Below are 72089 nucleotides of genomic sequence, written 5' to 3'. Positions count from 1 at the left end.
TGCAAGTGAAAATCTATGTCTCTGACTGAGTTTGCATTACTGTGATTTGACCTCTCTGCTGGCTGAGATAAGCTCATTTTCAACGTCCAATTCAGAATGTAATAAAACCAGATCCAGCCATAAAATGCATCATTCTTTTTTGTTTTAGACAACATTTCATGCACTGTTAAACATGTTAAAGCAAGTTGCAAGTGAAAATCTATGTCTCTGACTGAGTTTGCATTACTGTGATTTGACCTCTCTGCTGGCTGAGATAAGCTCATTTTCAACGTCCAATTCAGAATGTAATAAAACCAGATCCAGCTATAAAATGCATCATTCTTTTTTGTTTTAGACAACATTTCATGCACTGTTAAACATGTTAAAGCAAGTTGCAAGTGAAAATCTATGTCTCTGACTGAGTTTGCATTACTGTGATTTGACCTCTCTGCTGGCTGAGATAAGCTCATTTTCAACGTCCAATTCAGAATGTAATAAAACCAGATCCAGCCATAAAATGCATCATTCTTTTTTGTTTTAGACAACATTTCATGCACTGTTAAACATGTTAAAGCAAGTTGCAAGTGAAAATCTATGTCTCTGACTGAGTTTGCATTACTGTGATTTGACCTCTCTGCTGGCTGAGATAAGCTCATTTTCAACGTCCAATTCAGAATGTAATAAAACCAGATCCAGCCATAAAATGCATCATTCTTTTTTGTTTTAGACAACATTTCATGCACTGTTAAACATGTTAAAGCAAGTTGCAAGTGAAAATCTATGTCTCTGACTGAGTTTGCATTACTGTGATTTGACCTCTCTGCTGGCTGAGATAAGCTCATTTTCAACGTCCAATTCAGAATGTAATAAAACCAGATCCAGCTATAAAATGCATCATTCTTTTTTGTTTTAGACAACATTTCATGCACTGTTAAACATGTTAAAGCAAGTTGCAAATGAAAATCTATGTCTCTGACTGAGTTTGCATTACTGTGATTTGACCTCTCTGCTGGCTGAGATAAGCTCATTTTCAACGTCCAATTCAGAATGTAATAAAACCAGATCCAGCCATAAAATGCATCATTCTTTTTTGTTTTAGAAAACATTTCATGCACTGTTAAACATGTTAAAGCAAGTTGCAAGTGAAAATCTATGTCTCTGACTGAGTTTGCATTACTGTGATTTGACCTCTCTGCTGGCTGAGATAAGCTCATTTTCAACGTCCAATTCAGAATGTAATAAAACCAGATCCAGCCATAAAATGCATCATTCTTTTTTGTTTTAGACAACATTTCATGCACTGTTAAACATGTTAAAGCAAGTTGCAAGTGAAAATCTATGTTTCTGACTGAGTTTGCATTAGACCTCTCTGCTGGCTGAGATAAGCTCATTTTCAACGTCCAATTCAGAATGTAATAAAACCAGATCCAGCCATAAAAAGCATCATTCTTTTTTGTTTTAGAAAACATTTCATGCACTGTTAAACATGTTAAAGCAAGTTGCAAGTGAAAATCTAAGTCTATGAGTGAGTTTGCATTACTGTGATTTGACCTCTCTGCTGGCTGAGATAAGCTCATTTTCAACGTCCAATTCAGAATGTAATAAAACCAGATCCAGCCATAAAATGCATCATTCTTTTTTGTTTTAGACAACATTTCATGCACTGTTAAACATGTTAAAGCAAGTTGCAAGTGAAAATCTATGTCTCTGACTGAGTTTGCATTACTGTGATTTGACCTCTCTGCTGGCTGAGATAAGCTCATTTTCAACGTCCAATTCAGAATGTAATAAAACCAGATCCAGCCATAAAATGCATCATTCTTTTTTGTTTTAGACAACATTTCATGCACTGTTAAACATGTTAAAGCAAGTTGCAAGTGAAAATCTATGTTTCTGACTGAGTTTGCATTAGACCTCTCTGCTGGCTGAGATAAGCTCATTATTAACGTCCAATTCAGAATGTAATAAAACCAGATCCAGCCATAAAATGCATCATTCTTTTTTGTTTTAGACAACATTTCATGCACTGTTAAACATGTTAAAGCAAGTTGCAAGTGAAAATCTATGTCTCTGACTGAGTTTGCATTACTGTGATTTGACCTCACTGCTGGCTGAGATAAGCTCATTTTCAACGTCCAATTCAGAATGTAATAAAACCTGATCCAGCTATAAAATGCATCATTCTTTTTTGTTTTAGACAACATTTCATGCACTGTTAAACATGTTAAAGCAAGTTGCAAGTGAAAATCTATGTCTCTGACTGAGTTTGCATTACTGTGATTTGACCTCTCTGCTGGCTGAGATAAGCTCATTTTCAACGTCCAATTCAGAATGTAATAAAACCAGATCCAGCTATAAAATGCATCATTCTTTTTTGTTTTAGACAACATTTCATGCACTGTTAAACATGTTAAAGCAAGTTGCAAGTGAAAATCTATGTCTCTGACTGAGTTTGCATTACTGTGATTTGACCTCTCTGCTGGCTGAGATAAGCTCATTTTCAACGTCCAATTCAGAATGTAATAAAACCAGATCCAGCCATAAAATGCATCATTCTTTTTTGTTTTAGACAACATTTCATGCACTGTTAAACATGTTAAAGCAAGTTGCAAGTGAAAATCTATGTCTCTGACTGAGTTTGCATTACTGTGATTTGACCTCTCTGCTGGCTGAGATAAGCTCATTTTCAACGTCCAATTCAGAATGTAATAAAACCAGATCCAGCTATAAAATGCATCATTCTTTTTTGTTTTAGACAACATTTCATGCACTGTTAAAAGTGTTAAAGCAAGTTGCAAATGAAAATCTATGTCTCTGACTGAGTTTGCATTACTGTGATTTGACCTCTCTGCTGGCTGAGATAAGCTCATTTTCAACGTCCAATTCAGAATGTAATAAAACCAAATCCAGCCATAAAATGCATCATTCTTTTTTGTTTTAGAAAACATTTCATGCACTGTTAAACATGTTAAAGCAAGTTGCAAGTGAAAATCTATGTCTCTGACTGAGTTTGCATTACTGTGATTTGACCTCTCTGCTGGCTGAGATAAGCTCATTTTCAACGTCCAATTCAGAATGTAATAAAACCAGATCCAGCCATAAAATGCATCATTCTTTTTTGTTTTAGACAACATTTCATGCACTGTTAAACATGTTAAAGCAAGTTGCAAGTGAAAATCTATGTTTCTGACTGAGTTTGCATTAGACCTCTCTGCTGGCTGAGATAAGCTCATTTTCAACGTCCAATTCAGAATGTAATAAAACCAGATCCAGCCATAAAATGCATCATTCTTTTTTGTTTTAGACAACATTTCATGCACTGTTAAACATGTTAAAGCAAGTTGCAAGTGAAAATCTATGTCTCTGACTGAGTTTGCATTACTGTGATTTGACCTCACTGCTGGCTGAGATAAGCTCATTTTCAACGTCCAATTCAGAATGTAATAAAACCTGATCCAGCTATAAAATGCATCATTCTTTTTTGTTTTAGACAACATTTCATGCACTGTTAAACATGTTAAAGCAAGTTGCAAGTGAAAATCTATGTCTCTGACTGAGTTTGCATTACTGTGATTTGACCTCTCTGCTGGCTGAGATAAGCTCATTTTCAACGTCCAATTCAGAATGTAATAAAACCAGATCCAGCTATAAAATGCATCATTCTTTTTTGTTTTAGACAACATTTCATGCACTGTTAAACATGTTAAAGCAAGTTGCAAGTGAAAATCTATGTCTCTGACTGAGTTTGCATTACTGTGATTTGACCTCTCTGCTGGCTGAGATAAGCTCATTTTCAACGTCCAATTCAGAATGTAATAAAACCAGATCCAGCCATAAAATGCATCATTCTTTATTGTTTTAGACAACATTTCATGCACTGTTAAACATGTTAAAGCAAGTTGCAAGTGAAAATCTATGTCTCTGACTGAGTTTGCATTACTGTGATTTGACCTCTCTGCTGGCTGAGATAAGCTCATTTTCAACGTCCAATTCAGAATGTAATAAAACCAGATCCAGCTATAAAATGCATCATTCTTTTTTGTTTTAGACAACATTTCATGCACTGTTAAACATGTTAAAGCAAGTTGCAAGTGAAAATCTATGTCTCTGACTGAGTTTGCATTACTGTGATTTGACCTCTCTGCTGGCTGAGATAAGCTCATTTTCAACGTCCAATTCAGAATGTAATAAAACCAGATCCAGCCATAAAATGCATCATTCTTTTTTGTTTTAGACAACATTTCATGCACTGTTAAACATGTTAAAGCAAGTTGCAAGTGAAAATCTATGTCTCTGACTGAGTTTGCATTACTGTGATTTGACCTCTCTGCTGGCTGAGATAAGCTCATTTTCAACGTCCAATTCAGAAAGTGATAAAACCAGATCCAGCCATAAAATGCATCATTCTTTTTTGTTTTAGACAACATTTCATGCACTGTTAAACATGTTAAAGCAAGTTGCAAGTGAAAATCTATGTCTCTGACTGAGTTTGCATTACTGTGATTTGACCTCTCTGCTGGCTGAGATAAGCTCATTTTCAACGTCCAATTCAGAATGTAATAAAACCAGATCCAGCCATAAAATGCATCATTCTTTTTTGTTTTAGACAACATTTCATGCACTGTTAAACATGTTAAAGCAAGTTGCAAGTGAAAATCTATGTCTCTGACTGAGTTTGCATTACTGTGATTTGACCTCTCTGCTGGCTGAGATAAGCTCATTTTCAACGTCCAATTCAGAATGTAATAAAACCAGATCCAGCTATAAAATGCATCATTCTTTTTTGTTTTAGACAACATTTCATGCACTGTTAAACATGTTAAAGCAAGTTGCAAATGAAAATCTATGTCTCTGACTGAGTTTGCATTACTGTGATTTGACCTCTCTGCTGGCTGAGATAAGCTCATTTTCAACGTCCAATTCAGAATGTAATAAAACCAGATCCAGCCATAAAATGCATCATTCTTTTTTGTTTTAGAAAACATTTCATGCACTGTTAAACATGTTAAAGCAAGTTGCAAGTGAAAATCTATGTCTCTGACTGAGTTTGCATTACTGTGATTTGACCTCTCTGCTGGCTGAGATAAGCTCATTTTCAACGTCCAATTCAGAATGTAATAAAACCAGATCCAGCCATAAAATGCATCATTCTTTTTTGTTTTAGACAACATTTCATGCACTGTTAAACATGTTAAAGCAAGTTGCAAGTGAAAATCTATGTTTCTGACTGAGTTTGCATTAGACCTCTCTGCTGGCTGAGATAAGCTCATTTTCAACGTCCAATTCAGAATGTAATAAAACCAGATCCAGCCATAAAAAGCATCATTCTTTTTTGTTTTAGAAAACATTTCATGCACTGTTAAACATGTTAAAGCAAGTTGCAAGTGAAAATCTAAGTCTATGAGTGAGTTTGCATTACTGTGATTTGACCTCTCTGCTGGCTGAGATAAGCTCATTTTCAACGTCCAATTCAGAATGTAATAAAACCAGATCCAGCCATAAAATGCATCATTCTTTTTTGTTTTAGACAACATTTCATGCACTGTTAAACATGTTAAAGCAAGTTGCAAGTGAAAATCTATGTCTCTGACTGAGTTTGCATTACTGTGATTTGACCTCTCTGCTGGCTGAGATAAGCTCATTTTCAACGTCCAATTCAGAATGTAATAAAACCAGATCCAGCCATAAAATGCATCATTCTTTTTTGTTTTAGACAACATTTCATGCACTGTTAAACATGTTAAAGCAAGTTGCAAGTGAAAATCTATGTTTCTGACTGAGTTTGCATTAGACCTCTCTGCTGGCTGAGATAAGCTCATTATTAACGTCCAATTCAGAATGTAATAAAACCAGATCCAGCCATAAAATGCATCATTCTTTTTTGTTTTAGACAACATTTCATGCACTGTTAAACATGTTAAAGCAAGTTGCAAGTGAAAATCTATGTCTCTGACTGAGTTTGCATTACTGTGATTTGACCTCACTGCTGGCTGAGATAAGCTCATTTTCAACGTCCAATTCAGAATGTAATAAAACCTGATCCAGCTATAAAATGCATCATTCTTTTTTGTTTTAGACAACATTTCATGCACTGTTAAACATGTTAAAGCAAGTTGCAAGTGAAAATCTATGTCTCTGACTGAGTTTGCATTACTGTGATTTGACCTCTCTGCTGGCTGAGATAAGCTCATTTTCAACGTCCAATTCAGAATGTAATAAAACCAGATCCAGCCATAAAATGCATCATTCTTTTTTGTTTTAGACAACATTTCATGCACTGTTAAACATGTTAAAGCAAGTTGCAAGTGAAAATCTATGTCTCTGACTGAGTTTGCATTACTGTGATTTGACCTCTCTGCTGGCTGAGATAAGCTCATTTTCAACGTCCAATTCAGAATGTAATAAAACCAGATCCAGCCATAAAATGCATCATTCTTTTTTGTTTTAGACAACATTTCATGCACTGTTAAAAGTGTTAAAGCAAGTTGCAAATGAAAATCTATGTCTCTGACTGAGTTTGCATTACTGTGATTTGACCTCTCTGCTGGCTGAGATAAGCTCATTTTCAACGTCCAATTCAGAATGTAATAAAACCAGATCCAGCCATAAAATGCATCATTCTTTTTTGTTTTAGAAAACATTTCATGCACTGTTAAACATGTTAAAGCAAGTTGCAAGTGAAAATCTATGTCTCTGACTGAGTTTGCATTACTGTGATTTGACCTCTCTGCTGGCTGAGATAAGCTYTTTTTCAACGTCCAATTCAGAATGTAATAAAACCAGATCCAGCCATAAAATGCATCATTCTTTTTTGTTTTAGACAACATTTCATGCACTGTTAAACATGTTAAAGCAAGTTGCAAGTGAAAATCTATGTTTCTGACTGAGTTTGCATTAGACCTCTCTGCTGGCTGAGATAAGCTCATTTTCAACGTCCAATTCAGAATGTAATAAAACCAGATCCAGCCATAAAATGCATCATTCTTTTTTGTTTTAGACAACATTTCATGCACTGTTAAACATGTTAAAGCAAGTTGCAAGTGAAAATCTATGTCTCTGACTGAGTTTGCATTACTGTGATTTGACCTCACTGCTGGCTGAGATAAGCTCATTTTCAACGTCCAATTCAGAATGTAATAAAACCTGATCCAGCTATAAAATGCATCATTCTTTTTTGTTTTAGACAACATTTCATGCACTGTTAAACATGTTAAAGCAAGTTGCAAGTGAAAATCTATGTCTCTGACTGAGTTTGCATTACTGTGATTTGACCTCTCTGCTGGCTGAGATAAGCTCATTTTCAACGTCCAATTCAGAATGTAATAAAACCAGATCCAGCTATAAAATGCATCATTCTTTTTTGTTTTAGACAACATTTCATGCACTGTTAAACATGTTAAAGCAAGTTGCAAGTGAAAATCTATGTCTCTGACTGAGTTTGCATTACTGTGATTTGACCTCTCTGCTGGCTGAGATAAGCTCATTTTCAACGTCCAATTCAGAATGTAATAAAACCAGATCCAGCCATAAAATGCATCATTCTTTTTTGTTTTAGACAACATTTCATGCACTGTTAAACATGTTAAAGCAAGTTGCAAGTGAAAATCTATGTCTCTGACTGAGTTTGCATTACTGTGATTTGACCTCTCTGCTGGCTGAGATAAGCTCATTTTCAACGTCCAATTCAGAATGTAATAAAACCAGATCCAGCTATAAAATGCATCATTCTTTTTTGTTTTAGACAACATTTCATGCACTGTTAAACATGTTAAAGCAAGTTGCAAGTGAAAATCTATGTCTCTGACTGAGTTTGCATTACTGTGATTTGACCTCTCTGCTGGCTGAGATAAGCTCATTTTCAACGTCCAATTCAGAATGTAATAAAACCAGATCCAGCCATAAAATGCATCATTCTTTTTTGTTTTAGACAACATTTCATGCACTGTTAAACATGTTAAAGCAAGTTGCAAGTGAAAATCTATGTCTCTGACTGAGTTTGCATTACTGTGATTTGACCTCTCTGCTGGCTGAGATAAGCTCATTTTCAACGTCCAACTCAGAAAGTGATAAAACCAGATCCAGCCATAAAATGCATCATTCTTTTTTGTTTTAGACAACATTTCATGCACTGTTAAACATGTTAAAGCAAGTTGCAAGTGAAAATCTATGTCTCTGACTGAGTTTGCATTACTGTGATTTGACCTCTCTGCTGGCTGAGATAAGCTCATTTTCAAAGTCCAATTCAGAATGTAATAAAACCAGATCCAGCTATAAAATGCATCATTCTTTTTTGTTTTAGACAACATTTCATGCACTGTTAAACATGTTAAAGCAAGTTGCAAGTGAAAATCTATGTCTCTGACTGAGTTTGCATTACTGTGATTTGACCTCTCTGCTGGCTGAGATAAGCTCATTTTCAACGTCCAATTCAGAATGTAATAAAACCAGATCCAGCCATAAAATGCATCATTCTTTTTTGTTTTAGAAAACATTTCATGCACTGTTAAACATGTTAAAGCAAGTTGCAAGTGAAAATCTATGTCTCTGACTGAGTTTGCATTACTGTGATTTGACCTCTCTGCTGGCTGAGATAAGCTCATTTTCAACGTCCAATTCAGAATGTAATAAAACCAGATCCAGCCATAAAATGCATCATTCTTTTTTGTTTTAGACAACATTTCATGCACTGTTAAACATGTTAAAGCAAGTTGCAAGTGAAAATCTATGTCTCTGACTGAGTTTGCATTACTGTGATTTGACCTCACTGCTGGCTGAGATAAGCTCATTTTCAACGTCCAATTCAGAATGTAATAAAACCTGATCCAGCTATAAAATGCATCATTCTTTTTTGTTTTAGACAACATTTCATGCACTGTTAAACATGTTAAAGCAAGTTGCAAGTGAAAATCTATGTCTCTGACTGAGTTTGCATTACTGTGATTTGACCTCTCTGCTGGCTGAGATAAACTCATTTTCAACGTCCAATTCAGAATGTAATAAAACCAGATCCAGCCATAAAATGCATCATTCTTTTTTGTTTTAGACAACATTTCATGCACTGTTAAACATGTTAAAGCAAGTTGCAAGTGAAAATCTATGTCTCTGACTGAGTTTGCATTACTGTGATTTGACCTCTCTGCTGGCTGAGATAAGCTCATTTTCAACGTCCAATTCAGAATATAATAAAACCTGATCCAGCCATAAAATGGATCATTCTTTTTTGTTTTAGACAACATTTCATGCACTGTTAAACATGTTAAAGCAAGTTGCAAGTGAAAATCTATGTCTCTGACTGAGTTTGCATTACTGTGATTAAACCTCTCTGCTGGCTGAGATAAGCTCATTTTCAACGTCCAATTCAGAATGTAATAAAACCAGATCCAGCCATAAAATGCATCATTCTTTTTTGTTTTAGACAACATTTCATGCACTGTTAAACATGTTAAAGCAAGTTGCAAGTGAAAATGTATGTCTCTGACTGAGTTTGCATTACTGTGATTTGACCTCTCTGCTGGCTGAAATAAGCTCATTTTCAACGTCCAATTCAGAAAGTGATAAAAACAGATCCAGCCATAAAATGCATCATTCTTTTTTGTTTTAGACAACATTTCATGCACTGTTAAACATGTTAAAGCAAGTTGCAAGTGAAAATCTATGTCTCTGACTGAGTTTGCATTACTGTGATTTGACCTCTCTGCTGGCTGAGATAAGCTCATTTTCAACGTCCAATTCAGAATGTAATAAAACCAGATCCAGCCATAAAATGCATCATTCTTTTTTGTTTTAGACAACATTTCATGCACTGTTAAACATGTTAAAGCAAGTTGCAAGTGAAAATCTATGTTTCTGACTGAGTTTGCATTAGACCTCTCTGCTGGCTGAGATAAGCTCATTTTCAACGTCCAATTCAGAATGTAATAAAACCAGATCCAGCCATAAAATGCATCATTCTTTTTTGTTTTAGACAACATTTCATGCACTGTTAAACATGTTAAAGCAAGTTGCAAGTGAAAATCTATGTCTCTGACTGAGTTTGCATTACTGTGATTTGACCTCTCTGCTGGCTGAGATAAGCTCATTTTCAACGTCCAATTCAGAATGTAATAAAACCTGATCCAGCTATAAAATGCATCATTCTTTTTTGTTTTAGACAACATTTCATGCACTGTTAAACATGTTAAAGCAAGTTGCAAGTGAAAATCTATGTCTCTGACTGAGTTTGCATTACTGTGATTTGACCTCTCTGCTGGCTGAGATAAGCTCATTTTCAACGTCCAATTCAGAATGTAATAAAACCAGATCCAGCCATAAAATGCATCATTCTTTTTTGTTTTAGACAACATTTCATGCACTGTTAAACATGTTAAAGCAAGTTGCAAGTGAAAATCTATGTCTCTGACTGAGTTTGCATTACTGTGATTACCTATCTGCTGGCTGAGATAAGCTCATTTTCAACGTCCAATTCAGAAAGTGATAAAAACAGATCCAGCCATAAAATGCATCATTCTTTTTTGTTTTAGACAACATTTCATGCACTGTTAAACATGTTAAAGCAAGTTGCAAGTGAAAATCTATGTCTCTGACTGAGTTTGCATTACTGTGATTTGACCTCTCTGCTGGCTGAGATAAGCTCATTTTCAACGTCCAATTCAGAATGTAATAAAACCAGATCCAGCTATAAAATGCATCATTCTTTTTTGTTTTAGACAACATTTCATGCACTGTTAAACATGTTAAAGCAAGTTGCAAGTGAAAATCTATGTTTCTGACTGAGTTTGCATTAGACCTCTCTGCTGGCTGAGATAAGCTCATTTTCAACGTCCAATTCAGAATGTAATAAAACCAGATCCAGCCATAAAATGCATCATTCTTTTTTGTTTTAGACAACATTTCATGCACTGTTAAACATGTTAAAGCAAGTTGCAAGTGAAAATCTATGTCTCTGACTGAGTTTGCATTACTGTGATTTGACCTCACTGCTGGCTGAGATAAGCTCATTTTCAACGTCCAATTCAGAATGTAATAAAACCAGATCCAGCTATAAAATGCATCATTCTTTTTTGTTTTAGACAACATTTCATGCACTGTTAAACATGTTAAAGCAAGTTGCAAGTGAAAATCTATGTCTCTGACTGAGTTTGCATTACTGTGATTTGACCTCTCTGCTGGCTGAGATAAGCTCATTTTCAACGTCCAATTCAGAATGTAATAAAACCAGATCCAGCTATAAAATGCATCATTCTTTTTTGTTTTAGACAACATTTCATGCACTGTTAAACATGTTAAAGCAAGTTGCAAGTGAAAATCTATGTCTCTGACTGAGTTTGCATTACTGTGATTTGACCTCTCTGCTGGCTGAGATAAGCTCATTTTCAACGTCCAATTCAGAATGTAATAAAACCAGATCCAGCCATAAAATGCATCATTCTTTTTTGTTTTAGACAACATTTCATGCACTGTTAAACATGTTAAAGCAAGTTGCAAGTGAAAATCTATGTCTCTGACTGAGTTTGCATTACTGTGATTTGACCTCTCTGCTGGCTGAGATAAGCTCATTTTCAACGTCCAATTCAGAAAGTGATAAAACCAGATCCAGCCATAAAATGCATCATTCTTTTTTGTTTTAGACAACATTTCATGCACTGTTAAACATGTTAAAGCAAGTTGCAAGTGAAAATCTATGTCTCTGACTGAGTTTGCATTACTGTGATTTGACCTCTCTGCTGGCTGAGATAAGCTCATTTTCAAAGTCCAATTCAGAATGTAATAAAACCAGATCCAGCTATAAAATGCATCATTCTTTTTTGTTTTAGACAACATTTCATGCACTGTTAAACATGTTAAAGCAAGTTGCAAGTGAAAATCTATGTCTCTGACTGAGTTTGCATTACTGTGATTTGACCTCTCTGCTGGCTGAGATAAGCTCATTTTCAACGTCCAATTCAGAATGTAATAAAACCAGATCCAGCCATAAAATGCATCATTCTTTTTTGTTTTAGAAAACATTTCATGCACTGTTAAACATGTTAAAGCAAGTTGCAAGTGAAAATCTATGTCTCTGACTGAGTTTGCATTACTGTGATTTGACCTCTCTGCTGGCTGAGATAAGCTCATTTTCAACGTCCAATTCAGAATGTAATAAAACCTGATCCAGCTATAAAATGCATCATTCTTTTTTGTTTTAGACAACATTTCATGCTCTGTTAAACATGTTAAAGCAAGTTGCAAGTGAAAATCTATGTCTCTGACTGAGTTTGCATTACTGTGATTTGACCTCTCTGCTGGCTGAGATAAACTCATTTTCAACGTCCAATTCAGAATGTAATAAAACCAGATCCAGCCATAAAATGCATCATTCTTTTTTGTTTTAGACAACATTTCATGCACTGTTAAACATGTTAAAGCAAGTTGCAAGTGAAAATCTATGTCTCTGACTGAGTTTGCATTACTGTGATTTGACCTCTCTGCTGGCTGAGATAAGCTCATTTTCAACGTCCAATTCAGAATATAATAAAACCTGATCCAGCCATAAAATGGATCATTCTTTTTTGTTTTAGACAACATTTCATGCACTGTTAAACATGTTAAAGCAAGTTGCAAGTGAAAATCTATGTCTCTGACTGAGTTTGCATTACTGTGATTAAACCTCTCTGCTGGCTGAGATAAGCTCATTTTCAACGTCCAATTCAGAATGTAATAAAACCAGATCCAGCCATAAAATGCATCATTCTTTTTTGTTTTAGACAACATTTCATGCACTGTTAAACATGTTAAAGCAAGTTGCAAGTGAAAATCTATGTCTCTGACTGAGTTTGCATTACTGTGATTTGACCTCTCTGCTGGCTGAGATAAGCTCATTTTCAACGTCCAATTCAGAAAGTGATAAAAACAGATCCAGCCATAAAATGCATCATTCTTTTTTGTTTTAGACAACATTTCATGCACTGTTAAACATGTTAAAGCAAGTTGCAAGTGAAAATCTATGTCTCTGACTGAGTTTGCATTACTGTGATTTGACCTCTCTGCTGGCTGAGATAAGCTCATTTTCAACGTCCAATTCAGAATGTAATAAAACCAGATCCAGCCATAAAATGCATCATTCTTTTTTGTTTTAGACAACATTTCATGCACTGTTAAACATGTTAAAGCAAGTTGCAAGTGAAAATCTATGTTTCTGACTGAGTTTGCATTAGACCTCTCTGCTGGCTGAGATAAGCTCATTTTCAACGTCCAATTCAGAATGTAATAAAACCAGATCCAGCCATAAAATGCATCATTCTTTTTTGTTTTAGACAACATTTCATGCACTGTTAAACATGTTAAAGCAAGTTGCAAGTGAAAATCTATGTCTCTGACTGAGTTTGCATTACTGTGATTAAACCTCTCTGCTGGCTGAGATAAGCTCATTTTCAACGTCCAATTCAGAATGTAATAAAACCTGATCCAGCTATAAAATGCATCCTTCTTTTTTGTTTTAGACAACATTTCATGCACTGTTAAACATGTTAAAGCAAGTTGCAAGTGAAAATCTATGTCTCTGACTGAGTTTGCATTACTGTGATTTGACCTCTCTGCTGGCTGAGATAAGCTCATTTTCAACGTCCAATTCAGAAAGTGATAAAAACAGATCCAGCCATAAAATGCATCATTCTTTTTTGTTTTAGACAACATTTCATGCACTCTTAAACATGTTAAAGCAAGTTGCAAGTGAAAATCTATGTCTCTGACTGAGTTTGCATTACTGTGATTTGACCTCTCTGCTGGCTGAGATAAGCTCATTTTCAACGTCCAATTCAGAATGTAATAAAACCAGATCCAGCCATAAAATGCATCATTCTTTTTTGTTTTAGACAACATTTCATGCACTGTTAAACATGTTAAAGCAAGTTGCAAGTGAAAATCTATGTTTCTGACTGAGTTTGCATTAGACCTCTCTGCTGGCTGAGATAAGCTCATTTTCAACGTCCAATTCAGAATGTAATAAAACCAGATCCAGCCATAAAATGCATCATTCTTTTTTGTTTTAGACAACATTTCATGCACTGTTAAACATGTTAAAGCAAGTTGCAAGTGAAAATCTATGTCTCTGACTGAGTTTGCATTACTGTGATTTGACCTCTCTGCTGGCTGAGATAAGCTCATTTTCAACGTCCAATTCAGAAAGTGATAAAAACAGATCCAGCCATAAAATGCATCATTCTTTTTTGTTTTAGACAACATTTCATGCACTGTTAAACATGTTAAAGCAAGTTGCAAGTGAAAATCTATGTCTCTGACTGAGTTTGCATTACTGTGATTTGACTTCTCTGCTGGCTGAGATAAGCTCATTTTCAACGTCCAATTCAGAATGTAATAAAACCTGATCCAGCTATAAAATGCATCATTCTTTTTTGTTTTAGACAACATTTCATGCACTGTTAAACATGTTAAAGCAAGTTGCAAATGAAAATCTATGTCTCTGACTGAGTTTGCATTACTGTGATTTGACCTCTCTGCTGGCTGAGATAAGCTCATTTTCAACGTCCAATTCAGAATGTAATAAAACCAGATCCAGCCATAAAATGCATCATTCTTTTTTGTTTTAGAAAACATTTCATGCACTGTTAAACATGTTAAAGCAAGTTGCAAGTGAAAATCTATGTCTCTGACTGAGTTTGCATTACTGTGATTTGACCTCTCTGCTGGCTGAGATAAGCTCATTTTCAACGTCCAATTCAGAATGTAATAAAACCAGATCCAGCCATAAAATGCATCATTCTTTTTTGTTTTAGACAACATTTCATGCACTGTTAAACATGTTAAAGCAAGTTGCAAGTGAAAATCTATGTCTCTGACTGAGTTTGCATTACTGTGATTTGACCTCTCTGCTGGCTGAGATAAGCTCATTTTCAACGTCCAATTCAGAATGTAATAAAACCTGATCCAGCTATAAAATGCATCCTTCTTTTTTGTTTTAGACAACATTTCATGCACTGTTAAACATGTTAAAGCAAGTTGCAAGTGAAAATCTATGTTTCTGACTGAGTTTGCATTAGACCTCTCTGCTGGCTGAGATAAGCTCATTTTCAACGTCCAATTCAGAATGTAATAAAACCAGATCCAGCCATAAAAAGCATCATTCTTTTTTGTTTTAGAAAACATTTCATGCACTGTTAAACATGTTAAAGCAAGTTGCAAGTGAAAATCTAAGTCTATGAGTGAGTTTGCATTACTGTGATTTGACCTCTCTGCTGGCTGAGATAAGCTCATTTTCAACGTCCAATTCAGAATGTAATAAAACCAGATCCAGCCATAAAATGCATCATTCTTTTTTGTTTTAGACAACATTTCATGCACTGTTAAACATGTTAAAGCAAGTTGCAAGTGAAAATCTATGTCTCTGACTGAGTTTGCATTACTGTGATTTGACCTCTCTGCTGGCTGAGATAAGCTCATTTTCAACGTCCAATTCAGAATGTAATAAAACCAGATCCAGCCATAAAATGCATCATTCTTTTTTGTTTTAGACAACATTTCATGCACTGTTAAACATGTTAAAGCAAGTTGCAAGTGAAAATCTATGTTTCTGACTGAGTTTGCATTAGACCTCTCTGCTGGCTGAGATAAGCTCATTATTAACGTCCAATTCAGAATGTAATAAAACCAGATCCAGCCATAAAATGCATCATTCTTTTTTGTTTTAGACAACATTTCATGCACTGTTAAACATGTTAAAGCAAGTTGCAAGTGAAAATCTATGTCTCTGACTGAGTTTGCATTACTGTGATTTGACCTCACTGCTGGCTGAGATAAGCTCATTTTCAACGTCCAATTCAGAATGTAATAAAACCTGATCCAGCTATAAAATGCATCATTCTTTTTTGTTTTAGACAACATTTCATGCACTGTTAAACATGTTAAAGCAAGTTGCAAGTGAAAATCTATGTCTCTGACTGAGTTTGCATTACTGTGATTTGACCTCTCTGCTGGCTGAGATAAGCTCATTTTCAACGTCCAATTCAGAATGTAATAAAACCAGATCCAGCTATAAAATGCATCATTCTTTTTTGTTTTAGACAACATTTCATGCACTGTTAAACATGTTAAAGCAAGTTGCAAGTGAAAATCTATGTCTCTGACTGAGTTTGCATTACTGTGATTTGACCTCTCTGCTGGCTGAGATAAGCTCATTTTCAACGTCCAATTCAGAATGTAATAAAACCAGATCCAGCCATAAAATGCATCATTCTTTTTTGTTTTAGACAACATTTCATGCACTGTTAAACATGTTAAAGCAAGTTGCAAGTGAAAATCTATGTCTCTGACTGAGTTTGCATTACTGTGATTTGACCTCTCTGCTGGCTGAGATAAGCTCATTTTCAACGTCCAATTCAGAATGTAATAAAACCAGATCCAGCTATAAAATGCATCATTCTTTTTTGTTTTAGACAACATTTCATGCACTGTTAAAAGTGTTAAAGCAAGTTGCAAATGAAAATCTATGTCTCTGACTGAGTTTGCATTACTGTGATTTGACCTCTCTGCTGGCTGAGATAAGCTCATTTTCAACGTCCAATTCAGAATGTAATAAAACCAGATCCAGCCATAAAATGCATCATTCTTTTTTGTTTTAGAAAACATTTCATGCACTGTTAAACATGTTAAAGCAAGTTGCAAGTGAAAATCTATGTCTCTGACTGAGTTTGCATTACTGTGATTTGACCTCTCTGCTGGCTGAGATAAGCTTTTTTTCAACGTCCAATTCAGAATGTAATAAAACCAGATCCAGCCATAAAATGCATCATTCTTTTTTGTTTTAGACAACATTTCATGCACTGTTAAACATGTTAAAGCAAGTTGCAAGTGAAAATCTATGTTTCTGACTGAGTTTGCATTAGACCTCTCTGCTGGCTGAGATAAGCTCATTTTCAACGTCCAATTCAGAATGTAATAAAACCAGATCCAGCCATAAAATGCATCATTCTTTTTTGTTTTAGACAACATTTCATGCACTGTTAAACATGTTAAAGCAAGTTGCAAGTGAAAATCTATGTCTCTGACTGAGTTTGCATTACTGTGATTTGACCTCACTGCTGGCTGAGATAAGCTCATTTTCAACGTCCAATTCAGAATGTAATAAAACCTGATCCAGCTATAAAATGCATCATTCTTTTTTGTTTTAGACAACATTTCATGCACTGTTAAACATGTTAAAGCAAGTTGCAAGTGAAAATCTATGTCTCTGACTGAGTTTGCATTACTGTGATTTGACCTCTCTGCTGGCTGAGATAAGCTCATTTTCAACGTCCAATTCAGAATGTAATAAAACCAGATCCAGCTATAAAATGCATCATTCTTTTTTGTTTTAGACAACATTTCATGCACTGTTAAACATGTTAAAGCAAGTTGCAAGTGAAAATCTATGTCTCTGACTGAGTTTGCATTACTGTGATTTGACCTCTCTGCTGGCTGAGATAAGCTCATTTTCAACGTCCAATTCAGAATGTAATAAAACCAGATCCAGCCATAAAATGCATCATTCTTTTTTGTTTTAGACAACATTTCATGCACTGTTAAACATGTTAAAGCAAGTTGCAAGTGAAAATCTATGTCTCTGACTGAGTTTGCATTACTGTGATTTGACCTCTCTGCTGGCTGAGATAAGCTCATTTTCAACGTCCAATTCAGAATGTAATAAAACCAGATCCAGCTATAAAATGCATCATTCTTTTTTGTTTTAGACAACATTTCATGCACTGTTAAACATGTTAAAGCAAGTTGCAAGTGAAAATCTATGTCTCTGACTGAGTTTGCATTACTGTGATTTGACCTCTCTGCTGGCTGAGATAAGCTCATTTTCAACGTCCAATTCAGAATGTAATAAAACCAGATCCAGCCATAAAATGCATCATTCTTTTTTGTTTTAGACAACATTTCATGCACTGTTAAACATGTTAAAGCAAGTTGCAAGTGAAAATCTATGTCTCTGACTGAGTTTGCATTACTGTGATTTGACCTCTCTGCTGGCTGAGATAAGCTCATTTTCAACGTCCAACTCAGAAAGTGATAAAACCAGATCCAGCCATAAAATGCATCATTCTTTTTTGTTTTAGACAACATTTCATGCACTGTTAAACATGTTAAAGCAAGTTGCAAGTGAAAATCTATGTCTCTGACTGAGTTTGCATTACTGTGATTTGACCTCTCTGCTGGCTGAGATAAGCTCATTTTCAAAGTCCAATTCAGAATGTAATAAAACCAGATCCAGCTATAAAATGCATCATTCTTTTTTGTTTTAGACAACATTTCATGCACTGTTAAACATGTTAAAGCAAGTTGCAAGTGAAAATCTATGTCTCTGACTGAGTTTGCATTACTGTGATTTGACCTCTCTGCTGGCTGAGATAAGCTCATTTTCAACGTCCAATTCAGAATGTAATAAAACCAGATCCAGCCATAAAATGCATCATTCTTTTTTGTTTTAGAAAACATTTCATGCACTGTTAAACATGTTAAAGCAAGTTGCAAGTGAAAATCTATGTCTCTGACTGAGTTTGCATTACTGTGATTTGACCTCTCTGCTGGCTGAGATAAGCTCATTTTCAACGTCCAATTCAGAATGTAATAAAACCAGATCCAGCCATAAAATGCATCATTCTTTTTGTTTTAGACAACATTTCATGCACTGTTAAACATGTTAAAGCAAGTTGCAAGTGAAAATCTATGTCTCTGACTGAGTTTGCATTACTGTGATTTGACCTCACTGCTGGCTGAGATAAGCTCATTTTCAACGTCCAATTCAGAATGTAATAAAACCTGATCCAGCTATAAAATGCATCATTCTTTTTTGTTTTAGACAACATTTCATGCACTGTTAAACATGTTAAAGCAAGTTGCAAGTGAAAATCTATGTCTCTGACTGAGTTTGCATTACTGTGATTTGACCTCTCTGCTGGCTGAGATAAACTCATTTTCAACGTCCAATTCAGAATGTAATAAAACCAGATCCAGCCATAAAATGCATCATTCTTTTTTGTTTTAGACAACATTTCATGCACTGTTAAACATGTTAAAGCAAGTTGCAAGTGAAAATCTATGTCTCTGACTGAGTTTGCATTACTGTGATTTGACCTCTCTGCTGGCTGAGATAAGCTCATTTTCAACGTCCAATTCAGAATATAATAAAACCTGATCCAGCCATAAAATGGATCATTCTTTTTTGTTTTAGACAACATTTCATGCACTGTTAAACATGTTAAAGCAAGTTGCAAGTGAAAATCTATGTCTCTGACTGAGTTTGCATTACTGTGATTAAACCTCTCTGCTGGCTGAGATAAGCTCATTTTCAACGTCCAATTCAGAATGTAATAAAACCAGATCCAGCCATAAAATGCATCATTCTTTTTTGTTTTAGACAACATTTCATGCACTGTTAAACATGTTAAAGCAAGTTGCAAGTGAAAATGTATGTCTCTGACTGAGTTTGCATTACTGTGATTTGACCTCTCTGCTGGCTGAAATAAGCTCATTTTCAACGTCCAATTCAGAAAGTGATAAAAACAGATCCAGCCATAAAATGCATCATTCTTTTTTGTTTTAGACAACATTTCATGCACTGTTAAACATGTTAAAGCAAGTTGCAAGTGAAAATCTATGTCTCTGACTGAGTTTGCATTACTGTGATTTGACCTCTCTGCTGGCTGAGATAAGCTCATTTTCAACGTCCAATTCAGAATGTAATAAAACCAGATCCAGCCATAAAATGCATCATTCTTTTTTGTTTTAGACAACATTTCATGCACTGTTAAACATGTTAAAGCAAGTTGCAAGTGAAAATCTATGTTTCTGACTGAGTTTGCATTAGACCTCTCTGCTGGCTGAGATAAGCTCATTTTCAACGTCCAATTCAGAATGTAATAAAACCAGATCCAGCCATAAAATGCATCATTCTTTTTTGTTTTAGACAACATTTCATGCACTGTTAAACATGTTAAAGCAAGTTGCAAGTGAAAATCTATGTCTCTGACTGAGTTTGCATTACTGTGATTTGACCTCTCTGCTGGCTGAGATAAGCTCATTTTCAACGTCCAATTCAGAATGTAATAAAACCTGATCCAGCTATAAAATGCATCATTCTTTTTTGTTTTAGACAACATTTCATGCACTGTTAAACATGTTAAAGCAAGTTGCAAGTGAAAATCTATGTCTCTGACTGAGTTTGCATTACTGTGATTTGACCTCTCTGCTGGCTGAGATAAGCTCATTTTCAACGTCCAATTCAGAATGTAATAAAACCAGATCCAGCCATAAAATGCATCATTCTTTTTTGTTTTAGACAACATTTCATGCACTGTTAAACATGTTAAAGCAAGTTGCAAGTGAAAATCTATGTCTCTGACTGAGTTTGCATTACTGTGATTACCTATCTGCTGGCTGAGATAAGCTCATTTTCAACGTCCAATTCAGAAAGTGATAAAAACAGATCCAGCCATAAAATGCATCATTCTTTTTTGTTTTAGACAACATTTCATGCACTGTTAAACATGTTAAAGCAAGTTGCAAGTGAAAATCTATGTCTCTGACTGAGTTTGCATTACTGTGATTTGACCTCTCTGCTGGCTGAGATAAGCTCATTTTCAACGTCCAATTCAGAATGTAATAAAACCAGATCCAGCTATAAAATGCATCATTCTTTTTTGTTTTAGACAACATTTCATGCACTGTTAAACATGTTAAAGCAAGTTGCAAGTGAAAATCTATGTTTCTGACTGAGTTTGCATTAGACCTCTCTGCTGGCTGAGATAAGCTCATTTTCAACGTCCAATTCAGAATGTAATAAAACCAGATCCAGCCATAAAATGCATCATTCTTTTTTGTTTTAGACAACATTTCATGCACTGTTAAACATGTTAAAGCAAGTTGCAAGTGAAAATCTATGTCTCTGACTGAGTTTGCATTACTGTGATTTGACCTCACTGCTGGCTGAGATAAGCTCATTTTCAACGTCCAATTCAGAATGTAATAAAACCAGATCCAGCTATAAAATGCATCATTCTTTTTTGTTTTAGACAACATTTCATGCACTGTTAAACATGTTAAAGCAAGTTGCAAGTGAAAATCTATGTCTCTGACTGAGTTTGCATTACTGTGATTTGACCTCTCTGCTGGCTGAGATAAGCTCATTTTCAACGTCCAATTCAGAATGTAATAAAACCAGATCCAGCTATAAAATGCATCATTCTTTTTTGTTTTAGACAACATTTCATGCACTGTTAAACATGTTAAAGCAAGTTGCAAGTGAAAATCTATGTCTCTGACTGAGTTTGCATTACTGTGATTTGACCTCTCTGCTGGCTGAGATAAGCTCATTTTCAACGTCCAATTCAGAATGTAATAAAACCAGATCCAGCCATAAAATGCATCATTCTTTTTTGTTTTAGACAACATTTCATGCACTGTTAAACATGTTAAAGCAAGTTGCAAGTGAAAATCTATGTCTCTGACTGAGTTTGCATTACTGTGATTTGACCTCTCTGCTGGCTGAGATAAGCTCATTTTCAACGTCCAATTCAGAAAGTGATAAAACCAGATCCAGCCATAAAATGCATCATTCTTTTTTGTTTTAGACAACATTTCATGCACTGTTAAACATGTTAAAGCAAGTTGCAAGTGAAAATCTATGTCTCTGACTGAGTTTGCATTACTGTGATTTGACCTCTCTGCTGGCTGAGATAAGCTCATTTTCAAAGTCCAATTCAGAATGTAATAAAACCAGATCCAGCTATAAAATGCATCATTCTTTTTTGTTTTAGACAACATTTCATGCACTGTTAAACATGTTAAAGCAAGTTGCAAGTGAAAATCTATGTCTCTGACTGAGTTTGCATTACTGTGATTTGACCTCTCTGCTGGCTGAGATAAGCTCATTTTCAACGTCCAATTCAGAATGTAATAAAACCAGATCCAGCCATAAAATGCATCATTCTTTTTTGTTTTAGAAAACATTTCATGCACTGTTAAACATGTTAAAGCAAGTTGCAAGTGAAAATCTATGTCTCTGACTGAGTTTGCATTACTGTGATTTGACCTCTCTGCTGGCTGAGATAAGCTCATTTTCAACGTCCAATTCAGAATGTAATAAAACCAGATCCAGCCATAAAATGCATCATTCTTTTTTGTTTTAGACAACATTTCATGCACTGTTAAACATGTTAAAGCAAGTTGCAAGTRAAAATCTATGTCTCTGACTGAGTTTGCATTACTGTGATTTGACCTCACTGCTGGCTGAGATAAGCTCATTTTCAACGTCCAATTCAGAATGTAATAAAACCWGATCCAGCYATAAAATGCATCATTCTTTTTTGTTTTAGACAACATTTCATGCACTGTTAAACATGTTAAAGCAAGTTGCAAGTGAAAATCTATGTCTCTGACTGAGTTTGCATTACTGTGATTTGACCTCTCTGCTGGCTGAGATAARCTCATTTTCAACGTCCAATTCAGAATGTAATAAAACCAGATCCAGCCATAAAATGCATCATTCTTTTTTGTTTTAGACAACATTTCATGCACTGTTAAACATGTTAAAGCAAGTTGCAAGTGAAAATCTATGTCTCTGACTGAGTTTGCATTACTGTGATTTGACCTCTCTGCTGGCTGAGATAAGCTCATTTTCAACGTCCAATTCAGAATRTAATAAAACCWGATCCAGCCATAAAATGSATCATTCTTTTTTGTTTTAGACAACATTTCATGCACTGTTAAACATGTTAAAGCAAGTTGCAAGTGAAAATCTATGTCTCTGACTGAGTTTGCATTACTGTGATTWRACCTCTCTGCTGGCTGAGATAAGCTCATTTTCAACGTCCAATTCAGAATGTAATAAAACCAGATCCAGCCATAAAATGCATCATTCTTTTTTGTTTTAGACAACATTTCATGCACTGTTAAACATGTTAAAGCAAGTTGCAAGTGAAAATCTATGTCTCTGACTGAGTTTGCATTACTGTGATTTGACCTCTCTGCTGGCTGAGATAAGCTCATTTTCAACGTCCAATTCAGAAAGTGATAAAAMCAGATCCAGCCATAAAATGCATCATTCTTTTTTGTTTTAGACAACATTTCATGCACTGTTAAACATGTTAAAGCAAGTTGCAAGTGAAAATCTATGTCTCTGACTGAGTTTGCATTACTGTGATTTGACCTCTCTGCTGGCTGAGATAAGCTCATTTTCAACGTCCAATTCAGAATGTAATAAAACCAGATCCAGCCATAAAATGCATCATTCTTTTTTGTTTTAGACAACATTTCATGCACTGTTAAACATGTTAAAGCAAGTTGCAAGTGAAAATCTATGTYTCTGACTGAGTTTGCATTAGACCTCTCTGCTGGCTGAGATAAGCTCATTTTCAACGTCCAATTCAGAATGTAATAAAACCAGATCCAGCCATAAAATGCATCATTCTTTTTTGTTTTAGACAACATTTCATGCACTGTTAAACATGTTAAAGCAAGTTGCAAGTGAAAATCTATGTCTCTGACTGAGTTTGCATTACTGTGATTWRACCTCTCTGCTGGCTGAGATAAGCTCATTTTCAACGTCCAATTCAGAATGTAATAAAACCAGATCCAGCCATAAAATGCATCMTTCTTTTTTGTTTTAGACAACATTTCATGCACTGTTAAACATGTTAAAGCAAGTTGCAAGTGAAAATCTATGTCTCTGACTGAGTTTGCATTACTGTGATTTGACCTCTCTGCTGGCTGAGATAAGCTCATTTTCAACGTCCAATTCAGAAWGTRATAAAAMCAGATCCAGCCATAAAATGCATCATTCTTTTTTGTTTTAGACAACATTTCATGCACTSTTAAACATGTTAAAGCAAGTTGCAAGTGAAAATCTATGTCTCTGACTGAGTTTGCATTACTGTGATTTGACCTCTCTGCTGGCTGAGATAAGCTCATTTTCAACGTCCAATTCAGAATGTAATAAAACCAGATCCAGCCATAAAATGCATCATTCTTTTTTGTTTTAGACAACATTTCATGCACTGTTAAACATGTTAAAGCAAGTTGCAAGTGAAAATCTATGTYTCTGACTGAGTTTGCATTAGACCTCTCTGCTGGCTGAGATAAGCTCATTTTCAACGTCCAATTCAGAATGTAATAAAACCAGATCCAGCCATAAAATGCATCATTCTTTTTTGTTTTAGACAACATTTCATGCACTGTTAAACATGTTAAAGCAAGTTGCAAGTGAAAATCTATGTCTCTGACTGAGTTTGCATTACTGTGATTTGACCTCTCTGCTGGCTGAGATAAGCTCATTTTCAACGTCCAATTCAGAAWGTRATAAAAMCAGATCCAGCCATAAAATGCATCATTCTTTTTTGTTTTAGACAACATTTCATGCACTGTTAAACATGTTAAAGCAAGTTGCAAGTGAAAATCTATGTCTCTGACTGAGTTTGCATTACTGTGATTTGACYTCTCTGCTGGCTGAGATAAGCTCATTTTCAACGTCCAATTCAGAATGTAATAAAACCWGATCCAGCTATAAAATGCATCATTCTTTTTTGTTTTAGACAACATTTCATGCACTGTTAAACATGTTAAAGCAAGTTGCAARTGAAAATCTATGTCTCTGACTGAGTTTGCATTACTGTGATTTGACCTCTCTGCTGGCTGAGATAAGCTCATTTTCAACGTCCAATTCAGAATGTAATAAAACCAGATCCAGCCATAAAATGCATCATTCTTTTTTGTTTTAGAMAACATTTCATGCACTGTTAAACATGTTAAAGCAAGTTGCAAGTGAAAATCTATGTCTCTGACTGAGTTTGCATTACTGTGATTTGACCTCTCTGCTGGCTGAGATAAGCTCATTTTCAACGTCCAATTCAGAATGTAATAAAACCAGATCCAGCYATAAAATGCATCATTCTTTTTTGTTTTAGACAACATTTCATGCACTGTTAAACATGTTAAAGCAAGTTGCAAGTGAAAATCTATGTCTCTGACTGAGTTTGCATTACTGTGATTTGACCTCTCTGCTGGCTGAGATAAGCTCATTTTCAACGTCCAATTCAGAATGTAATAAAACCAGATCCAGCCATAAAATGCATCMTTCTTTTTTGTTTTAGAMAACATTTCATGCACTGTTAAACATGTTAAAGCAAGTTGCAAGTGAAAATCTATGTCTCTGACTGAGTTTGCATTACTGTGATTTGACCTCTCTGCTGGCTGAGATAAGCTCATTTTCAACGTCCAATTCAGAATGTAATAAAACCAGATCCAGCCATAAAATGCATCATTCTTTTTTGTTTTAGACAACATTTCATGCACTGTTAAACATGTTAAAGCAAGTTGCAARTGAAAWTCTATGTCTCTGACTGAGTTTGCATTACTGTGATTTGACCTCTCTGCTGGCTGAGATAAGCTCATTTTCAACGTCCAATTCAGAATGTAATAAAACYAGATCCAGCCATAAAATGCATCATTCTTTTTTGTTTTAGACAACATTTCATGCACTGTTAAACATGTTAAAGCAAGTTGCAAGTGAAAATCTATGTCTCTGACTGAGTTTGCATTACTGTGATTTGACCTCTCTGCTGGCTGAGATAAGCTCATTTTCAACGTCCAATTCAGAAWGTRATAAAAMCAGATCCAGCCATAAAATGCATCATTCTTTTTTGTTTTAGACAACATTTCATGCACTSTTAAACATGTTAAAGCAAGTTGCAAGTGAAAATCTATGTCTCTGACTGAGTTTGCATTACTGTGATTTGACCTCTCTGCTGGCTGAGATAAGCTCATTTTCAACGTCCAATTCAGAATGTAATAAAACCAGATCCAGCCATAAAATGCATCATTCTTTTTTGTTTTAGACAACATTTCATGCACTGTTAAACATGTTAAAGCAAGTTGCAAGTGAAATCTATGTYTCTGACTGAGTTTGCATTAGACCTCTCTGCTGGCTGAGATAAGCTCATTTTCAACGTCCAATTCAGAATGTAATAAAACCAGATCCAGCCATAAAATGCATCATTCTTTTTTGTTTTAGACAACATTTCATGCACTGTTAAACATGTTAAAGCAAGTTGCAAGTGAAAATCTATGTCTCTGACTGAGTTTGCATTACTGTGATTTGACCTCTCTGCTGGCTGAGATAAGCTCATTTTCAACGTCCAATTCAGAATGTRATAAAACCAGATCCAGCCATAAAATGCATCATTCTTTTTTGTTTTAGACAACATTTCATGCACTGTTAAACATGTTAAAGCAAGTTGCAAGTGAAAATCTATGTCTCTGACTGAGTTTGCATTACTGTGATTTGACCTCTCTGCTGGCTGAGATAAGCTCATTTTCAACGTCCAATTCAGAATGTAATAAAACCAGATCCAGCTATAAAATGCATCATTCTTTTTTGTTTTAGACAACATTTCATGCACTGTTAAACATGTTAAAGCAAGTTGCAAGTGAAAATCTATGTYTCTGACTGAGTTTGCATTACTGTGATTTGACCTCTCTGCTGGCTGAGATAAGCTCATTTTCAACGTCCAATTCAGAATGTAATAAAACCAGATCCAGCCATAAAATGCATCATTCTTTTTTGTTTTAGAMAACATTTCATGCACTGTTAAACATGTTAAAGCAAGTTGCAAGTGAAAATCTATGTCTCTGACTGAGTTTGCATTACTGTGATTTGACCTCWCTGCTGGCTGAGATAAGCTCWTTTTCAACGTCCAATTCAGAATGTAATAAAACCAGATCCAGCTATAAAATGCATCATTCTTTTTTGTTTTAGACAACATTTCATGCACTGTTAAACATGTTAAAGCAAGTTGCAAGTGAAAATCTATGTYTCTGACTGAGTTTGCATTACTGTGATTTGACCTCTCTGCTGGCTGAGATAAGCTCATTTTCAACGTCCAATTCAGAATGTAATAAAACCAGATCCAGCCATAAAATGCATCATTCTTTTTTGTTTTAGACAACATTTCATGCACTSTTAAACATGTTAAAGCAAGTTGCAAGTGAAAATCTATGTCTCTGACTGAGTTTGCATTACTGTGATTTGACCTCWCTGCTGGCTGAGATAAGCTCATTTTCAACGTCCAATTCAGAATGTAATAAAACCWGATCCAGCTATAAAATGCATCATTCTTTTTTGTTTTAGACAACATTTCATGCACTGTTAAACATGTTAAAGCAAGTTGCAAGTGAAAATCTATGTCTCTGACTGAGTTTGCATTACTGTGATTTGACCTCTCTGCTGGCTGAGATAAGCTCATTTTCAACGTCCAATTCAGAATGTAATAAAACCAGATCCAGCCATAAAATGCATCATTCTTTTTTGTTTTAGACAACATTTCATGCACTGTTAAACATGTTAAAGCAAGTTGCAAGTGAAAATCTATGTCTCTGACTGAGTTTGCATTACTGTGATTTGACCTCTCTGCTGGCTGAGATAAGCTCATTTTCAACGTCCAATTCAGAATGTAATAAAACCAGATCCAGCCATAAAATGCATCATTCTTTTTTGTTTTAGACAACATTTCATGCACTGTTAAACATGTTAAAGCAAGTTGCAAGTGAAAATCTATGTCTCTGACTGAGTTTGCATTACTGTGATTTGACCTCTCTGCTRGCTGAGATAAGCTCATTTTCAACGTCCAATTCAGAATGTAATAAAACCAGATCCAGCYATAAAATGCATCATTCTTTTTTGTTTTAGACAACATTTCATGCACTGTTAAACATGTTAAAGCAAGTTGCAAGTGAAAATCTATGTCTCTGACTGAGTTTGCATTACTGTGATTTGACCTCTCTGCTGGCTGAGATAAGCTCATTTTCAACGTCCAATTCAGAATGTAATAAAACCAGATCCAGCCATAAAATGCATCATTCTTTTTTGTTTTAGACAACATTTCATGCACTGTTAAACATGTTAAAGCAAGTTGCAAGTGAAAATCTATGTCTCTGACTGAGTTTGCATTACTGTGATTTGACCTCTCTGCTGGCTGAGATAAGCTCATTTTCAACGTCCAATTCAGAAAGTGATAAAACCAGATCCAGCCATAAAATGCATCATTCTTTTTTGTTTTAGACAACATTTCATGCACTGTTAAACATGTTAAAGCAAGTTGCAAGTGAAAATCTATGTCTCTGACTGAGTTTGCATTACTGTGATTTGACCTCTCTGCTGGCTGAGATAAGCTCATTTTCAACGTCCAATTCAGAATGTAATAAAACCAGATCCAGCTATAAAATGCATCATTCTTTTTTGTTTTAGACAACATTTCATGCACTGTTAAACATGTTAAAGCAAGTTGCAAGTGAAAATCTATGTCTCTGACTGAGTTTGCATTACTGTGATTTGACCTCTCTGCTGGCTGAGATAAGCTCATTTTCAACGTCCAATTCAGAAWGTRATAAAACCAGATCCAGCCATAAAATGCATCATTCTTTTTTGTTTTAGACAACATTTCATGCACTGTTAAACATGTTAAAGCAAGTTGCAAGTGAAAATCTATGTCTCTGACTGAGTTTGCATTACTGTGATTTGACCTCTCTGCTGGCTGAGATAAGCTCATTTTCAACGTCCAATTCAGAATGTAATAAAACCAGATCCAGCTATAAAATGCATCATTCTTTTTTGTTTTAGACAACATTTCATGCACTGTTAAACATGTTAAAGCAAGTTGCAAGTGAAAATCTATGTCTCTGACTGAGTTTGCATTACTGTGATTTGACCTCTCTGCTGGCTGAGATAAGCTCATTTTCAACGTCCAATTCAGAATGTAATAAAACCAGATCCAGCCATAAAATGCATCATTCTTTTTTGTTTTAGACAACATTTCATGCACTGTTAAACATGTTAAAGCAAGTTGCAAGTGAAAATCTATGTCTCTGACTGAGTTTGCATTACTGTGATTTGACCTCTCTGCTGGCTGAGATAAGCTCATTTTCAACGTCCAATTCAGAATGTAATAAAACCAGATCCAGCTATAAAATGCATCATTCTTTTTTGTTTTAGACAACATTTCATGCACTGTTAAACATGTTAAAGCAAGTTGCAAGTGAAAATCTATGTCTCTGACTGAGTTTGCATTACTGTGATTTGACCTCTCTGCTGGCTGAGATAAGCTCATTTTCAACGTCCAATTCAGAATGTAATAAAACCAGATCCAGCCATAAAATGCATCATTCTTTTTTGTTTTAGACAACATTTCATGCACTGTTAAACATGTTAAAGCAAGTTGCAAGTGAAAATCTATGTCTCTGACTGAGTTTGCATTACTGTGATTTGACCTCTCTGCTGGCTGAGATAAGCTCATTTTCAACGTCCAATTCAGAATGTAATAAAACCAGATCCAGCTATAAAATGCATCATTCTTTTTTGTTTTAGACAACATTTCATGCACTGTTAAACATGTTAAAGCAAGTTGCAAGTGAAAATCTATGTCTCTGACTGAGTTTGCATTACTGTGATTTGACCTCTCTGCTGGCTGAGATAAGCTCATTTTCAACGTCCAATTCAGAATGTAATAAAACCAGATCCAGCCATAAAATGCATCATTCTTTTTTGTTTTAGACAACATTTCATGCACTGTTAAACATGTTAAAGCAAGTTGCAAGTGAAAATCTATGTCTCTGACTGAGTTTGCATTACTGTGATTTGACCTCTCTGCTGGCTGAGATAAGCTCATTTTCAACGTCCAATTCAGAATGTAATAAAACCAGATCCAGCCATAAAATGCATCATTCTTTTTTGTTTTAGACAACATTTCATGCACTGTTAAACATGTTAAAGCAAGTTGCAAGTGAAAATCTATGTCTCTGACTGAGTTTGCATTACTGTGATTTGACCTCTCTGCTGGCTGAGATAAGCTCATTTTCAACGTCCAATTCAGAATGTAATAAAACCAGATCCAGCCATAAAATGCATCATTCTTTTTTGTTTTAGACAACATTTCATGCACTGTTAAACATGTTAAAGCAAGTTGCAAGTGAAAATCTATGTCTCTGACTGAGTTTGCATTACTGTGATTTGACCTCTCTGCTGGCTGAGATAAGCTCATTTTCAACGTCCAATTCAGAATGTAATAAAACCAGATCCAGCCATAAAATGCATCATTCTTTTTTGTTTTAGACAACATTTCATGCACTGTTAAACATGTTAAAGCAAGTTGCAAGTGAAAATCTATGTYTCTGACTGAGTTTGCATTAGACCTCTCTGCTGGCTGAGATAAGCTCATTTTCAACGTCCAATTCAGAATGTAATAAAACCAGATCCAGCCATAAAATGCATCATTCTTTTTTGTTTTAGACAACATTTCATGCACTGTTAAACATGTTAAAGCAAGTTGCAAGTGAAAATCTATGTCTCTGACTGAGTTTGCATTACTGTGATTTGACCTCWCTGCTGGCTGAGATAAGCTCATTTTCAACGTCCAATTCAGAATGTAATAAAACCTGATCCAGCTATAAAATGCATCATTCTTTTTTGTTTTAGACAACATTTCATGCACTGTTAAACATGTTAAAGCAAGTTGCAAGTGAAAATCTATGTCTCTGACTGAGTTTGCATTACTGTGATTTGACCTCTCTGCTGGCTGAGATAAGCTCATTTTCAACGTCCAATTCAGAATGTAATAAAACCAGATCCAGCCATAAAATGCATCATTCTTTTTTGTTTTAGACAACATTTCATGCACTGTTAAACATGTTAAAGCAAGTTGCAAGTGAAAATCTATGTCTCTGACTGAGTTTGCATTACTGTGATTTGACCTCTCTGCTGGCTGAGATAAGCTCATTTTCAACGTCCAATTCAGAATGTAATAAAACCAGATCCAGCCATAAAATGCATCATTCTTTTTTGTTTTAGACAACATTTCATGCACTGTTAAACATGTTAAAGCAAGTTGCAAGTGAAAATCTATGTCTCTGACTGAGTTTGCATTACTGTGATTTGACCTCTCTGCTGGCTGAGATAAGCTCATTTTCAACGTCCAATTCAGAATGTAATAAAACCAGATCCAGCCATAAAATGCATCATTCTTTTTTGTTTTAGACAACATTTCATGCACTGTTAAACATGTTAAAGCAAGTTGCAAGTGAAAATCTATGTCTCTGACTGAGTTTGCATTACTGTGATTTGACCTCTCTGCTGGCTGAGATAAGCTCATTTTCAACGTCCAATTCAGAATGTAATAAAACCAGATCCAGCCATAAAATGCATCATTCTTTTTTGTTTTAGACAACATTTCATGCACTGTTAAACATGTTAAAGCAAGTTGCAAGTGAAAATCTATGTCTCTGACTGAGTTTGCATTACTGTGATTTGACCTCTCTGCTGGCTGAGATAAGCTCATTTTCAACGTCCAATTCAGAATGTAATAAAACCAGATCCAGCCATAAAATGCATCATTCTTTTTTGTTTTAGACAACATTTCATGCACTGTTAAACATGTTAAAGCAAGTTGCAAGTGAAAATCTATGTCTCTGACTGAGTTTGCATTACTGTGATTTGACCTCTCTGCTGGCTGAGATAAGCTCATTTTCAACGTCCAATTCAGAATGTAATAAAACCAGATCCAGCTATAAAATGCATCATTCTTTTTTGTTTTAGACAACATTTCATGCACTGTTAAACATGTTAAAGCAAGTTGCAAGTGAAAATCTATGTCTCTGACTGAGTTTGCATTACTGTGATTTGACCTCTCTGCTGGCTGAGATAAGCTCATTTTCAACGTCCAATTCAGAATGTAATAAAACCAGATCCAGCCATAAAATGCATCATTCTTTTTTGTTTTAGACAACATTTCATGCACTGTTAAACATGTTAAAGCAAGTTGCAAGTGAAAATCTATGTCTCTGACTGAGTTTGCATTACTGTGATTTGACCTCTCTGCTGGCTGAGATAAGCTCATTTTCAACGTCCAATTCAGAATGTAATAAAACCAGATCCAGCTATAAAATGCATCATTCTTTTTTGTTTTAGACAACATTTCATGCACTGTTAAACATGTTAAAGCAAGTTGCAAGTGAAAATCTATGTCTCTGACTGAGTTTGCATTACTGTGATTTGACCTCTCTGCTGGCTGAGATAAGCTCATTTTCAACGTCCAATTCAGAATGTAATAAAACCAGATCCAGCTATAAAATGCATCATTCTTTTTTGTTTTAGACAACATTTCATGCACTGTTAAACATGTTAAAGCAAGTTGCAAGTGAAAATCTATGTCTCTGACTGAGTTTGCATTACTGTGATTTGACCTCTCTGCTGGCTGAGATAAGCTCATTTTCAACGTCCAATTCAGAATGTAATAAAACCAGATCCAGCTATAAAATGCATCATTCTTTTTTGTTTTAGACAACATTTCATGCACTGTTAAACATGTTAAAGCAAGTTGCAAGTGAAAATCTATGTCTCTGACTGAGTTTGCATTACTGTGATTTGACCTCTCTGCTGGCTGAGATAAGCTCATTTTCAACGTCCAATTCAGAATGTAATAAAACCAGATCCAGCCATAAAATGCATCATTCTTTTTTGTTTTAGACAACATTTCATGCACTGTTAAACATGTTAAAGCAAGTTGCAAGTGAAAATCTATGTCTCTGACTGAGTTTGCATTACTGTGATTTGACCTCTCTGCTGGCTGAGATAAGCTCATTTTCAACGTCCAATTCAGAATGTAATAAAACCAGATCCAGCTATAAAATGCATCATTCTTTTTTGTTTTAGACAACATTTCATGCACTGTTAAACATGTTAAAGCAAGTTGCAAGTGAAAATCTATGTCTCTGACTGAGTTTGCATTACTGTGATTTGACCTCTCTGCTGGCTGAGATAAGCTCATTTTCAACGTCCAATTCAGAATGTAATAAAACCAGATCCAGCCATAAAATGCATCATTCTTTTTTGTTTTAGACAACATTTCATGCACTGTTAAACATGTTAAAGCAAGTTGCAAGTGAAAATCTATGTCTCTGACTGAGTTTGCATTACTGTGATTTGACCTCTCTGCTGGCTGAGATAAGCTCATTTTCAACGTCCAATTCAGAATGTAATAAAACCAGATCCAGCCATAAAATGCATCATTCTTTTTTGTTTTAGACAACATTTCATGCACTGTTAAACATGTTAAAGCAAGTTGCAAGTGAAAATCTATGTCTCTGACTGAGTTTGCATTACTGTGATTTGACCTCTCTGCTGGCTGAGATAAGCTCATTTTCAACGTCCAATTCAGAATGTAATAAAACCAGATCCAGCTATAAAATGCATCATTCTTTTTTGTTTTAGACAACATTTCATGCACTGTTAAACATGTTAAAGCAAGTTGCAAGTGAAAATCTATGTCTCTGACTGAGTTTGCATTACTGTGATTTGACCTCTCTGCTGGCTGAGATAAGCTCATTTTCAACGTCCAATTCAGAATGTAATAAAACCAGATCCAGCCATAAAATGCATCATTCTTTTTTGTTTTAGACAACATTTCATGCACTGTTAAACATGTTAAAGCAAGTTGCAAGTGAAAATCTATGTCTCTGACTGAGTTTGCATTACTGTGATTTGACCTCTCTGCTGGCTGAGATAAGCTCATTTTCAACGTCCAATTCAGAATGTAATAAAACCAGATCCAGCCATAAAATGCATCATTCTTTTTTGTTTTAGACAACATTTCATGCACTGTTAAACATGTTAAAGCAAGTTGCAAGTGAAAATCTATGTCTCTGACTGAGTTTGCATTACTGTGATTTGACCTCTCTGCTGGCTGAGATAAGCTCATTTTCAACGTCCAATTCAGAATGTAATAAAACCAGATCCAGCCATAAAATGCATCATTCTTTTTTGTTTTAGACAACATTTCATGCACTGTTAAACATGTTAAAGCAAGTTGCAAGTGAAAATCTATGTCTCTGACTGAGTTTGCATTACTGTGATTTGACCTCTCTGCTGGCTGAGATAAGCTCATTTTCAACGTCCAATTCAGAATGTAATAAAACCAGATCCAGCCATAAAATGCATCATTCTTTTTTGTTTTAGACAACATTTCATGCACTGTTAAACATGTTAAAGCAAGTTGCAAGTGAAAATCTATGTCTCTGACTGAGTTTGCATTACTGTGATTTGACCTCTCTGCTGGCTGAGATAAGCTCATTTTCAACGTCCAATTCAGAATGTAATAAAACCAGATCCAGCTATAAAATGCATCATTCTTTTTTGTTTTAGACAACATTTCATGCACTGTTAAACATGTTAAAGCAAGTTGCAAGTGAAAATCTATGTCTCTGACTGAGTTTGCATTACTGTGATTTGACCTCTCTGCTGGCTGAGATAAGCTCATTTTCAACGTCCAATTCAGAATGTAATAAAACCAGATCCAGCCATAAAATGCATCATTCTTTTTTGTTTTAGACAACATTTCATGCACTGTTAAACATGTTAAAGCAAGTTGCAAGTGAAAATCTATGTCTCTGACTGAGTTTGCATTACTGTGATTTGACCTCTCTGCTGGCTGAGATAAGCTCATTTTCAACGTCCAATTCAGAATGTAATAAAACCAGATCCAGCTATAAAATGCATCATTCTTTTTTGTTTTAGACAACATTTCATGCACTGTTAAACATGTTAAAGCAAGTTGCAAGTGAAAATCTATGTCTCTGACTGAGTTTGCATTACTGTGATTTGACCTCTCTGCTGGCTGAGATAAGCTCATTTTCAACGTCCAATTCAGAATGTAATAAAACCAGATCCAGCTATAAAATGCATCATTCTTTTTTGTTTTAGACAACATTTCATGCACTGTTAAACATGTTAAAGCAAGTTGCAAGTGAAAATCTATGTCTCTGACTGAGTTTGCATTACTGTGATTTGACCTCTCTGCTGGCTGAGATAAGCTCATTTTCAACGTCCAATTCAGAATGTAATAAAACCAGATCCAGCCATAAAATGCATCATTCTTTTTTGTTTTAGACAACATTTCATGCACTGTTAAACATGTTAAAGCAAGTTGCAAGTGAAAATCTATGTCTCTGACTGAGTTTGCATTATTTGACCTCTCTGCTGGCTGAGATAAGCTCATTTTCAACGTCCAATTCAGAATGTAATAAAACCAGATCCAGCCATAAAATGCATCATTCTTTTTTGTTTTAGACAACATTTCATGCACTGTTAAACATGTTAAAGCAAGTTGCAAGTGAAAATCTATGTCTCTGACTGAGTTTGCATTACTGTGATTTGACCTCTCTGCTGGCTGAGATAAGCTCATTTTCAACGTCCAATTCAGAATGTAATAAAACCAGATCCAGCTATAAAATGCATCATTCTTTTTTGTTTTAGACAACATTTCATGCACTGTTAAACATGTTAAAGCAAGTTGCAAGTGAAAATCTATGTCTCTGACTGAGTTTGCATTACTGTGATTTGACCTCTCTGCTGGCTGAGATAAGCTCATTTTCAACGTCCAATTCAGAATGTAATAAAACCAGATCCAGCTATAAAATGCATCATTCTTTTTTGTTTTAGACAACATTTCATGCACTGTTAAACATGTTAAAGCAAGTTGCAAGTGAAAATCTATGTCTCTGACTGAGTTTGCATTACTGTGATTTGACCTCTCTGCTGGCTGAGATAAGCTCATTTTCAACGTCCAATTCAGAATGTAATAAAACCAGATCCAGCCATAAAATGCATCATTCTTTTTTGTTTTAGACAACATTTCATGCACTGTTAAACATGTTAAAGCAAGTTGCAAGTGAAAATCTATGTCTCTGACTGAGTTTGCATTACTGTGATTTGACCTCTCTGCTGGCTGAGATAAGCTCATTTTCAACGTCCAATTCAGAATGTAATAAAACCAGATCCAGCTATAAAATGCATCATTCTTTTTTGTTTTAGACAACATTTCATGCACTGTTAAACATGTTAAAGCAAGTTGCAAGTGAAAATCTATGTCTCTGACTGAGTTTGCATTACTGTGATTTGACCTCTCTGCTGGCTGAGATAAGCTCATTTTCAACGTCCAATTCAGAATGTAATAAAACCAGATCCAGCTATAAAATGCATCATTCTTTTTTGTTTTAGACAACATTTCATGCACTGTTAAACATGTTAAAGCAAGTTGCAAGTGAAAATCTATGTCTCTGACTGAGTTTGCATTACTGTGATTTGACCTCTCTGCTGGCTGAGATAAGCTCATTTTCAACGTCCAATTCAGAATGTAATAAAACCAGATCCAGCCATAAAATGCATCATTCTTTTTTGTTTTAGACAACATTTCATGCACTGTTAAACATGTTAAAGCAAGTTGCAAGTGAAAATCTATGTCTCTGACTGAGTTTGCATTACTGTGATTTGACCTCTCTGCTGGCTGAGATAAGCTCATTTTCAACGTCCAATTCAGAATGTAATAAAACCAGATCCAGCCATAAAATGCATCATTCTTTTTTGTTTTAGACAACATTTCATGCACTGTTAAACATGTTAAAGCAAGTTGCAAGTGAAAATCTATGTCTCTGACTGAGTTTGCATTACTGTGATTTGACCTCTCTGCTGGCTGAGATAAGCTCATTTTCAACGTCCAATTCAGAATGTAATAAAACCAGATCCAGCCATAAAATGCATCATTCTTTTTTGTTTTAGACAACATTTCATGCACTGTTAAACATGTTAAAGCAAGTTGCAAGTGAAAATCTATGTCTCTGACTGAGTTTGCATTACTGTGATTTGACCTCTCTGCTGGCTGAGATAAGCTCATTTTCAACGTCCAATTCAGAATGTAATAAAACCAGATCCAGCCATAAAATGCATCATTCTTTTTTGTTTTAGACAACATTTCATGCACTGTTAAACATGTTAAAGCAAGTTGCAAGTGAAAATCTATGTCTCTGACTGAGTTTGCATTACTGTGATTTGACCTCTCTGCTGGCTGAGATAAGCTCATTTTCAACGTCCAATTCAGAATGTAATAAAACCAGATCCAGCCATAAAATGCATCATTCTTTTTTGTTTTAGACAACATTTCATGCACTGTTAAACATGTTAAAGCAAGTTGCAAGTGAAAATCTATGTCTCTGACTGAGTTTGCATTACTGTGATTTGACCTCTCTGCTGGCTGAGATAAGCTCATTTTCAACGTCCAATTCAGAATGTAATAAAACCAGATCCAGCCATAAAATGCATCATTCTTTTTTGTTTTAGACAACATTTCATGCACTGTTAAACATGTTAAAGCAAGTTGCAAGTGAAAATCTATGTCTCTGACTGAGTTTGCATTACTGTGATTTGACCTCTCTGCTGGCTGAGATAAGCTCATTTTCAACGTCCAATTCAGAATGTAATAAAACCAGATCCAGCCATAAAATGCATCATTCTTTTTTGTTTTAGACAACATTTCATGCACTGTTAAACATGTTAAAGCAAGTTGCAAGTGAAAATCTATGTCTCTGACTGAGTTTGCATTACTGTGATTTGACCTCTCTGCTGGCTGAGATAAGCTCATTTTCAACGTCCAATTCAGAATGTAATAAAACCAGATCCAGCCATAAAATGCATCATTCTTTTTTGTTTTAGACAACATTTCATGCACTGTTAAACATGTTAAAGCAAGTTGCAAGTGAAAATCTATGTCTCTGACTGAGTTTGCATTACTGTGATTTGACCTCTCTGCTGGCTGAGATAAGCTCATTTTCAACGTCCAATTCAGAATGTAATAAAACCAGATCCAGCCATAAAATGCATCATTCTTTTTTGTTTTAGACAACATTTCATGCACTGTTAAACATGTTAAAGCAAGTTGCAAGTGAAAATCTATGTCTCTGACTGAGTTTGCATTACTGTGATTTGACCTCTCTGCTGGCTGAGATAAGCTCATTTTCAACGTCCAATTCAGAATGTAATAAAACCAGATCCAGCCATAAAATGCATCATTCTTTTTTGTTTTAGACAACATTTCATGCACTGTTAAACATGTTAAAGCAAGTTGCAAGTGAAAATCTATGTCTCTGACTGAGTTTGCATTACTGTGATTTGACCTCTCTGCTGGCTGAGATAAGCTCATTTTCAACGTCCAATTCAGAATGTAATAAAACCAGATCCAGCCATAAAATGCATCATTCTTTTTTGTTTTAGACAACATTTCATGCACTGTTAAACATGTTAAAGCAAGTTGCAAGTGAAAATCTATGTCTCTGACTGAGTTTGCATTACTGTGATTTGACCTCTCTGCTGGCTGAGATAAGCTCATTTTCAACGTCCAATTCAGAATGTAATAAAACCAGATCCAGCCATAAAATGCATCATTCTTTTTTGTTTTAGACAACATTTCATGCACTGTTAAACATGTTAAAGCAAGTTGCAAGTGAAAATCTATGTCTCTGACTGAGTTTGCATTACTGTGATTTGACCTCTCTGCTGGCTGAGATAAGCTCATTTTCAACGTCCAATTCAGAATGTAATAAAACCAGATCCAGCCATAAAATGCATCATTCTTTTTTGTTTTAGACAACATTTCATGCACTGTTAAACATGTTAAAGCAAGTTGCAAGTGAAAATCTATGTCTCTGACTGAGTTTGCATTACTGTGATTTGACCTCTCTGCTGGCTGAGATAAGCTCATTTTCAACGTCCAATTCAGAATGTAATAAAACCAGATCCAGCCATAAAATGCATCATTCTTTTTTGTTTTAGACAACATTTCATGCACTGTTAAACATGTTAAAGCAAGTTGCAAGTGAAAATCTATGTTTCTGACTGAGTTTGCATTAGACCTCTCTGCTGGCTGAGATAAGCTCATTTTCAACGTCCAATTCAGAATGTAATAAAACCAGATCCAGCCATAAAATGCATCATTCTTTTTTGTTTTAGACAACATTTCATGCACTGTTAAACATGTTAAAGCAAGTTGCAAGTGAAAATCTATGTCTCTGACTGAGTTTGCATTACTGTGATTTGACCTCACTGCTGGCTGAGATAAGCTCATTTTCAACGTCCAATTCAGAATGTAATAAAACCAGATCCAGCTATAAAATGCATCATTCTTTTTTGTTTTAGACAACATTTCATGCACTGTTAAACATGTTAAAGCAAGTTGCAAGTGAAAATCTATGTCTCTGACTGAGTTTGCATTACTGTGATTTGACCTCTCTGCTGGCTGAGATAAGCTCATTTTCAACGTCCAATTCAGAATGTAATAAAACCAGATCCAGCTATAAAATGCATCATTCTTTTTTGTTTTAGACAACATTTCATGCACTGTTAAACATGTTAAAGCAAGTTGCAAGTGAAAATCTATGTCTCTGACTGAGTTTGCATTACTGTGATTTGACCTCTCTGCTGGCTGAGATAAGCTCATTTTCAACGTCCAATTCAGAATGTAATAAAACCAGATCCAGCCATAAAATGCATCATTCTTTTTTGTTTTAGACAACATTTCATGCACTGTTAAACATGTTAAAGCAAGTTGCAAGTGAAAATCTATGTCTCTGACTGAGTTTGCATTACTGTGATTTGACCTCTCTGCTGGCTGAGATAAGCTCATTTTCAACGTCCAATTCAGAATGTAATAAAACCAGATCCAGCCATAAAATGCATCATTCTTTTTTGTTTTAGACAACATTTCATGCACTGTTAAACATGTTAAAGCAAGTTGCAAGTGAAAATCTATGTCTCTGACTGAGTTTGCATTACTGTGATTTGACCTCTCTGCTGGCTGAGATAAGCTCATTTTCAACGTCCAATTCAGAATGTAATAAAACCAGATCCAGCCATAAAATGCATCATTCTTTTTTGTTTTAGACAACATTTCATGCACTGTTAAACATGTTAAAGCAAGTTGCAAGTGAAAATCTATGTCTCTGACTGAGTTTGCATTACTGTGATTTGACCTCTCTGCTGGCTGAGATAAGCTCATTTTCAACGTCCAATTCAGAATGTAATAAAACCAGATCCAGCCATAAAATGCATCATTCTTTTTTGTTTTAGACAACATTTCATGCACTGTTAAACATGTTAAAGCAAGTTGCAAGTGAAAATCTATGTCTCTGACTGAGTTTGCATTACTGTGATTTGACCTCTCTGCTGGCTGAGATAAGCTCATTTTCAACGTCCAATTCAGAATGTAATAAAACCAGATCCAGCCATAAAATGCATCATTCTTTTTTGTTTTAGACAACATTTCATGCACTGTTAAACATGTTAAAGCAAGTTGCAAGTGAAAATCTATGTCTCTGACTGAGTTTGCATTACTGTGATTTGACCTCTCTGCTGGCTGAGATAAGCTCATTTTCAACGTCCAATTCAGAATGTAATAAAACCAGATCCAGCCATAAAATGCATCATTCTTTTTTGTTTTAGACAACATTTCATGCACTGTTAAACATGTTAAAGCAAGTTGCAAGTGAAAATCTATGTCTCTGACTGAGTTTGCATTACTGTGATTTGACCTCTCTGCTGGCTGAGATAAGCTCATTTTCAACGTCCAATTCAGAATGTAATAAAACCAGATCCAGCCATAAAATGCATCATTCTTTTTTGTTTTAGACAACATTTCATGCACTGTTAAACATGTTAAAGCAAGTTGCAAGTGAAAATCTATGTCTCTGACTGAGTTTGCATTACTGTGATTTGACCTCTCTGCTGGCTGAGATAAGCTCATTTTCAACGTCCAATTCAGAATGTAATAAAACCTGATCCAGCCATAAAATGCATCATTCTTTTTTGTTTTAGACAACATTTCATGCACTGTTAAACATGTTAAAGCAAGTTGCAAGTGAAAATCTATGTCTCTGACTGAGTTTGCATTACTGTGATTTGACCTCTCTGCTGGCTGAGATAAGCTCATTTTCAACGTCCAATTCAGAATGTAATAAAACCAGATCCAGCCATAAAATGCATCATTCTTTTTTGTTTTAGACAACATTTCATGCACTGTTAAACATGTTAAAGCAAGTTGCAAGTGAAAATCTATGTCTCTGACTGAGTTTGCATTACTGTGATTTGACCTCTCTGCTGGCTGAGATAAGCTCATTTTCAACGTCCAATTCAGAATGTAATAAAACCAGATCCAGCCATAAAATGCATCATTCTTTTTTGTTTTAGACAACATTTCATGCACTGTTAAACATGTTAAAGCAAGTTGCAAGTGAAAATCTATGTCTCTGACTGAGTTTGCATTACTGTGATTTGACCTCTCTGCTGGCTGAGATAAGCTCATTTTCAACGTCCAATTCAGAATGTAATAAAACCAGATCCAGCCATAAAATGCATCATTCTTTTTTGTTTTAGACAACATTTCATGCACTGTTAAACATGTTAAAGCAAGTTGCAAGTGAAAATCTATGTCTCTGACTGAGTTTGCATTACTGTGATTTGACCTCTCTGCTGGCTGAGATAAGCTCATTTTCAACGTCCAATTCAGAATGTAATAAAACCAGATCCAGCCATAAAATGCATCATTCTTTTTTGTTTTAGACAACATTTCATGCACTGTTAAACATGTTAAAGCAAGTTGCAAGTGAAAATCTATGTCTCTGACTGAGTTTGCATTACTGTGATTTGACCTCTCTGCTGGCTGAGATAAGCTCATTTTCAACGTCCAATTCAGAATGTAATAAAACCAGATCCAGCCATAAAATGCATCATTCTTTTTTGTTTTAGACAACATTTCATGCACTGTTAAACATGTTAAAGCAAGTTGCAAGTGAAAATCTATGTCTCTGACTGAGTTTGCATTACTGTGATTTGACCTCTCTGCTGGCTGAGATAAGCTCATTTTCAACGTCCAATTCAGAATGTAATAAAACCAGATCCAGCCATAAAATGCATCATTCTTTTTTGTTTTAGACAACATTTCATGCACTGTTAAACATGTTAAAGCAAGTTGCAAGTGAAAATCTATGTCTCTGACTGAGTTTGCATTACTGTGATTTGACCTCTCTGCTGGCTGAGATAAGCTCATTTTCAACGTCCAATTCAGAATGTAATAAAACCAGATCCAGCCATAAAATGCATCATTCTTTTTTGTTTTAGACAACATTTCATGCACTGTTAAACATGTTAAAGCAAGTTGCAAGTGAAAATCTATGTCTCTGACTGAGTTTGCATTACTGTGATTTGACCTCTCTGCTGGCTGAGATAAGCTCATTTTCAACGTCCAATTCAGAATGTAATAAAACCAGATCCAGCCATAAAATGCATCATTCTTTTTTGTTTTAGACAACATTTCATGCACTGTTAAACATGTTAAAGCAAGTTGCAAGTGAAAATCTATGTCTCTGACTGAGTTTGCATTACTGTGATTTGACCTCTCTGCTGGCTGAGATAAGCTCATTTTCAACGTCCAATTCAGAAAGTGATAAAAACAGATCCAGCCATAAAATGCATCATTCTTTTTTGTTTTAGACAACATTTCATGCACTGTTAAACATGTTAAAGCAAGTTGCAAGTGAAAATCTATGTCTCTGACTGAGTTTGCATTACTGTGATTTGACCTCTCTGCTGGCTGAGATAAGCTCATTTTCAACGTCCAATTCAGAATGTAATAAAACCAGATCCAGCTATAAAATGCATCATTCTTTTTTGTTTTAGACAACATTTCATGCACTGTTAAACATGTTAAAGCAAGTTGCAAGTGAAAATCTATGTCTCTGACTGAGTTTGCATTACTGTGATTTGACCTCTCTGCTGGCTGAGATAAGCTCATTTTCAACGTCCAATTCAGAATGTAATAAAACCAGATCCAGCCATAAAATGCATCATTCTTTTTTGTTTTAGACAACATTTCATGCACTGTTAAACATGTTAAAGCAAGTTGCAAGTGAAAATCTATGTCTCTGACTGAGTTTGCATTACTGTGATTTGACCTCTCTGCTGGCTGAGATAAGCTCATTTTCAACGTCCAATTCAGAATGTAATAAAACCAGATCCAGCCATAAAATGCATCATTCTTTTTTGTTTTAGACAACATTTCATGCACTGTTAAACATGTTAAAGCAAGTTGCAAGTGAAAATCTATGTCTCTGACTGAGTTTGCATTACTGTGATTTGACCTCTCTGCTGGCTGAGATAAGCTCATTTTCAACGTCCAATTCAGAATGTAATAAAACCAGATCCAGCTATAAAATGCATCATTCTTTTTTGTTTTAGACAACATTTCATGCACTGTTAAACATGTTAAAGCAAGTTGCAAGTGAAAATCTATGTCTCTGACTGAGTTTGCATTACTGTGATTTGACCTCTCTGCTGGCTGAGATAAGCTCATTTTCAACGTCCAATTCAGAATGTAATAAAACCAGATCCAGCCATAAAATGCATCATTCTTTTTTGTTTTAGACAACATTTCATGCACTGTTAAACATGTTAAAGCAAGTTGCAAGTGAAAATCTATGTCTCTGACTGAGTTTGCATTACTGTGATTTGACCTCTCTGCTGGCTGAGATAAGCTCATTTTCAACGTCCAATTCAGAATGTAATAAAACCAGATCCAGCCATAAAATGCATCATTCTTTTTTGTTTTAGACAACATTTCATGCACTGTTAAACATGTTAAAGCAAGTTGCAAGTGAAAATCTATGTCTCTGACTGAGTTTGCATTACTGTGATTTGACCTCTCTGCTGGCTGAGATAAGCTCATTTTCAACGTCCAATTCAGAATGTAATAAAACCAGATCCAGCCATAAAATGCATCATTCTTTTTTGTTTTAGACAACATTTCATGCACTGTTAAACATGTTAAAGCAAGTTGCAAGTGAAAATCTATGTCTCTGACTGAGTTTGCATTACTGTGATTTGACCTCTCTGCTGGCTGAGATAAGCTCATTTTCAACGTCCAATTCAGAATGTAATAAAACCAGATCCAGCCATAAAATGCATCATTCTTTTTTGTTTTAGACAACATTTCATGCACTGTTAAACATGTTAAAGCAAGTTGCAAGTGAAAATCTATGTCTCTGACTGAGTTTGCATTACTGTGATTTGACCTCTCTGCTGGCTGAGATAAGCTCATTTTCAACGTCCAATTCAGAATGTAATAAAACCAGATCCAGCCATAAAATGCATCATTCTTTTTTGTTTTAGACAACATTTCATGCACTGTTAAACATGTTAAAGCAAGTTGCAAGTGAAAATCTATGTCTCTGACTGAGTTTGCATTACTGTGATTTGACCTCTCTGCTGGCTGAGATAAGCTCATTTTCAACGTCCAATTCAGAATGTAATAAAACCAGATCCAGCCATAAAATGCATCATTCTTTTTTGTTTTAGACAACATTTCATGCACTGTTAAACATGTTAAAGCAAGTTGCAAGTGAAAATCTATGTCTCTGACTGAGTTTGCATTACTGTGATTTGACCTCTCTGCTGGCTGAGATAAGCTCATTTTCAACGTCCAATTCAGAATGTAATAAAACCAGATCCAGCCATAAAATGCATCATTCTTTTTTGTTTTAGACAACATTTCATGCACTGTTAAACATGTTAAAGCAAGTTGCAAGTGAAAATCTATGTCTCTGACTGAGTTTGCATTACTGTGACCTCTCTGCTGGCTGAGATAAGCTCATTTTCAACGTCCAATTCAGAATGTAATAAAACCAGATCCAGCCATAAAATGCATCATTCTTTTTTGTTTTAGACAACATTTCATGCACTGTTAAACATGTTAAAGCAAGTTGCAAGTGAAAATCTATGTCTCTGACTGAGTTTGCATTACTGTGATTTGACCTCTCTGCTGGCTGAGATAAGCTCATTTTCAACGTCCAATTCAGAATGTAATAAAACCAGATCCAGCTATAAAATGCATCATTCTTTTTTGTTTTAGACAACATTTCATGCACTGTTAAACATGTTAAAGCAAGTTGCAAGTGAAAATCTATGTCTCTGACTGAGTTTGCATTACTGTGATTTGACCTCTCTGCTGGCTGAGATAAGCTCATTTTCAACGTCCAATTCAGAATGTAATAAAACCAGATCCAGCCATAAAATGCATCATTCTTTTTTGTTTTAGACAACATTTCATGCACTGTTAAACATGTTAAAGCAAGTTGCAAGTGAAAATCTATGTCTCTGACTGAGTTTGCATTACTGTGATTTGACCTCTCTGCTGGCTGAGATAAGCTCATTTTCAACGTCCAATTCAGAATGTAATAAAACCAGATCCAGCCATAAAATGCATCATTCTTTTTTGTTTTAGACAACATTTCATGCACTGTTAAACATGTTAAAGCAAGTTGCAAGTGAAAATCTATGTCTCTGACTGAGTTTGCATTACTGTGATTTGACCTCTCTGCTGGCTGAGATAAGCTCATTTTCAACGTCCAATTCAGAATGTAATAAAACCAGATCCAGCCATAAAATGCATCATTCTTTTTTGTTTTAGACAACATTTCATGCACTGTTAAACATGTTAAAGCAAGTTGCAAGTGAAAATCTATGTCTCTGACTGAGTTTGCATTACTGTGATTTGACCTCTCTGCTGGCTGAGATAAGCTCATTTTCAACGTCCAATTCAGAATGTAATAAAACCAGATCCAGCCATAAAATGCATCATTCTTTTTTGTTTTAGACAACATTTCATGCACTGTTAAACATGTTAAAGCAAGTTGCAAGTGAAAATCTATGTCTCTGACTGAGTTTGCATTACTGTGATTTGACCTCTCTGCTGGCTGAGATAAGCTCATTTTCAACGTCCAATTCAGAATGTAATAAAACCAGATCCAGCCATAAAATGCATCATTCTTTTTTGTTTTAGACAACATTTCATGCACTGTTAAACATGTTAAAGCAAGTTGCAAGTGAAAATCTATGTCTCTGACTGAGTTTGCATTACTGTGATTTGACCTCTCTGCTGGCTGAGATAAGCTCATTTTCAACGTCCAATTCAGAATGTAATAAAACCAGATCCAGCCATAAAATGCATCATTCTTTTTTGTTTTAGACAACATTTCATGCACTGTTAAACATGTTAAAGCAAGTTGCAAGTGAAAATCTATGTCTCTGACTGAGTTTGCATTACTGTGATTTGACCTCTCTGCTGGCTGAGATAAGCTCATTTTCAACGTCCAATTCAGAAAGTGATAAAACCAGATCCAGCCATAAAATGCATCATTCTTTTTTGTTTTAGACAACATTTCATGCACTGTTAAACATGTTAAAGCAAGTTGCAAGTGAAAATCTATGTCTCTGACTGAGTTTGCATTACTGTGATTTGACCTCTCTGCTGGCTGAGATAAGCTCATTTTCAACGTCCAATTCAGAATGTAATAAAACCAGATCCAGCTATAAAATGCATCATTCTTTTTTGTTTTAGACAACATTTCATGCACTGTTAAACATGTTAAAGCAAGTTGCAAGTGAAAATCTATGTCTCTGACTGAGTTTGCATTACTGTGATTTGACCTCTCTGCTGGCTGAGATAAGCTCATTTTCAACGTCCAATTCAGAATGTAATAAAACCAGATCCAGCCATAAAATGCATCATTCTTTTTTGTTTTAGACAACATTTCATGCACTGTTAAACATGTTAAAGCAAGTTGCAAGTGAAAATCTATGTCTCTGACTGAGTTTGCATTACTGTGATTTGACCTCTCTGCTGGCTGAGATAAGCTCATTTTCAACGTCCAATTCAGAATGTAATAAAACCAGATCCAGCCATAAAATGCATCATTCTTTTTTGTTTTAGACAACATTTCATGCACTGTTAAACATGTTAAAGCAAGTTGCAAGTGAAAATCTATGTCTCTGACTGAGTTTGCATTACTGTGATTTGACCTCTCTGCTGGCTGAGATAAGCTCATTTTCAACGTCCAATTCAGAATGTAATAAAACCAGATCCAGCTATAAAATGCATCATTCTTTTTTGTTTTAGACAACATTTCATGCACTGTTAAACATGTTAAAGCAAGTTGCAAGTGAAAATCTATGTCTCTGACTGAGTTTGCATTACTGTGATTTGACCTCTCTGCTGGCTGAGATAAGCTCATTTTCAACGTCCAATTCAGAATGTAATAAAACCAGATCCAGCCATAAAATGCATCATTCTTTTTTGTTTTAGACAACATTTCATGCACTGTTAAACATGTTAAAGCAAGTTGCAAGTGAAAATCTATGTCTCTGACTGAGTTTGCATTACTGTGATTTGACCTCTCTGCTGGCTGAGATAAGCTCATTTTCAACGTCCAATTCAGAATGTAATAAAACCAGATCCAGCCATAAAATGCATCATTCTTTTTTGTTTTAGACAACATTTCATGCACTGTTAAACATGTTAAAGCAAGTTGCAAGTGAAAATCTATGTCTCTGACTGAGTTTGCATTACTGTGATTTGACCTCTCTGCTGGCTGAGATAAGCTCATTTTCAACGTCCAATTCAGAATGTAATAAAACCAGATCCAGCCATAAAATGCATCATTCTTTTTTGTTTTAGACAACATTTCATGCACTGTTAAACATGTTAAAGCAAGTTGCAAGTGAAAATCTATGTCTCTGACTGAGTTTGCATTACTGTGATTTGACCTCTCTGCTGGCTGAGATAAGCTCATTTTCAACGTCCAATTCAGAATGTAATAAAACCAGATCCAGCCATAAAATGCATCATTCTTTTTTGTTTTAGACAACATTTCATGCACTGTTAAACATGTTAAAGCAAGTTGCAAGTGAAAATCTATGTCTCTGACTGAGTTTGCATTACTGTGATTTGACCTCTCTGCTGGCTGAGATAAGCTCATTTTCAACGTCCAATTCAGAATGTAATAAAACCAGATCCAGCTATAAAATGCATCATTCTTTTTTGTTTTAGACAACATTTCATGCACTGTTAAACATGTTAAAGCAAGTTGCAAGTGAAAATCTATGTCTCTGACTGAGTTTGCATTACTGTGATTTGACCTCTCTGCTGGCTGAGATAAGCTCATTTTCAACGTCCAATTCAGAATGTAATAAAACCAGATCCAGCTATAAAATGCATCATTCTTTTTTGTTTTAGACAACATTTCATGCACTGTTAAACATGTTAAAGCAAGTTGCAAGTGAAAATCTATGTCTCTGACTGAGTTTGCATTACTGTGATTTGACCTCTCTGCTGGCTGAGATAAGCTCATTTTCAACGTCCAATTCAGAATGTAATAAAACCAGATCCAGCCATAAAATGCATCATTCTTTTTTGTTTTAGACAACATTTCATGCACTGTTAAACATGTTAAAGCAAGTTGCAAGTGAAAATCTATGTCTCTGACTGAGTTTGCATTACTGTGATTTGACCTCTCTGCTGGCTGAGATAAGCTCATTTTCAACGTCCAATTCAGAATGTAATAAAACCAGATCCAGCTATAAAATGCATCATTCTTTTTTGTTTTAGACAACATTTCATGCACTGTTAAACATGTTAAAGCAAGTTGCAAGTGAAAATCTATGTCTCTGACTGAGTTTGCATTACTGTGATTTGACCTCTCTGCTGGCTGAGATAAGCTCATTTTCAACGTCCAATTCAGAATGTAATAAAACCAGATCCAGCTATAAAATGCATCATTCTTTTTTGTTTTAGACAACATTTCATGCACTGTTAAACATGTTAAAGCAAGTTGCAAGTGAAAATCTATGTCTCTGACTGAGTTTGCATTACTGTGATTTGACCTCTCTGCTGGCTGAGATAAGCTCATTTTCAACGTCCAATTCAGAATGTAATAAAACCAGATCCAGCCATAAAATGCATCATTCTTTTTTGTTTTAGACAACATTTCATGCACTGTTAAACATGTTAAAGCAAGTTGCAAGTGAAAATCTATGTCTCTGACTGAGTTTGCATTACTGTGATTTGACCTCTCTGCTGGCTGAGATAAGCTCATTTTCAACGTCCAATTCAGAATGTAATAAAACCAGATCCAGCCATAAAATGCATCATTCTTTTTTGTTTTAGACAACATTTCATGCACTGTTAAACATGTTAAAGCAAGTTGCAAGTGAAAATCTATGTCTCTGACTGAGTTTGCATTACTGTGATTTGACCTCTCTGCTGGCTGAGATAAGCTCATTTTCAACGTCCAATTCAGAATGTAATAAAACCAGATCCAGCTATAAAATGCATCATTCTTTTTTGTTTTAGACAACATTTCATGCACTGTTAAACATGTTAAAGCAAGTTGCAAGTGAAAATCTATGTCTCTGACTGAGTTTGCATTACTGTGATTTGACCTCTCTGCTGGCTGAGATAAGCTCATTTTCAACGTCCAATTCAGAATGTAATAAAACCAGATCCAGCTATAAAATGCATCATTCTTTTTTGTTTTAGACAACATTTCATGCACTGTTAAACATGTTAAAGCAAGTTGCAAGTGAAAATCTATGTCTCTGACTGAGTTTGCATTACTGTGATTTGACCTCTCTGCTGGCTGAGATAAGCTCATTTTCAACGTCCAATTCAGAATGTAATAAAACCAGATCCAGCCATAAAATGCATCATTCTTTTTTGTTTTAGACAACATTTCATGCACTGTTAAACATGTTAAAGCAAGTTGCAAGTGAAAATCTATGTCTCTGACTGAGTTTGCATTACTGTGATTTGACCTCTCTGCTGGCTGAGATAAGCTCATTTTCAACGTCCAATTCAGAATGTAATAAAACCAGATCCAGCTATAAAATGCATCATTCTTTTTTGTTTTAGACAACATTTCATGCACTGTTAAACATGTTAAAGCAAGTTGCAAGTGAAAATCTATGTCTCTGACTGAGTTTGCATTACTGTGATTTGACCTCTCTGCTGGCTGAGATAAGCTCATTTTCAACGTCCAATTCAGAATGTAATAAAACCAGATCCAGCCATAAAATGCATCATTCTTTTTTGTTTTAGACAACATTTCATGCACTGTTAAACATGTTAAAGCAAGTTGCAAGTGAAAATCTATGTCTCTGACTGAGTTTGCATTACTGTGATTTGACCTCTCTGCTGGCTGAGATAAGCTCATTTTCAACGTCCAATTCAGAATGTAATAAAACCAGATCCAGCCATAAAATGCATCATTCTTTTTTGTTTTAGACAACATTTCATGCACTGTTAAACATGTTAAAGCAAGTTGCAAGTGAAAATCTATGTCTCTGACTGAGTTTGCATTACTGTGATTTGACCTCTCTGCTGGCTGAGATAAGCTCATTTTCAACGTCCAATTCAGAATGTAATAAAACCAGATCCAGCTATAAAATGCATCATTCTTTTTTGTTTTAGACAACATTTCATGCACTGTTAAACATGTTAAAGCAAGTTGCAAGTGAAAATCTATGTCTCTGACTGAGTTTGCATTACTGTGATTTGACCTCTCTGCTGGCTGAGATAAGCTCATTTTCAACGTCCAATTCAGAATGTAATAAAACCAGATCCAGCCATAAAATGCATCATTCTTTTTTGTTTTAGACAACATTTCATGCACTGTTAAACATGTTAAAGCAAGTTGCAAGTGAAAATCTATGTCTCTGACTGAGTTTGCATTACTGTGATTTGACCTCTCTGCTGGCTGAGATAAGCTCATTTTCAACGTCCAATTCAGAATGTAATAAAACCAGATCCAGCCATAAAATGCATCATTCTTTTTGTTTTAGACAACATTTCATGCACTGTTAAACATGTTAAAGCAAGTTGCAAGTGAAAATCTATGTCTCTGACTGAGTTTGCATTACTGTGATTTGACCTCTCTGCTGGCTGAGATAAGCTCATTTTCAACGTCCAATTCAGAATGTAATAAAACCTGATCCAGCTATAAAATGCATCATTCTTTTTTGTTTTAGACAACATTTCATGCACTGTTAAACATGTTAAAGCAAGTTGCAAGTGAAAATCTATGTCTCTGACTGAGTTTGCATTACTGTGATTTGACCTCTCTGCTGGCTGAGATAAGCTCATTTTCAACGTCCAATTCAGAATGTAATAAAACCAGATCCAGCCATAAAATGCATCATTCTTTTTTGTTTTAGACAACATTTCATGCACTGTTAAACATGTTAAAGCAAGTTGCAAGTGAAAATCTATGTCTCTGACTGAGTTTGCATTACTGTGATTGACCTCTCTGCTGGCTGAGATAAGCTCATTTTCAACGTCCAATTCAGAATGTAATAAAACCAGATCCAGCCATAAAATGCATCATTCTTTTTTGTTTTAGACAACATTTCATGCACTGTTAAACATGTTAAAGCAAGTTGCAAGTGAAAATCTATGTCTCTGACTGAGTTTGCATTACTGTGATTTGACCTCTCTGCTGGCTGAGATAAGCTCATTTTCAACGTCCAATTCAGAATGTAATAAAACCAGATCCAGCTATAAAATGCATCATTCTTTTTTGTTTTAGACAACATTTCATGCACTGTTAAACATGTTAAAGCAAGTTGCAAGTGAAAATCTATGTCTCTGACTGAGTTTGCATTACTGTGATTTGACCTCTCTGCTGGCTGAGATAAGCTCATTTTCAACGTCCAATTCAGAATGTAATAAAACCAGATCCAGCCATAAAATGCATCATTCTTTTTTGTTTTAGACAACATTTCATGCACTGTTAAACATGTTAAAGCAAGTTGCAAGTGAAAATCTATGTCTCTGACTGAGTTTGCATTACTGTGATTTGACCTCTCTGCTGGCTGAGATAAGCTCATTTTCAACGTCCAATTCAGAATGTAATAAAACCAGATCCAGCCATAAAATGCATCATTCTTTTTTGTTTTAGACAACATTTCATGCACTGTTAAACATGTTAAAGCAAGTTGCAAGTGAAAATCTATGTCTCTGACTGAGTTTGCATTACTGTGATTTGACCTCTCTGCTGGCTGAGATAAGCTCATTTTCAACGTCCAATTCAGAATGTAATAAAACCAGATCCAGCCATAAAATGCATCATTCTTTTTTGTTTTAGACAACATTTCATGCACTGTTAAACATGTTAAAGCAAGTTGCAAGTGAAAATCTATGTCTCTGACTGAGTTTGCATTACTGTGATTTGACCTCTCTGCTGGCTGAGATAAGCTCATTTTCAACGTCCAATTCAGAATGTAATAAAACCAGATCCAGCTATAAAATGCATCATTCTTTTTTGTTTTAGACAACATTTCATGCACTGTTAAACATGTTAAAGCAAGTTGCAAGTGAAAATCTATGTCTCTGACTGAGTTTGCATTACTGTGATTTGACCTCTCTGCTGGCTGAGATAAGCTCATTTTCAACGTCCAATTCAGAATGTAATAAAACCAGATCCAGCCATAAAATGCATCATTCTTTTTTGTTTTAGACAACATTTCATGCACTGTTAAACATGTTAAAGCAAGTTGCAAGTGAAAATCTATGTCTCTGACTGAGTTTGCATTACTGTGATTTGACCTCTCTGCTGGCTGAGATAAGCTCATTTTCAACGTCCAATTCAGAATGTAATAAAACCAGATCCAGCTATAAAATGCATCATTCTTTTTTGTTTTAGACAACATTTCATGCACTGTTAAACATGTTAAAGCAAGTTGCAAGTGAAAATCTATGTCTCTGACTGAGTTTGCATTACTGTGATTTGACCTCTCTGCTGGCTGAGATAAGCTCATTTTCAACGTCCAATTCAGAATGTAATAAAACCAGATCCAGCTATAAAATGCATCATTCTTTTTTGTTTTAGACAACATTTCATGCACTGTTAAACATGTTAAAGCAAGTTGCAAGTGAAAATCTATGTTTCTGACTGAGTTTGCATTAGACCTCTCTGCTGGCTGAGATAAGCTCATTTTCAACGTCCAATTCAGAATGTAATAAAACCAGATCCAGCCATAAAATGCATCATTCTTTTTTGTTTTAGACAACATTTCATGCACTGTTAAACATGTTAAAGCAAGTTGCAAGTGAAAATCTATGTCTCTGACTGAGTTTGCATTACTGTGATTTGACCTCACTGCTGGCTGAGATAAGCTCATTTTCAACGTCCAATTCAGAATGTAATAAAACCAGATCCAGCTATAAAATGCATCATTCTTTTTTGTTTTAGACAACATTTCATGCACTGTTAAACATGTTAAAGCAAGTTGCAAGTGAAAATCTATGTCTCTGACTGAGTTTGCATTACTGTGATTTGACCTCTCTGCTGGCTGAGATAAGCTCATTTTCAACGTCCAATTCAGAATGTAATAAAACCAGATCCAGCTATAAAATGCATCATTCTTTTTTGTTTTAGACAACATTTCATGCACTGTTAAACATGTTAAAGCAAGTTGCAAGTGAAAATCTATGTCTCTGACTGAGTTTGCATTACTGTGATTTGACCTCTCTGCTGGCTGAGATAAGCTCATTTTCAACGTCCAATTCAGAATGTAATAAAACCAGATCCAGCTATAAAATGCATCATTCTTTTTTGTTTTAGACAACATTTCATGCACTGTTAAACATGTTAAAGCAAGTTGCAAGTGAAAATCTATGTCTCTGACTGAGTTTGCATTACTGTGATTTGACCTCTCTGCTGGCTGAGATAAGCTCATTTTCAACGTCCAATTCAGAATGTAATAAAACCAGATCCAGCCATAAAATGCATCATTCTTTTTTGTTTTAGACAACATTTCATGCACTGTTAAACATGTTAAAGCAAGTTGCAAGTGAAAATCTATGTCTCTGACTGAGTTTGCATTACTGTGATTTGACCTCTCTGCTGGCTGAGATAAGCTCATTTTCAACGTCCAATTCAGAATGTAATAAAACCAGATCCAGCTATAAAATGCATCATTCTTTTTTGTTTTAGACAACATTTCATGCACTGTTAAACATGTTAAAGCAAGTTGCAAGTGAAAATCTATGTCTCTGACTGAGTTTGCATTACTGTGATTTGACCTCTCTGCTGGCTGAGATAAGCTCATTTTCAACGTCCAATTCAGAATGTAATAAAACCAGATCCAGCCATAAAATGCATCATTCTTTTTTGTTTTAGACAACATTTCATGCACTGTTAAACATGTTAAAGCAAGTTGCAAGTGAAAATCTATGTCTCTGACTGAGTTTGCATTACTGTGATTTGACCTCTCTGCTGGCTGAGATAAGCTCATTTTCAACGTCCAATTCAGAATGTAATAAAACCAGATCCAGCCATAAAATGCATCATTCTTTTTTGTTTTAGACAACATTTCATGCACTGTTAAACATGTTAAAGCAAGTTGCAAGTGAAAATCTATGTCTCTGACTGAGTTTGCATTACTGTGATTTGACCTCTCTGCTGGCTGAGATAAGCTCATTTTCAACGTCCAATTCAGAATGTAATAAAACCAGATCCAGCTATAAAATGCATCATTCTTTTTTGTTTTAGACAACATTTCATGCACTGTTAAACATGTTAAAGCAAGTTGCAAGTGAAAATCTATGTCTCTGACTGAGTTTGCATTACTGTGATTTGACCTCTCTGCTGGCTGAGATAAGCTCATTTTCAACGTCCAATTCAGAATGTAATAAAACCAGATCCAGCCATAAAATGCATCATTCTTTTTTGTTTTAGACAACATTTCATGCACTGTTAAACATGTTAAAGCAAGTTGCAAGTGAAAATCTATGTCTCTGACTGAGTTTGCATTACTGTGATTTGACCTCTCTGCTGGCTGAGATAAGCTCATTTTCAACGTCCAATTCAGAATATAATAAAACCAGATCCAGCCATAAAATGCATCATTCTTTTTTGTTTTAGACAACATTTCATGCACTGTTAAACATGTTAAAGCAAGTTGCAAGTGAAAATCTATGTCTCTGACTGAGTTTGCATTACTGTGATTTGACCTCTCTGCTGGCTGAGATAAGCTCATTTTCAACGTCCAATTCAGAATGTAATAAAACCAGATCCAGCCATAAAATGCATCATTCTTTTTTGTTTTAGACAACATTTCATGCACTGTTAAACATGTTAAAGCAAGTTGCAAGTGAAAATCTATGTCTCTGACTGAGTTTGCATTACTGTGATTTGACCTCTCTGCTGGCTGAGATAAGCTCATTTTCAACGTCCAATTCAGAAAGTGATAAAAACAGATCCAGCCATAAAATGCATCATTCTTTTTTGTTTTAGACAACATTTCATGCACTGTTAAACATGTTAAAGCAAGTTGCAAGTGAAAATCTATGTCTCTGACTGAGTTTGCATTACTGTGATTTGACCTCTCTGCTGGCTGAGATAAGCTCATTTTCAACGTCCAATTCAGAATGTAATAAAACCAGATCCAGCCATAAAATGCATCATTCTTTTTTGTTTTAGACAACATTTCATGCACTGTTAAACATGTTAAAGCAAGTTGCAAGTGAAAATCTATGTCTCTGACTGAGTTTGCATTACTGTGATTTGACCTCTCTGCTGGCTGAGATAAGCTCATTTTCAACGTCCAATTCAGAATGTAATAAAACCAGATCCAGCCATAAAATGCATCATTCTTTTTTGTTTTAGACAACATTTCATGCACTGTTAAACATGTTAAAGCAAGTTGCAAGTGAAAATCTATGTCTCTGACTGAGTTTGCATTACTGTGATTTGACCTCTCTGCTGGCTGAGATAAGCTCATTTTCAACGTCCAATTCAGAATGTAATAAAACCAGATCCAGCTATAAAATGCATCATTCTTTTTTGTTTTAGACAACATTTCATGCACTGTTAAACATGTTAAAGCAAGTTGCAAGTGAAAATCTATGTCTCTGACTGAGTTTGCATTACTGTGATTTGACCTCTCTGCTGGCTGAGATAAGCTCATTTTCAACGTCCAATTCAGAATGTAATAAAACCAGATCCAGCCATAAAATGCATCATTCTTTTTTGTTTTAGACAACATTTCATGCACTGTTAAACATGTTAAAGCAAGTTGCAAGTGAAAATCTATGTCTCTGACTGAGTTTGCATTACTGTGATTTGACCTCTCTGCTGGCTGAGATAAGCTCATTTTCAACGTCCAATTCAGAATGTAATAAAACCAGATCCAGCCATAAAATGCATCATTCTTTTTTGTTTTAGACAACATTTCATGCACTGTTAAACATGTTAAAGCAAGTTGCAAGTGAAAATCTATGTCTCTGACTGAGTTTGCATTACTGTGATTTGACCTCTCTGCTGGCTGAGATAAGCTCATTTTCAACGTCCAATTCAGAATGTAATAAAACCAGATCCAGCCATAAAATGCATCATTCTTTTTTGTTTTAGACAACATTTCATGCACTGTTAAACATGTTAAAGCAAGTTGCAAGTGAAAATCTATGTCTCTGACTGAGTTTGCATTACTGTGATTTGACCTCTCTGCTGGCTGAGATAAGCTCATTTTCAACGTCCAATTCAGAAAGTGATAAAACCAGATCCAGCCATAAAATGCATCATTCTTTTTTGTTTTAGACAACATTTCATGCACTGTTAAACATGTTAAAGCAAGTTGCAAGTGAAAATCTATGTCTCTGACTGAGTTTGCATTACTGTGATTTGACCTCTCTGCTGGCTGAGATAAGCTCATTTTCAACGTCCAATTCAGAATGTAATAAAACCAGATCCAGCCATAAAATGCATCATTCTTTTTTGTTTTAGACAACATTTCATGCACTGTTAAACATGTTAAAGCAAGTTGCAAGTGAAAATCTATGTCTCTGACTGAGTTTGCATTACTGTGATTTGACCTCTCTGCTGGCTGAGATAAGCTCATTTTCAACGTCCAATTCAGAATGTAATAAAACCAGATCCAGCCATAAAATGCATCATTCTTTTTTGTTTTAGACAACATTTCATGCACTGTTAAACATGTTAAAGCAAGTTGCAAGTGAAAATCTATGTCTCTGACTGAGTTTGCATTACTGTGATTTGACCTCTCTGCTGGCTGAGATAAGCTCATTTTCAACGTCCAATTCAGAATGTAATAAAACCAGATCCAGCCATAAAATGCATCATTCTTTTTTGTTTTAGACAACATTTCATGCACTGTTAAACATGTTAAAGCAAGTTGCAAGTGAAAATCTATGTCTCTGACTGAGTTTGCATTACTGTGATTTGACCTCTCTGCTGGCTGAGATAAGCTCATTTTCAACGTCCAATTCAGAATGTAATAAAACCAGATCCAGCCATAAAATGCATCATTCTTTTTTGTTTTAGACAACATTTCATGCACTGTTAAACATGTTAAAGCAAGTTGCAAGTGAAAATCTATGTCTCTGACTGAGTTTGCATTACTGTGATTTGACCTCTCTGCTGGCTGAGATAAGCTCATTTTCAACGTCCAATTCAGAATGTAATAAAACCAGATCCAGCCATAAAATGCATCATTCTTTTTTGTTTTAGACAACATTTCATGCACTGTTAAACATGTTAAAGCAAGTTGCAAGTGAAAATCTATGTCTCTGACTGAGTTTGCATTACTGTGATTTGACCTCTCTGCTGGCTGAGATAAGCTCATTTTCAACGTCCAATTCAGAATGTAATAAAACCAGATCCAGCCATAAAATGCATCATTCTTTTTTGTTTTAGACAACATTTCATGCACTGTTAAACATGTTAAAGCAAGTTGCAAGTGAAAATCTATGTCTCTGACTGAGTTTGCATTACTGTGATTTGACCTCTCTGCTGGCTGAGATAAGCTCATTTTCAACGTCCAATTCAGAAAGTAATAAAACCAGATCCAGCCATAAAATGCATCATTCTTTTTTGTTTTAGACAACATTTCATGCACTGTTAAACATGTTAAAGCAAGTTGCAAGTGAAAATCTATGTCTCTGACTGAGTTTGCATTACTGTGATTTGACCTCTCTGCTGGCTGAGATAAGCTCATTTTCAACGTCCAATTCAGAATGTAATAAAACCAGATCCAGCCATAAAATGCATCATTCTTTTTTGTTTTAGACAACATTTCATGCACTGTTAAACATGTTAAAGCAAGTTGCAAGTGAAAATCTATGTCTCTGACTGAGTTTGCATTACTGTGATTTGACCTCTCTGCTGGCTGAGATAAGCTCATTTTCAACGTCCAATTCAGAATGTAATAAAACCAGATCCAGCCATAAAATGCATCATTCTTTTTTGTTTTAGACAACATTTCATGCACTGTTAAACATGTTAAAGCAAGTTGCAAGTGAAAATCTATGTCTCTGACTGAGTTTGCATTACTGTGATTTGACCTCTCTGCTGGCTGAGATAAGCTCATTTTCAACGTCCAATTCAGAATGTAATAAAACCAGATCCAGCTATAAAATGCATCATTCTTTTTTGTTTTAGACAACATTTCATGCACTGTTAAACATGTTAAAGCAAGTTGCAAGTGAAAATCTATGTCTCTGACTGAGTTTGCATTACTGTGATTTGACCTCTCTGCTGGCTGAGATAAGCTCATTTTCAACGTCCAATTCAGAATGTAATAAAACCAGATCCAGCTATAAAATGCATCATTCTTTTTTGTTTTAGACAACATTTCATGCACTGTTAAACATGTTAAAGCAAGTTGCAAGTGAAAATCTATGTCTCTGACTGAGTTTGCATTACTGTGATTTGACCTCTCTGCTGGCTGAGATAAGCTCATTTTCAACGTCCAATTCAGAATGTAATAAAACCAGATCCAGCCATAAAATGCATCATTCTTTTTTGTTTTAGACAACATTTCATGCACTGTTAAACATGTTAAAGCAAGTTGCAAGTGAAAATCTATGTCTCTGACTGAGTTTGCATTACTGTGATTTGACCTCTCTGCTGGCTGAGATAAGCTCATTTTCAACGTCCAATTCAGAATGTAATAAAACCAGATCCAGCTATAAAATGCATCATTCTTTTTTGTTTTAGACAACATTTCATGCACTGTTAAACATGTTAAAGCAAGTTGCAAGTGAAAATCTATGTCTCTGACTGAGTTTGCATTACTGTGATTTGACCTCTCTGCTGGCTGAGATAAGCTCATTTTCAACGTCCAATTCAGAATGTAATAAAACCAGATCCAGCCATAAAATGCATCATTCTTTTTTGTTTTAGACAACATTTCATGCACTGTTAAACATGTTAAAGCAAGTTGCAAGTGAAAATCTATGTCTCTGACTGAGTTTGCATTACTGTGATTTGACCTCTCTGCTGGCTGAGATAAGCTCATTTTCAACGTCCAATTCAGAATGTAATAAAACCAGATCCAGCTATAAAATGCATCATTCTTTTTTGTTTTAGACAACATTTCATGCACTGTTAAACATGTTAAAGCAAGTTGCAAGTGAAAATCTATGTCTCTGACTGAGTTTGCATTACTGTGATTTGACCTCTCTGCTGGCTGAGATAAGCTCATTTTCAACGTCCAATTCAGAATGTAATAAAACCAGATCCAGCCATAAAATGCATCATTCTTTTTTGTTTTAGACAACATTTCATGCACTGTTAAACATGTTAAAGCAAGTTGCAAGTGAAAATCTATGTCTCTGACTGAGTTTGCATTACTGTGATTTGACCTCTCTGCTGGCTGAGATAAGCTCATTTTCAACGTCCAATTCAGAATGTAATAAAACCAGATCCAGCCATAAAATGCATCATTCTTTTTTGTTTTAGACAACATTTCATGCACTGTTAAACATGTTAAAGCAAGTTGCAAGTGAAAATCTATGTCTCTGACTGAGTTTGCATTACTGTGATTTGACCTCTCTGCTGGCTGAGATAAGCTCATTTTCAACGTCCAATTCAGAATGTAATAAAACCAGATCCAGCCATAAAATGCATCATTCTTTTTTGTTTTAGACAACATTTCATGCACTGTTAAACATGTTAAAGCAAGTTGCAAGTGAAAATCTATGTCTCTGACTGAGTTTGCATTACTGTGATTTGACCTCTCTGCTGGCTGAGATAAGCTCATTTTCAACGTCCAATTCAGAATGTAATAAAACCAGATCCAGCCATAAAATGCATCATTCTTTTTTGTTTTAGACAACATTTCATGCACTGTTAAACATGTTAAAGCAAGTTGCAAGTGAAAATCTATGTCTCTGACTGAGTTTGCATTACTGTGATTTGACCTCTCTGCTGGCTGAGATAAGCTCATTTTCAACGTCCAATTCAGAAAGTGATAAAACCAGATCCAGCCATAAAATGCATCATTCTTTTTTGTTTTAGACAACATTTCATGCACTGTTAAACATGTTAAAGCAAGTTGCAAGTGAAAATCTATGTCTCTGACTGAGTTTGCATTACTGTGATTTGACCTCTCTGCTGGCTGAGATAAGCTCATTTTCAACGTCCAATTCAGAATGTAATAAAACCAGATCCAGCTATAAAATGCATCATTCTTTTTTGTTTTAGACAACATTTCATGCACTGTTAAACATGTTAAAGCAAGTTGCAAGTGAAAATCTATGTCTCTGACTGAGTTTGCATTACTGTGATTTGACCTCTCTGCTGGCTGAGATAAGCTCATTTTCAACGTCCAATTCAGAATGTAATAAAACCAGATCCAGCCATAAAATGCATCATTCTTTTTTGTTTTAGACAACATTTCATGCACTGTTAAACATGTTAAAGCAAGTTGCAAGTGAAAATCTATGTCTCTGACTGAGTTTGCATTACTGTGATTTGACCTCTCTGCTGGCTGAGATAAGCTCATTTTCAACGTCCAATTCAGAATGTAATAAAACCAGATCCAGCCATAAAATGCATCATTCTTTTTTGTTTTAGACAACATTTCATGCACTGTTAAACATGTTAAAGCAAGTTGCAAGTGAAAATCTATGTCTCTGACTGAGTTTGCATTACTGTGATTTGACCTCTCTGCTGGCTGAGATAAGCTCATTTTCAACGTCCAATTCAGAATGTAATAAAACCAGATCCAGCTATAAAATGCATCATTCTTTTTTGTTTTAGACAACATTTCATGCACTGTTAAACATGTTAAAGCAAGTTGCAAGTGAAAATCTATGTCTCTGACTGAGTTTGCATTACTGTGATTTGACCTCTCTGCTGGCTGAGATAAGCTCATTTTCAACGTCCAATTCAGAATGTAATAAAACCAGATCCAGCTATAAAATGCATCATTCTTTTTTGTTTTAGACAACATTTCATGCACTGTTAAACATGTTAAAGCAAGTTGCAAGTGAAAATCTATGTCTCTGACTGAGTTTGCATTACTGTGATTTGACCTCTCTGCTGGCTGAGATAAGCTCATTTTCAACGTCCAATTCAGAATGTAATAAAACCAGATCCAGCCATAAAATGCATCATTCTTTTTTGTTTTAGACAACATTTCATGCACTGTTAAACATGTTAAAGCAAGTTGCAAGTGAAAATCTATGTCTCTGACTGAGTTTGCATTACTGTGATTTGACCTCTCTGCTGGCTGAGATAAGCTCATTTTCAACGTCCAATTCAGAATGTAATAAAACCAGATCCAGCCATAAAATGCATCATTCTTTTTTGTTTTAGACAACATTTCATGCACTGTTAAACATGTTAAAGCAAGTTGCAAGTGAAAATCTATGTCTCTGACTGAGTTTGCATTACTGTGATTTGACCTCTCTGCTGGCTGAGATAAGCTCATTTTCAACGTCCAATTCAGAATGTAATAAAACCAGATCCAGCCATAAAATGCATCATTCTTTTTTGTTTTAGACAACATTTCATGCACTGTTAAACATGTTAAAGCAAGTTGCAAGTGAAAATCTATGTCTCTGACTGAGTTTGCATTACTGTGATTTGACCTCTCTGCTGGCTGAGATAAGCTCATTTTCAACGTCCAATTCAGAATGTAATAAAACCAGATCCAGCCATAAAATGCATCATTCTTTTTTGTTTTAGACAACATTTCATGCACTGTTAAACATGTTAAAGCAAGTTGCAAGTGAAAATCTATGTCTCTGACTGAGTTTGCATTACTGTGATTTGACCTCTCTGCTGGCTGAGATAAGCTCATTTTCAACGTCCAATTCAGAATGTAATAAAACCAGATCCAGCCATAAAATGCATCATTCTTTTTTGTTTTAGACAACATTTCATGCACTGTTAAACATGTTAAAGCAAGTTGCAAGTGAAAATCTATGTCTCTGACTGAGTTTGCATTACTGTGATTTGACCTCTCTGCTGGCTGAGATAAGCTCATTTTCAACGTCCAATTCAGAATGTAATAAAACCAGATCCAGCCATAAAATGCATCATTCTTTTTTGTTTTAGACAACATTTCATGCACTGTTAAACATGTTAAAGCAAGTTGCAAGTGAAAATCTATGTCTCTGACTGAGTTTGCATTACTGTGATTTGACCTCTCTGCTGGCTGAGATAAGCTCATTTTCAACGTCCAATTCAGAATGTAATAAAACCAGATCCAGCCATAAAATGCATCATTCTTTTTTGTTTTAGACAACATTTCATGCACTGTTAAACATGTTAAAGCAAGTTGCAAGTGAAAATCTATGTCTCTGACTGAGTTTGCATTACTGTGATTTGACCTCTCTGCTGGCTGAGATAAGCTCATTTTCAACGTCCAATTCAGAATGTAATAAAACCAGATCCAGCCATAAAATGCATCATTCTTTTTTGTTTTAGACAACATTTCATGCACTGTTAAACATGTTAAAGCAAGTTGCAAGTGAAAATCTATGTCTCTGACTGAGTTTGCATTACTGTGATTTGACCTCTCTGCTGGCTGAGATAAGCTCATTTTCAACGTCCAATTCAGAATGTAATAAAACCAGATCCAGCCATAAAATGCATCATTCTTTTTTGTTTTAGACAACATTTCATGCACTGTTAAACATGTTAAAGCAAGTTGCAAGTGAAAATCTATGTCTCTGACTGAGTTTGCATTACTGTGATTTGACCTCTCTGCTGGCTGAGATAAGCTCATTTTCAACGTCCAATTCAGAATGTAATAAAACCAGATCCAGCCATAAAATGCATCATTCTTTTTTGTTTTAGACAACATTTCATGCACTGTTAAACATGTTAAAGCAAGTTGCAAGTGAAAATCTATGTCTCTGACTGAGTTTGCATTACTGTGATTTGACCTCTCTGCTGGCTGAGATAAGCTCATTTTCAACGTCCAATTCAGAATGTAATAAAACCAGATCCAGCCATAAAATGCATCATTCTTTTTTGTTTTAGACAACATTTCATGCACTGTTAAACATGTTAAAGCAAGTTGCAAGTGAAAATCTATGTCTCTGACTGAGTTTGCATTACTGTGATTTGACCTCTCTGCTGGCTGAGATAAGCTCATTTTCAACGTCCAATTCAGAATGTAATAAAACCAGATCCAGCTATAAAATGCATCATTCTTTTTTGTTTTAGACAACATTTCATGCACTGTTAAACATGTTAAAGCAAGTTGCAAGTGAAAATCTATGTCTCTGACTGAGTTTGCATTACTGTGATTTGACCTCTCTGCTGGCTGAGATAAGCTCATTTTCAACGTCCAATTCAGAATGTAATAAAACCAGATCCAGCTATAAAATGCATCATTCTTTTTTGTTTTAGACAACATTTCATGCACTGTTAAACATGTTAAAGCAAGTTGCAAGTGAAAATCTATGTCTCTGACTGAGTTTGCATTACTGTGATTTGACCTCTCTGCTGGCTGAGATAAGCTCATTTTCAACGTCCAATTCAGAATGTAATAAAACCAGATCCAGCCATAAAATGCATCATTCTTTTTTGTTTTAGACAACATTTCATGCACTGTTAAACATGTTAAAGCAAGTTGCAAGTGAAAATCTATGTCTCTGACTGAGTTTGCATTACTGTGATTTGACCTCTCTGCTGGCTGAGATAAGCTCATTTTCAACGTCCAATTCAGAATGTAATAAAACCAGATCCAGCCATAAAATGCATCATTCTTTTTTGTTTTAGACAACATTTCATGCACTGTTAAACATGTTAAAGCAAGTTGCAAGTGAAAATCTATGTCTCTGACTGAGTTTGCATTACTGTGATTTGACCTCTCTGCTGGCTGAGATAAGCTCATTTTCAACGTCCAATTCAGAATGTAATAAAACCAGATCCAGCTATAAAATGCATCATTCTTTTTTGTTTTAGACAACATTTCATGCACTGTTAAACATGTTAAAGCAAGTTGCAAGTGAAAATCTATGTCTCTGACTGAGTTTGCATTACTGTGATTTGACCTCTCTGCTGGCTGAGATAAGCTCATTTTCAACGTCCAATTCAGAATGTAATAAAACCAGATCCAGCTATAAAATGCATCATTCTTTTTTGTTTTAGACAACATTTCATGCACTGTTAAACATGTTAAAGCAAGTTGCAAGTGAAAATCTATGTCTCTGACTGAGTTTGCATTACTGTGATTTGACCTCTCTGCTGGCTGAGATAAGCTCATTTTCAACGTCCAATTCAGAATGTAATAAAACCAGATCCAGCTATAAAATGCATCATTCTTTTTTGTTTTAGACAACATTTCATGCACTGTTAAACATGTTAAAGCAAGTTGCAAGTGAAAATCTATGTCTCTGACTGAGTTTGCATTACTGTGATTTGACCTCTCTGCTGGCTGAGATAAGCTCATTTTCAACGTCCAATTCAGAATGTAATAAAACCAGATCCAGCCATAAAATGCATCATTCTTTTTTGTTTTAGACAACATTTCATGCACTGTTAAACATGTTAAAGCAAGTTGCAAGTGAAAATCTATGTCTCTGACTGAGTTTGCATTACTGTGATTTGACCTCTCTGCTGGCTGAGATAAGCTCATTTTCAACGTCCAATTCAGAATGTAATAAAACCAGATCCAGCCATAAAATGCATCATTCTTTTTTGTTTTAGACAACATTTCATGCACTGTTAAACATGTTAAAGCAAGTTGCAAGTGAAAATCTATGTCTCTGACTGAGTTTGCATTACTGTGATTTGACCTCTCTGCTGGCTGAGATAAGCTCATTTTCAACGTCCAATTCAGAATGTAATAAAACCAGATCCAGCCATAAAATGCATCATTCTTTTTTGTTTTAGACAACATTTCATGCACTGTTAAACATGTTAAAGCAAGTTGCAAGTGAAAATCTATGTCTCTGACTGAGTTTGCATTACTGTGATTTGACCTCTCTGCTGGCTGAGATAAGCTCATTTTCAACGTCCAATTCAGAATGTAATAAAACCAGATCCAGCCATAAAATGCATCATTCTTTTTTGTTTTAGACAACATTTCATGCACTGTTAAACATGTTAAAGCAAGTTGCAAGTGAAAATCTATGTCTCTGACTGAGTTTGCATTACTGTGATTTGACCTCTCTGCTGGCTGAGATAAGCTCATTTTCAACGTCCAATTCAGAATGTAATAAAACCAGATCCAGCCATAAAATGCATCATTCTTTTTTGTTTTAGACAACATTTCATGCACTGTTAAACATGTTAAAGCAAGTTGCAAGTGAAAATCTATGTCTCTGACTGAGTTTGCATTACTGTGATTTGACCTCTCTGCTGGCTGAGATAAGCTCATTTTCAACGTCCAATTCAGAATGTAATAAAACCAGATCCAGCCATAAAATGCATCATTCTTTTTTGTTTTAGACAACATTTCATGCACTGTTAAACATGTTAAAGCAAGTTGCAAGTGAAAATCTATGTCTCTGACTGAGTTTGCATTACTGTGATTTGACCTCTCTGCTGGCTGAGATAAGCTCATTTTCAACGTCCAATTCAGAATGTAATAAAACCTGATCCAGCTATAAAATGCATCATTCTTTTTTGTTTTAGACAACATTTCATGCACTGTTAAACATGTTAAAGCAAGTTGCAAGTGAAAATCTATGTCTCTGACTGAGTTTGCATTACTGTGATTTGACCTCTCTGCTGGCTGAGATAAGCTCATTTTCAACGTCCAATTCAGAATGTAATAAAACCTGATCCAGCTATAAAATGCATCATTCTTTTTTGTTTTAGACAACATTTCATGCACTGTTAAACATGTTAAAGCAAGTTGCAAGTGAAAATCTATGTCTCTGACTGAGTTTGCATTACTGTGATTTGACCTCTCTGCTGGCTGAGATAAGCTCATTTTCAACGTCCAATTCAGAATGTAATAAAACCAGATCCAGCCATAAAATGCATCATTCTTTTTTGTTTTAGACAACATTTCATGCACTGTTAAACATGTTAAAGCAAGTTGCAAGTGAAAATCTATGTCTCTGACTGAGTTTGCATTACTGTGATTTGACCTCTCTGCTGGCTGAGATAAGCTCATTTTCAACGTCCAATTCAGAATGTAATAAAACCAGATCCAGCCATAAAATGCATCATTCTTTTTTGTTTTAGACAACATTTCATGCACTGTTAAACATGTTAAAGCAAGTTGCAAGTGAAAATCTATGTCTCTGACTGAGTTTGCATTACTGTGATTTGACCTCTCTGCTGGCTGAGATAAGCTCATTTTCAACGTCCAATTCAGAATGTAATAAAACCAGATCCAGCTATAAAATGCATCATTCTTTTTTGTTTTAGACAACATTTCATGCACTGTTAAACATGTTAAAGCAAGTTGCAAGTGAAAATCTATGTCTCTGACTGAGTTTGCATTACTGTGATTTGACCTCTCTGCTGGCTGAGATAAGCTCATTTTCAACGTCCAATTCAGAATGTAATAAAACCAGATCCAGCCATAAAATGCATCATTCTTTTTTGTTTTAGACAACATTTCATGCACTGTTAAACATGTTAAAGCAAGTTGCAAGTGAAAATCTATGTCTCTGACTGAGTTTGCATTACTGTGATTTGACCTCTCTGCTGGCTGAGATAAGCTCATTTTCAACGTCCAATTCAGAATGTAATAAAACCAGATCCAGCCATAAAATGCATCATTCTTTTTTGTTTTAGACAACATTTCATGCACTGTTAAACATGTTAAAGCAAGTTGCAAGTGAAAATCTATGTCTCTGACTGAGTTTGCATTACTGTGATTTGACCTCACTGCTGGCTGAGATAAGCTCATTTTCAACGTCCAATTCAGAATGTAATAAAACCAGATCCAGCTATAAAATGCATCATTCTTTTTTGTTTTAGACAACATTTCATGCACTGTTAAACATGTTAAAGCAAGTTGCAAGTGAAAATCTATGTCTCTGACTGAGTTTGCATTACTGTGATTTGACCTCTCTGCTGGCTGAGATAAGCTCATTTTCAACGTCCAATTCAGAATGTAATAAAACCAGATCCAGCTATAAAATGCATCATTCTTTTTTGTTTTAGACAACATTTCATGCACTGTTAAACATGTTAAAGCAAGTTGCAAGTGAAAATCTATGTCTCTGACTGAGTTTGCATTACTGTGATTTGACCTCTCTGCTGGCTGAGATAAGCTCATTTTCAACGTCCAATTCAGAATGTAATAAAACCAGATCCAGCCATAAAATGCATCATTCTTTTTTGTTTTAGACAACATTTCATGCACTGTTAAACATGTTAAAGCAAGTTGCAAGTGAAAATCTATGTCTCTGACTGAGTTTGCATTACTGTGATTTGACCTCTCTGCTGGCTGAGATAAGCTCATTTTCAACGTCCAATTCAGAATGTAATAAAACCAGATCCAGCCATAAAATGCATCATTCTTTTTTGTTTTAGACAACATTTCATGCACTGTTAAACATGTTAAAGCAAGTTGCAAGTGAAAATCTATGTCTCTGACTGAGTTTGCATTACTGTGATTTGACCTCTCTGCTGGCTGAGATAAGCTCATTTTCAACGTCCAATTCAGAATGTAATAAAACCAGATCCAGCTATAAAATGCATCATTCTTTTTTGTTTTAGACAACATTTCATGCACTGTTAAACATGTTAAAGCAAGTTGCAAGTGAAAATCTATGTCTCTGACTGAGTTTGCATTACTGTGATTTGACCTCTCTGCTGGCTGAGATAAGCTCATTTTCAACGTCCAATTCAGAATGTAATAAAACCAGATCCAGCCATAAAATGCATCATTCTTTTTTGTTTTAGACAACATTTCATGCACTGTTAAACATGTTAAAGCAAGTTGCAAGTGAAAATCTATGTCTCTGACTGAGTTTGCATTACTGTGATTTGACCTCTCTGCTGGCTGAGATAAGCTCATTTTCAACGTCCAATTCAGAATGTAATAAAACCAGATCCAGCCATAAAATGCATCATTCTTTTTTGTTTTAGACAACATTTCATGCACTGTTAAACATGTTAAAGCAAGTTGCAAGTGAAAATCTATGTCTCTGACTGAGTTTGCATTACTGTGATTTGACCTCTCTGCTGGCTGAGATAAGCTCATTTTCAACGTCCAATTCAGAATGTAATAAAACCAGATCCAGCCATAAAATGCATCATTCTTTTTTGTTTTAGACAACATTTCATGCACTGTTAAACATGTTAAAGCAAGTTGCAAGTGAAAATCTATGTCTCTGACTGAGTTTGCATTACTGTGATTTGACCTCTCTGCTGGCTGAGATAAGCTCATTTTCAACGTCCAATTCAGAATGTAATAAAACCAGATCCAGCCATAAAATGCATCATTCTTTTTTGTTTTAGACAACATTTCATGCACTGTTAAACATGTTAAAGCAAGTTGCAAGTGAAAATCTATGTCTCTGACTGAGTTTGCATTACTGTGATTTGACCTCTCTGCTGGCTGAGATAAGCTCATTTTCAACGTCCAATTCAGAATGTAATAAAACCAGATCCAGCCATAAAATGCATCATTCTTTTTTGTTTTAGACAACATTTCATGCACTGTTAAACATGTTAAAGCAAGTTGCAAGTGAAAATCTATGTCTCTGACTGAGTTTGCATTACTGTGATTTGACCTCTCTGCTGGCTGAGATAAGCTCATTTTCAACGTCCAATTCAGAATGTAATAAAACCAGATCCAGCCATAAAATGCATCATTCTTTTTTGTTTTAGACAACATTTCATGCACTGTTAAACATGTTAAAGCAAGTTGCAAGTGAAAATCTATGTCTCTGACTGAGTTTGCATTACTGTGATTTGACCTCTCTGCTGGCTGAGATAAGCTCATTTTCAACGTCCAATTCAGAATGTAATAAAACCAGATCCAGCCATAAAATGCATCATTCTTTTTTGTTTTAGACAACATTTCATGCACTGTTAAACATGTTAAAGCAAGTTGCAAGTGAAAATCTATGTCTCTGACTGAGTTTGCATTACTGTGATTTGACCTCTCTGCTGGCTGAGATAAGCTCATTTTCAACGTCCAATTCAGAATGTAATAAAACCAGATCCAGCCATAAAATGCATCATTCTTTTTTGTTTTAGACAACATTTCATGCACTGTTAAACATGTTAAAGCAAGTTGCAAGTGAAAATCTATGTCTCTGACTGAGTTTGCATTACTGTGATTTGACCTCTCTGCTGGCTGAGATAAGCTCATTTTCAACGTCCAATTCAGAATGTAATAAAACCAGATCCAGCCATAAAATGCATCATTCTTTTTTGTTTTAGACAACATTTCATGCACTGTTAAACATGTTAAAGCAAGTTGCAAGTGAAAATCTATGTCTCTGACTGAGTTTGCATTACTGTGATTTGACCTCTCTGCTGGCTGAGATAAGCTCATTTTCAACGTCCAATTCAGAATGTAATAAAACCAGATCCAGCTATAAAATGCATCATTCTTTTTTGTTTTAGACAACATTTCATGCACTGTTAAACATGTTAAAGCAAGTTGCAAGTGAAAATCTATGTCTCTGACTGAGTTTGCATTACTGTGATTTGACCTCTCTGCTGGCTGAGATAAGCTCATTTTCAACGTCCAATTCAGAATGTAATAAAACCTGATCCAGCTATAAAATGCATCATTCTTTTTTGTTTTAGACAACATTTCATGCACTGTTAAACATGTTAAAGCAAGTTGCAAGTGAAAATCTATGTCTCTGACTGAGTTTGCATTACTGTGATTTGACCTCTCTGCTGGCTGAGATAAGCTCATTTTCAACGTCCAATTCAGAATGTAATAAAACCTGATCCAGCTATAAAATGCATCATTCTTTTTTGTTTTAGACAACATTTCATGCACTGTTAAACATGTTAAAGCAAGTTGCAAGTGAAAATCTATGTCTCTGACTGAGTTTGCATTACTGTGATTTGACCTCTCTGCTGGCTGAGATAAGCTCATTTTCAACGTCCAATTCAGAATGTAATAAAACCAGATCCAGCCATAAAATGCATCATTCTTTTTTGTTTTAGACAACATTTCATGCACTGTTAAACATGTTAAAGCAAGTTGCAAGTGAAAATCTATGTCTCTGACTGAGTTTGCATTACTGTGATTTGACCTCTCTGCTGGCTGAGATAAGCTCATTTTCAACGTCCAATTCAGAAAGTGATAAAAACAGATCCAGCCATAAAATGCATCATTCTTTTTTGTTTTAGACAACATTTCATGCACTGTTAAACATGTTAAAGCAAGTTGCAAGTGAAAATCTATGTCTCTGACTGAGTTTGCATTACTGTGATTTGACCTCTCTGCTGGCTGAGATAAGCTCATTTTCAACGTCCAATTCAGAATGTAATAAAACCAGATCCAGCTATAAAATGCATCATTCTTTTTTGTTTTAGACAACATTTCATGCACTGTTAAACATGTTAAAGCAAGTTGCAAGTGAAAATCTATGTCTCTGACTGAGTTTGCATTACTGTGATTTGACCTCTCTGCTGGCTGAGATAAGCTCATTTTCAACGTCCAATTCAGAATGTAATAAAACCAGATCCAGCCATAAAATGCATCATTCTTTTTTGTTTTAGACAACATTTCATGCACTGTTAAACATGTTAAAGCAAGTTGCAAGTGAAAATCTATGTCTCTGACTGAGTTTGCATTACTGTGATTTGACCTCTCTGCTGGCTGAGATAAGCTCATTTTCAACGTCCAATTCAGAATGTAATAAAACCAGATCCAGCTATAAAATGCATCATTCTTTTTTGTTTTAGACAACATTTCATGCACTGTTAAACATGTTAAAGCAAGTTGCAAGTGAAAATCTATGTCTCTGACTGAGTTTGCATTACTGTGATTTGACCTCACTGCTGGCTGAGATAAGCTCATTTTCAACGTCCAATTCAGAATGTAATAAAACCAGATCCAGCTATAAAATGCATCATTCTTTTTTGTTTTAGACAACATTTCATGCACTGTTAAACATGTTAAAGCAAGTTGCAAGTGAAAATCTATGTCTCTGACTGAGTTTGCATTACTGTGATTTGACCTCTCTGCTGGCTGAGATAAGCTCATTTTCAACGTCCAATTCAGAATGTAATAAAACCAGATCCAGCTATAAAATGCATCATTCTTTTTTGTTTTAGACAACATTTCATGCACTGTTAAACATGTTAAAGCAAGTTGCAAGTGAAAATCTATGTCTCTGACTGAGTTTGCATTACTGTGATTTGACCTCTCTGCTGGCTGAGATAAGCTCATTTTCAACGTCCAATTCAGAATGTAATAAAACCAGATCCAGCCATAAAATGCATCATTCTTTTTTGTTTTAGACAACATTTCATGCACTGTTAAACATGTTAAAGCAAGTTGCAAGTGAAAATCTATGTCTCTGACTGAGTTTGCATTACTGTGATTTGACCTCTCTGCTGGCTGAGATAAGCTCATTTTCAACGTCCAATTCAGAATGTAATAAAACCAGATCCAGCCATAAAATGCATCATTCTTTTTTGTTTTAGACAACATTTCATGCACTGTTAAACATGTTAAAGCAAGTTGCAAGTGAAAATCTATGTCTCTGACTGAGTTTGCATTACTGTGATTTGACCTCTCTGCTGGCTGAGATAAGCTCATTTTCAACGTCCAATTCAGAATGTAATAAAACCTGATCCAGCTATAAAATGCATCATTCTTTTTTGTTTTAGACAACATTTCATGCACTGTTAAACATGTTAAAGCAAGTTGCAAGTGAAAATCTATGTCTCTGACTGAGTTTGTATTACTGTGATTTGACCTCTCTGCTGGCTGAGATAAGCTCATTTTCAACGTCCAATTCAGAATGTAATAAAACCAGATCCAGCTATAAAATGCATCATTCTTTTTTGTTTTAGACAACATTTCATGCACTGTTAAACATGTTAAAGCAAGTTGCAAGTGAAAATCTATGTCTCTGACTGAGTTTGCATTACTGTGATTTGACCTCTCTGCTGGCTGAGATAAGCTCATTTTCAACGTCCAATTCAGAATGTAATAAAACCAGATCCAGCCATAAAATGCA

This window comes from Danio rerio, chromosome 8 (genome assembly GCF_049306965.1).
Source record: "Danio rerio strain Tuebingen ecotype United States chromosome 8, GRCz12tu, whole genome shotgun sequence".
Classification (NCBI taxonomy): Eukaryota; Metazoa; Chordata; class Actinopteri; order Cypriniformes; family Danionidae; genus Danio; species Danio rerio.
The sequence above is the reverse complement of the archived record's forward strand: the minus strand, read 5'-3'. Positions refer to the sequence as shown.